The sequence below is a fragment of the Cryptomeria japonica genome, chromosome 7 (genome assembly GCF_030272615.1).
Source record: "Cryptomeria japonica chromosome 7, Sugi_1.0, whole genome shotgun sequence".
NCBI lineage: Eukaryota > Viridiplantae > Streptophyta > Pinopsida > Cupressales > Cupressaceae > Cryptomeria > Cryptomeria japonica.
The window spans coordinates 311,920,978-311,993,066 of NC_081411.1; the positions used below are offsets into that span (position 1 = coordinate 311,920,978).

Below are 72,089 nucleotides of genomic sequence, written 5' to 3' on the forward strand. Positions count from 1 at the left end.
TCAATTTGACTTGTGATGAAGTCAATATGCTTCATCATTCCTTCCAATGATGAAGCAAGCAATGGAAGGTGTGGGCTTTCTATGGCTGCCTTAGATAATGTAAAACTAATTTTACAAGTTAAATTTTGTTTGTTTGAAATGCCCCAATAATTCTTCTTAGCTTTCTTTAGGATTTTTCAAAAGTGTAGGAGAAGATTGAGCTAACAAACAATCATTTCTTCATCTATATTAGGTTTGAAGTTAGGTTTTATATGAGCTAGCATATAGAAAATATATTCCAAACTCGTCAACTTTATGAAAATGCAAACATGATTTGATTAAAAAATATAATTCAACTCTTTCTTAATCACTTCTCTTTTGACATGACACTACTAATAAACTTAGGATATGGTTTAATTATACAAAATGTGATTAGTTTTTTATTTTCCAAAATGCATTCTCTTCCTCCCTTCATAATGATTGTGAATGGGTAGTTGGCTTTTTTTATCTTCTTAACATTATAAAATGCAATCATGTTTTGGATTGGTAATTATCAAGCCATATTAATATCATTTTTTATTTTTTAACAACATGATCGAGTTATGACCAAAATCACTAATTTTTCTTAAAATGTTGTACACACCCTCTTTAAATGTTGTGAAGTGTAATATTTGACCACACAAACTTAGATGCCTCAATTTATCCTCATTAAACCTACTCAATGATGCTTGAAGACAACTGTACCAACCTATCGTAATTCTCATCAAGGTTTTAATGAAATCTCTCTCTCTCTCTCTCTCTCTCTCACACACACACACACACACACACACACACACACACATTCTTCTATATTTATAGAATCTATCATATAACTCCTTTCACAATGACCTTACATAAACCACATGATAGTAATGCAAGGCCAAATTATTCCATCTCAAATTGGGACACCTACTTCCTCATGTGAGGTCAAAATATCACTAAAGATAAAATCTAGTCATCCTCCTAATAGGATGCCAACTCTCTCTCAAGAAGACAAAATCACAAGAAAATGAAATAGCAAGTGAATACAAAATATATTTAAATGAACAATAGGAATACAAGACTGAGACACCTTGTCTTGGCACAAATATATAAGGATCAATGATCATGGGATCATGCTATGGTGATGCCATGAACCAAATGGACTTGAAATTATGCCACTTGTAAATAAATTATTACATTTAGTACACTCTAATCATAGTGAAATAAAATTGAAGAGGCATAATGAATAACACAACATTAGAATGCTAGCAAAAGAGTAATATGGTTCCTTTCTCTTATTGTATATGGTTTCACATTTTCCTATTCATAAAAAGATTACATATTTGAATGTTTAGATTTTATAATCAACCTATCAACCTTTAAGTAACTTCTTAAAAAAAAATCCTAAATATGCAATTTTTTTTTATAGACAGATCTTAATCCAAATTATCATTTTAGCTACCTAATATGGGAGCATGAGCCTTAGGCTAAAACATCTTCAACTAAGAGCCAAAGACTGAGGGGTATCCATTTCACCAAATTCACTCGGTGCATGATCCTAGCCTCATCTCTTATGCTGTTGGAACCTTCCACTCAACAAGACTTGATCTCTTGTATGCTCATTAAGAATGATTCAAATTTGGTTATCGAACTAAAAGTCCACTAACATAAATATCCAAATTTCATAATTATATAACGAGTGTTTTCCATTGATATTCACTTTTCACTTCATTTGCACTTTTAAAATGTACCCAAACAACTTTTAATTAAAACTATAATATTTTAGAATATATGCCATAAAAGAACCACCTTCTTTTCGATTAGTGCATTACAAGTTATACAACTGGCATCTGCCGGATGACGGCCAAATGCGCTGAATTGATAAAATATAGCACTTTTATATTACATATTCACCATAGTAAGAAAAGCCCTCTGGGAGTCACTTACAAAGCTAATTACTCTTTGCGAATTTCCCAATGGGCTCACACAAGTTCTGTAGAGAACATTAAGCATCCATTCCAAGAACTCTGGAATGAATCTGTACCTTACAAAATGCCTTTACAATATTGTTTAGGAAAGTTCATGAACCACCCAACGTATGCGGACTCATTTCCGTCCAGATTCATTGAATCTTCTTTCTATCGCGTTGAAGATCCATTGCATTATGGAGTAATGACAACACACAATGTATTTGTGTCTATTCGGGCTCTTGAATTTGGCCACACCCACTAGTCTACTATCATTTGTTCATAGAATTTTTCTCTTTATTAGAGTAGATTACAATTTCAAAGCCTAAGATTGAAATGTACTGAGCTTAGTATTTGGTATAAATTCTCCTGTAAGGTGAAACCCATTGAACACGCAAGCACTGGTGTAATAAAAAATGATGGGTAGAGACTATAGTTCAGAGCACATGAAGGGGTTCAGTGTTATGCACAAGGTTCCAACTGGGGACACGCCCTACGTAAGGGCCAAGCAGGTTCAGGTATATTTTCTATAATGCCACTACTACTTGTTTTGTTCACTAAGCATATAAGAATTCTTATAGATGTGAACACCCATTTTTAACTGATAGAAAGTTAGGATTTGACAGCTTGTAGAGAAGAATCCAGAGGAGGCTATACCTCTGTTTTGGGCGGCTATAAATGCAGGAGACCGTGTTGAGAGTGCACTCAAGGACATGGCCATTGTCATGAAGCAGCTGGGGCGAGCAGATGAAGGCATTGAGGCAATCAAATCTTTCAGACACCGCTGCTCTCTGCAAGCTCAGGAATCACTTGACAATGTTCTGCTTGATCTTTATAAGGTATGTACATGCTCAATCTGTCTGTATATTCATTCAGATGATATGAAATTCCTTTGGTACAGATTGAAGTTTGAAATTCTGTATTACATTTGAAAAGAAATAGTAGTTTAGTGAAAAGCAGGTTGTGGGTATGGCTGGTAAAGATCATATAAGAAATCAGATAAAGGGTATAGCGGTATATCATAGAGTAGGATGTCTGTTCTTATTAAACTAGCCTAATATAGTATATATCTTTTTAGTTCTTATATTCTGATCTAGAAAATGGGTGGTTTACTTTTAGATTTCTTATGGATTAATTATCATTTTGTCTTTAAATGAGGAGACTGATATGAAAGTTCATATCTGGTACAATTGAATATTTATTTTCTTTGAAAATCTATAACATTGCTACCATATGAATTCAGGATAATGTATTGTAGATGTGGACAAGCTTTAATTGTGATGGGCCATAGAAGTATCTCCTGTTTTCTCTGATAATCCTAAATGTTTGATTGAGGAATTTGTCCACGTATGGCTACAATGAAAACAATCATGGTTTTACTGTGACTGTAGATAAGCTTCAATTATGATGGGCCATAGAAGCTACTGTTGTCTATAAGAGGAGCTATCACTTTATTTGGTAGTCTCTGTTTTCTTTTTTTCGAATAAAGAGCAAGTTTGGAAGTAATAAAATAAATTTCAATTTTAAATTATTTAGATTTAAGCAAATTGTTTTACTGAGCTGTCGACCATTTCGTTCAAATATTAAAAAACCTAAATAGTCATTAGATATATAAATTTTAATAATTATATTTATATGTATGTATGTATATATATATAATTGCAGGAAACAACATTAAAGTTATTTATAGAATTAATGTGGAAGAACTTTTGTATAAAAAGACTAGGATTCTTTTTTGTGTACATTGTAGACATGTGGAAGGGTGGATGAGCAAATTGTGCTATTCAAAAAGAAGTTGCATCTTATTCAACATGGAATTGCTTTTAATGGTAATCCTACTAAGACAGCACGTTCACATGGGAAGAAGTTTCGACTCTCCATTAAAGAAGAGACCAGTCGGATTTTGGTATGTAAATACACGTACACTATACTAATGTCTAGTTTGTGTTTCTAGATATTATGTTTGCATTCTTTATGTTTAGTATTTTTGAAGGGATAAAAGTGGCAAGTGATTGTATAGATTGTGTTGACAGAGCAATTTAGGTTGGGCATATATGCAACAACACAATTACCCTGCTGCTGAAGTTGCTTATAGGTATGGTGTTAGAGATTATATATTGTTCAATTTAAATTTTATATTTGGTATAATGCTTTAAAGGAAGGATCTAAATATTGGATGTATTATTATCAATTTATTGACCATTTATGTGAAATTGTATACTCAATGTAAATAATTATAATTTATTTATTATTCAATGTCAAGTAATTTTGAATATAGTGAATTTGTTAATAAAATTTTGTGTAGGAAGGCATTATATTATGCTGTAGATGCCAACAAGGCATGCAATTTGGGTGTGTGCTTGATGAGGCAAGGCAAGACAAAAGATGCAAGTATGGTATTAGAAAATGTTGTTTTCTTCCATGAAAAAGATGTTAGATCATTGGAACGAGCAAATAAATTGTTGAATGAAATTCAAGATCTACAAGTGCATGAAGGCTTCAAAAGATCCTTGTCAACAGTGTTTAATCATAATCATGATGATTATGAAAAAGAATCTACTTCTCTTAGTGATGGAGAGAAACAATATTCAAACAACAAATTTGGGTTCTTCTCATCTTCTAGTGATGTGATAGAATTATTGAGTGGTGACAATTTATTAAATATGGCTGACTGGGAAGCTAGAATCAACACAGAGGTGAATACATCTTGTAAAAAATATCGACGACTACCAGTATTTGAAGAAATAGTTCCTCTTAATGAATTTTCTCCTTGATGTATAAATTATGTAAAAGTTGATTTGCTTTCGTAATTAAGTAGATGCATCTTTGTTTTCTTGGTTGCTCTCACTCAAGAACACTAAATAAGTCACTAAATCCAAGACTTGTTTAACTCAATAATTGGAAAGAAAGATGTCAATATTAGCAAAATTTTGGCTAAAATTTTAGATAATATTGGTCTATGAAAATGGTGATTTTGTTAGATGTTGGTTATTAGATTTTGTTTCTTAATAAATGATTTGATGTAGTGGTCTTATATAAAAAATTATCTTACTATTAATTTTTGGATTGTCAAAATTACGAAGAATTTTTATTTTCTTTATTATTGTAATCAATTTTACATGAAATAAGTGTTTTTTTATAGGTAATGGGCCGAAGGTGATAAGGTGTACATACCCTACTCCCTTTGTGGGATTTGAACTCATGACCTCTATTTCAAGAGCATAAGTTCTCCACCACTAGTCCAACTCAGGTTGTACTACATGAAATAAGTATTAAAAATAATATCATATGACTTATTAAGTTGAAGAAATTTATAAGCTTAGTAGTTTAAAAGTGATCTATGAACATGTACCCAAATTTTTTGCATTCTTGACTAAAAGTTTAGACATGGATATATACAAAAGATGTCATGTTTGTTAAATGCTTGATTATTAGATGTTATTTTTCTATATGTGATACCATGTAATGCTATGCTATGTTAACTTAGATGTCTCTTCTATAATGAAGAGATTATTCTTTCCTTATTTTTTCAAGAAAAGTTGATTAAATCTAATTGATCAATGTAAAAATATATTAAAAAGATCAAATTTTATTAAATTCAAAATATTTGTGGGAAAATGAGAATTAAATAATATTAAAATGTAAGAACTTTTTGACCTAAATTTTAAACAAGAATAAATGATTTAAGCTCTAAGAGTTTATCATCAATTGAAAAATTTAAATATATTATATTATCTTTATGTGGTTCAGCCTTGTTATGGTTAGAGAATAAAATTGGTATGAGGAGTTACATCTTAAAGAGTAAATTAAAAATTCTTTGAGGACACATTCTAAGATAAATATCTCCTAGAAAAACATAGACACAATACGAGGATCAAGGACATTCAATAACTTTGTGATTCAAATAAAAAAAAGAAAAATATGAGGTAGATATCTTAAAATACTTAATTACATTAAATACATGTGAGAGGAGAAGGCCAAGATGAAAAAAATTCAAATTAGATTTTATAGAGGTACTAGTATATGATATAAACATTAAAAGTCTAACAATATTGGTTATTTCCATAGAATCCATCTTAGAGAAAAAGGGAAAGGAAAACTCAAGAAAATTTATTCTTGGAAATTTGAAGAGGAATGATGATTGAGTTGTTGTACAACTAGAAAATGCTCCATTTTTAAGATGATTAATCAACAATATGGATAGGGTGGACACGAAGATGACAACAATAGATGACCATAATTAAGAATTGGATTTGGGAGAACATAATAAGGAAGGGGAGTGACATTCTCTCAGGCAGGCTGTATAGAAATATAAGAATGTACATCTATTACTAGATGTGAACAAGAAAATAATTAAAAAGAGGTACTCCTTGATTCACGTGAAGAATTATGTTAATTAACTTAGAGGCACACAAATATTTTTAATGATGGATATAACATTGGAATACCATTGGCTTAAAACTAATGACAAGTAAATTCATAAAACTACCTTCATAACATGGTACAAGCATATGAGTACATAATATTGTCTTTTAGCTTGACCAATTTAACTACAACTTCATATGATTTATGAATAATGTGTTTGGAGATATGTTGGATAAATCTATATATATCATGCTTAACTTAAGACTATTGCTTAGTCATATCTATATGCCTTGATTAACTTAAATGTAAACCAATATTTTTAAAGAAGTGTCTAAGCTCAGAGTACCATCAACTTAATACTAGTGATGAGGACATGCATAAAACTACCTTCATAACATGGTACAATCATTATGAGTTCATAGTTCTACCTTTTAGGTTGAGATTGGAACTACCTTCATAACATGGTACAATCATTATGAGTTCATAGTTCTACCTTTTAGGTTGACCAATCTCACTACAATCTCATAAGATTTTATGAATAATTTGTTCAGAGGCATGTTGGATAAATTTGTCTATTCCATATAGATGATGCTTTGATATATTTTAGAAATTATCAAGAATATTAGAAATATTTGATAATGACTTTGAATCATATGGTGGAGAGAAAATATTTAAATCTCAATATATTAACTCCATCTCTTTTTTCCATATCCGTTGTTGACTCTTTAGCTAAATGGGCTTCATATGCTCCTTGAGGATGGAATGTTTGTGATTGGGATTCTCTTTCTCTTGATCAAATTTCAAAATTCTAACATCTGATTCAAAATTATATGGACTAATCATTGCATTTCTCTCTTGAATTTTGTTAGTGTCACGTGTTCCCGGAGTTAGTGGATCCGTGGAACCATTTTTGACTTCTTTTTCTTATTGTAATTACTATGACTATCTAAATATTCTTTTGTATGCTCTTTAGAACTTTTTATTCATAAATTTAATTATTTGTACCAAAAACAATTAAATCATTCTTTTTCAAATATAGAATATTACATCTTTATTTTACTACTTGTTGTTAGTGTAAACAAGGTTATTATCAAACTTGTTAAGACTAGGTTTGACCTTTCCACACTTTGTTTAAGTTTACTTATGCTAGTTGATTTAGTTGTCTGACCTCATGTGGTGTAGACATGTGTCCTCCCTTGTGGAGTCACCTTGTGCATGCACACTTGCCACTTTCTCATATACTTATCAAGTGAGCTACAAGCATTGCATGTTTGGAGGGTTAGTCAATGGTTGTGTCCAACCATATCACCTCCTTCTCCTCCTTGCCTACTTATGCAAGAATTTTCGCTCATAATTGTTGAGAAATCTTAAAGCATTAGAATGAATTCATGCTCAATTTGTGCTTGTTGTTCATCTCTAAGATTCTAGAAATTATTTCATGGTATCAGAGCGTAATTGACCTATTGAGTAGATGAGAAAAGGTGTACATAAATAGGAGAGAAGAAAGGTACCTAAAATCCACAAATGAGGATATGACTCCTCATACTCGGAGTTGTGGTGGGTTGCCTACCATAAATATAGAATGAGGTGTTTGTGAGTTGACACCTCTACTAGACTCTCAACTAACTTGACACCTCGTGAGAGTATGTATCAAGTGACATCTAACTAGGCTTAATGCCTATGTGTATAAGAATATACACTAACACCCCCCCTTAAGCATAGCTGAGGTGAGTAAAATAAAAAAAATTGGGTCCTGGCTACTAGCTTGGTGAGGTACCCATGTACAATGCAAATGAAAATGATTCCTGACCATGAAGCCTGATGAGGTACTCATGTACAAAGAAAACTCTCATAAATGGAGTAAGATAGAATACCCAGTGGGAAAAACTATCCTCCAAAAGAGAGAAAATAGAAAGAGAGAGAGAACTAGAGAGACCCTCTAGAAGATGATGATGTTGATTTTGATTCTGATGCATATATGCAGAACCCCTAATGCATGTCGAAGTTGCAAACTTTGCCTTTTCTTGGTGCAAATTTGGCGTCTGTGGAGAATATTCTACTTTTATGGGGGGGGACTTCATGGTCTTCTCTTCTTATCTCTTTTTTAGAGGATAGTTTTTTCCCATTGGGTTTTCTATCTTTCTCCTTTTATGAGAGATTTCATTGTACATGGGTACCTAACATGGCCTAGTAGTCGGGACCCATTATCTTTTGTTTCACTTATCCCTAAGTTAAACTTAAGGGGGGTTATTAGTGTAAACAAGGTTATTATCAAAATAGTTAAGACTAGGTTTGACCTTTTCACACTTAGTTAAAGTTTACTTAGGCTAGTCGAATTATTTGTCTCACCTCATGTGGTGTAGACAAGCGTCCTCTCTTGTGGAGACACCTTGTGCCTGCACACTTGCTAACACTTGCTCATACACTTGTCAAGTGAGCTACAAATGTTGCATGTTTGGAGGGTTAGTCAGTGGTTATGTCCAATCACCTCACCTTCTCCTCCTCCTTGCCTACTTATGCAAGGATTTTTGCTCATGACCATTGACCAATTTAAAGCATTAGATTGACTTGATGCTCAATTTGTGCATGTTGTTCATAACTAAGATTTTTGAAATTATTTCAATTGTAATTGTCATGCTCGAACTTTTATATGTATATTGTTGATTCAAGTAGCAATGATTAGATACAACCATATACCTTTCTGTTTATATCAAATGAAGAAAGATGCTAATACAGATATATATTTCATATGAATGATTTATATATCAAACCTCTTCACTATCGAATTGCAATTAATACATGTCCAAAACATTATTGATATATAATCGGGTTATATTAGAATTGACCTGAATTACTTATTGGGCTTGTTTTCTTTGATACCGATTCATTATTGGGTGCATTTACAATGGCACAGATTAGTTATCGTAGACACTGAATGGATTGGTTTTCATATGGAAGAGTCACGACCAAGCGACATCTTGGTCGGACATATCTAAAAGACATGTCCGATCAAGGTGCCACTTGATCGTGACTACCTTACTATATATGCATCATTCAAAAGAAAGGGGATGACATTGAAATCGATACATGTTCATCCTCCATACCTGCAGCAAAAGAAAGAGAACAATATTATTGTCATAGTCATAATACCTAAATCTGAAATACACCATCTTGCATATAACTTGTTCATTAAATTGGAAATTGCAATAACATTTACATGGTATCAGAGCCAAGTTATAGAACCTGAGGCTATTCAATTTTGTGGAAAATTTAAGAACTACTTTATATCAAGCATTCTATTTCTCTAATGGCCAATGCTATGAGATTCGAAGATAGACTTGGTGTGGGTGATGATTTCTCTGCATGGAAGTTTAGAATCAAGATGAATCTAAGGGAGAGCAAAGTCGAAACTTTTATCAAGACTGAATCTACGGAACTAGAGACCGAACCTGACAAAACATCATGGCTAGAAGGAAATGAAAAAGTAATCAATATTATTGTTGATGGGGTGAGAAATAACATAATGCCCATTATAAAGAAACATGAAATGGATTTTGAAATGTTCAAAGCACTTGTGAACACATTTGAGATATCAAATGCAAGTCGAACTCTAGCCTTGAAGCGAGAAATCAATCATATAACCATGAACAAAGGAGAGATAGTAAATGCCTACTTCATGAGGATCTCAACTCTAAGAGATGAACTAGCTACTCTAGGATATGAGATCCATAGCAAAGAGTTAACACTCATTGCTTTAGATGGGTTACCTAGTACATGGGAAACATTTGTCTAGGGCATCAGTGCAGGGGACAAATATCCTAAGTTTGAAAGACTAAGAGATGACTGTCTCCAAGAGGAATCTAGACTAAATAAGAAAGGAATAAAATATAAGAATATATATGAAGACCTACAAGTCCTAAACACTAACTCCACCAAGCAAAACAAGAAAAGGCAGTTTAGGAAGAGAAAAGGTCATCAAGGAAAGAACACTTCAAAGAAGGACTTATCTCACATCCAATGTTACAGATGTGATCAGTTCAGACACTATGTTGCAAAGTGCCTGGAAAGAATCAAGCAACATGTTACATTTGCCAAAGAAGGAAAGACTAAAGGGGAAGATGACTCCGGAAAGTATGTATTCTACTCAGCACTCACAAGCCAAGCTTCTAACAAGATCAACTCATGGGTGGTTGACAGTGGTTCATGCAGGCACATCACTGGGTTTAGAGAAGTACTTGAATCCATGATAGCGGAGAGAAATGAGGAAGTAACCATCGAAGATGACTCCACACATCCAGTCAGAGGAATGGGAGCCTGCACCATCAAATTGAAGATAGGCATATCCTTATGACTCGAAGGAGTCCTATATGTCCCTAGCATCAAAAGGAATCTAGTCTCTATATCGACATTGGAAGATAACAGATACAGAGTGACATTCATGGACAATAGAGTATTGGCTTTGCCAAAGAACTCTTTTATCAAGAAGGAAAAGACCATTGGACAGAGACAGGGCTATTTGTATGAGTTGTGCAAAGAACTCAACCTAGCCCTAATCAATGAAGCCACTAATGCAAATGAAGTTTGGCACAGAAGATTAGGCCATCTAAATTTTAGGGCTTTATCTTCAATGAAAAACCTTGTCACAGGTCTACCTAAGTTAAAATAAGATCATTCAGGGGCATGCAAAGGATGTGCCCTAGGTAAAAATATCAAGGGTACATTCCAAAATAGTACTAGGAAAACTAATAAAGTTCTAGAGTTAGTTCATTCTAATGTATGCGAACCTATGTCTGTACCCTCTCTAGGGGGATTCTTCTATTATGTAATATTTGTTGATGACTACTCTAGGAAGACTTGGATATACTGTTTGAAATATAAAGAATCAGAAGAGATCCTCTCTAGGTTTAAAGAATTTAAATCAGTAACTGAAAACTACTCTGGAAACAAAGTTAAAACCCTAAGAATTGACAATGGGGGAGAATACATAGCAGATTCGTTTAGAGAATTTTGTAGAGATAATGGGATTAAGAGGGATTTTACTATACCTTATAACTCCCAACAAAATGGGGTAGTTGAAAGAAAAAATAGGACTATAGTCGAAGCTGCCAAGGCCATGATTCTAGGTCAAAACCTTAACACAAATCTCTGGGCAGAAGCATCGAACACTACTGTATATATACAAAATAAATGCCCACACTGCCATCTTAAAGATAAAACTCCTGAGGAAGTATTCACTAAAATTAAGCCAGATATCAGCCACCTTAGGATATTTGGGTGTCCTGTCTATATCCATGTACCTAAAGAAAAAAGACTAAAATTAGACCCCTCTAGGAAAAGAGGAATGCTTGTAGGATATAGTGAAACCTCCAAAACCTACATAATCTATGTACCTAGTCAAAGAAATATTGAACTAAGTAGGGATGTAATCTTTGAGGAAGACTTAGCCTTCAAAAGAGCTCAGAGCTCCATAGAACCAGAAATCTATGTCCCTATTTCTAACTTAGATGAAGCTCCTGATCCTGAGTTTCTGAAGTAGAATCTAGATGAAACTAAAAATGAAAATGAACACTCACCTAGAAATCTCAAGAAAAGACCACTATGGGCCACCAAAACACTAGAAGAAGCTCAGGGGTTTGCTGCTCCTTCAGGAACCTTCAAAGAAAGCAAAAAGCCTAATAATTTTATTAGCTATGTTGCTTTTATGAATGATCTATCTAAAAATGAACTTGACAATGTAAGTAATGCCCTTAAACATCAAGTATGGAAGGATGCTATGTCTAAAGAGTATCAATCCATAATGAAAAATGATGTATGGGAGATTGTTCCTAGGCCAACTAAGAAATCTGTTGTTTCTTCTAAATGGCTTTTTAAGATCAAACATGCAGCAGGTGGCAGTATTGAAAAACATAACACAATATTTGTAGCCAGAGGGTTCTCTCAAAAGGAAGGAATAGACTATGAAGAAACATTTTCTCCCATAGCCAAATATACCTCAGTAAGGACTGTGCTAGCAATTGCAGCAACAAAGGGATGGAAGGTACACCGAATGGATGTAAAGATAGCTTTTATTAGTGGAGAGTTCTCTTAAGAAGTATACCTAGAGTAGCCTGAAGGGTTTGAGATCCATCATGTAGAGTCTCATGTGTGTAGACTGAAGAAAGCTCTATATGGGCTTAAACAGGCTCCTAGGGCTTGGTATGAAAGGATTGACACATATCTATCAAAACTAAGTTTCTCTAAAAATGATGCAGATCCTAATATCTACTACAAATAGAACAAAGGTGATATGCTAATATTGATTTTATATGTTGATGACTTATTAATCACAGGAGAAGATCACCTTATAGATCAATGCAAGAAAGATCTATCCAAAGAATTTGATATGAAGGATTTGGGATTCCTTCATTATTTCCTACAGTTGGAAGTATGGTAGAATTCTGATAACATTATTCTAAATGAAGGCAAGTATACCTTGGACATCCTAAAGAGATTTGGAATGCTAAACTACAGACCCATGACCGCTCCAAAGGAAAGGAATCTTCATAAACTTAAAGAAGGAGCAGCAGAATCACGTTCTTCTGACCCCACTCTATACAAGCAGATGATTGGGTCTCTTATGTACCTAGTAAATACAAGACTAGATATCTGCTATGCAGTGAATTCTTTGAGTCAATTTATGTGTGAGCCAAAGGAGATAAACCTGGTTATAGTAAAACACATTATGAGATATTTACAAGGCACCTTGAATATTGGTCTCAAGTATGAGAAAGTTGATCTTAATCTACATTGATTCAGAAATTCAGATTGGGCTAGAAGTTTGACTGACAGGAAAATCACCTCTTGGTGCTGCTTCAGTTTGGGATTAGCCATGATATCCTGGATCAGCAGAAAGCAGTCTTCTGTAGCCCAAAGTTCCACTGAGGCTGAATACATTGTGGCCTCCATGGCTGCTCAAGAAGTAGTGTAGCTTAGAAAATTACTTGTGGGATTTTTTGGTGATCCTATGAAGCCTACTATTATCCATTGCGACAATCAAAGCTGCATAAAACCTTCAGTGAATCCAGTGTTCCATGATAGATCCAAGCATATTGAGATTTTATACCATTATGTGTGAGATATGGTAGACAAAAATGTGATCCAACTGGAGTATGTGAATATAGGAGACCAGACTGTAGATATTCTGACCAAACCCCTTTCTAGAGTGAAGGTTGATCACTTCAGAAAAGGTTTGGGTATGATAGAAAGGTAATCTATTTTGTAACCTTTACTTGCATATCAATAAGATGTTTAATGTGTAAACTTCTTTGTCGTGTTAAGACTTCTATGGGTGTAACCCCCTGTGTTCATATTACAGAAGTGACGACTTCTCAAATATTGTACACTTATATGGGAACATCATAAGGTGACGATCTTATGATGTTCAAACTAGTTATCATGATAGGATTTCTGGTATGTCATGGATGTGCCATGATTGTGTTGTGATATCACATTTGAAATAGAATGCTAGTGCACTTATCACAACTTGGATATCTTGAAAATTTAATTATTTTCATATGATTATCCTTAGTATTGCGTGTGTAGGCAATATTGATATCACGTGCTTAGGTGATATCATGTCAGTACAAATTGACTAACCACTTGTATCACATGTTTAGGTGATACTTCATAATTGAATGGTATAATCCTATGTAGAGTAAGACTATGAAACCTCATAAGGAATCTTGACCATCATAAGAAATAAGATGATAGATATGGTAACTTTATCCTCCCTAGCTAAGAGGGAGTGTTGATTCAGGTAGCATCGATCAGATAAAACCATATACCTATCTGTTTATATCAAATGAAGAAAGACGGTAATGCAGATATATATTTCATATGAATGATTTCTATATCGAACCTCTTCACTATCGAATTGCAATTAATACATGTCCAAAATATTATTGATATATAATCGGGTTATATTAGAACTGACCCGAATTAGTTATCGGGCTTGTTTGCTTTGATACCGATTCATTATTAGGTGTCTTTACAATGGCACACATTAGTTATCGTAGACACAGAATGGATTGGTTGCCATATGGAAGAGTCACGACCAAGTCACAGCTTGGTCGGGCATGTCTAAAAGACATGGCCAATCAAGGTGCCACTTGATCATGACTACCTGACTATACATGCATCATTCAAAAGAAAGGGGATGACATTGAAATCGATACATGTTCATCCTCCATACCTGCAGCAAAAGAAAGACAACAATATTATTGTCATAGTCATAATACCTAAATCTGAAATACACCATCTTGCATATAACTTGTTCGTTAAATTGGAAATTGCAATAACATTTACATGGTATCAGAGCCAAGTTATAGAACCTAAGGCTATTCAATTTTGTGGAAAATTTAAGAACTAGTTTATATCAAACATTCTATTTCTCTAATGGCCAATGCTATGAGATTTGTAGATAGACTTGGTGTGGGTGATGATTTATCCGCATGGAAGTTTATAATCATGATGATTCTAAGGGAGAGCAAAGTCGAAACTTTTTTCAAGATTGAATCTACGGAACCAGACACCAAACCTGAAAAAACATCATGGTTAGAAGGAAATTAAATAGAAATCAAGATTATTGTTGATGGGGTGAGAAATAACATAACGCCCATTATAAAGAAAGATGAAATGGCTTTTGAAATGTTCAAAGCACTTGTGAACACATTTGAGATATCAAATGCAAGTCGAACTCTGGCCTTGAAGTGAGAAATCAATCATATAACCATGAACAAAGCAGAGATAGTAAATGCCTACTTCATGAGGATCTCAAATCTAAGAGATGAACTAGCTACTCTACGATATGAGATCCAGAGAAAAGAGTTAACACTCATTGCTCTAGATGGGTTACCTAGTACATGGGAAACATTTGTCTAGGGCATCAGTGCAAGGGACAAATATCATGAGTTTGAAAGACTAAGAGATGACTGTCTCCAAGAGGAATCTACACTGAATAAGAAAGGAATAAAACATAACAATATAGATGAAGACCTACAAGTCCTAAACACTAACTCCACCAAGCAAAACAAGAAATGGCAGTTTAGGAGGAGAAAAGGTCGTCAAGGCAAGACCACTTCAAAGAAGGACTTATCTCACATCGAATGTTACATATGTGATCAGTTTGGACACTATGTTGCAAGGTGCCCCGAAAGAACCAAGCAACCTAATACATTTGCCAAAGCAGGAAATACTAAAGGGGAAGATGACTCCGGAAAGCATGTATTCTACTGAGCACTCACAAAACAAAGCTTCTAACAAGATCAACTCATGGGTGATTGACAGTGGTTCATCTAGGAACATCACAGGGTTAAGAGAAGTACTTGACTCCATGACAGAGGAGAGAAATGAGGAAGTAACCATCGGAGATGACTCCACACATCTAGTCAGAGGAATGGGAACCTGCACCATCAAATTGAAGACAAGCATATCCTTACGACTCGAAGGAGTACTATATGTCCCTGACATCAAAAGGAATCTAGTCTCTATATCGACACTGGAAGATAATAGATACTGAGTAACATTCATGGACAATAGAGTATTGACTTGGCCAAATAACTCTTCCATCAAGAAGGCAAAGACCATTGGACAGAGACAGGGCTATTTGTATGAGTTGTGCATAGAACCCAACCTAGCCCTAATCCATGAAGCCACTAATGCAAATGAAGTTTGGCATAGAAGATTAGGCCATCTGAATTTTAGGGCTTTATCTTCAATGGAAATCCTTGTCACAGGTCTACCTAAGTTAAAATAAGATCATTCAGGGGCATGCAAAGAATGTGCCCTAGGTAAAAATACCAAGGGTACATTCCAAAATAGTACTAGGAAAACTAGTAAAGTTCTAGAGGTAGTTCATTCTGATGTATGCAGACCTATGTCTGTACCCTCTCTAGAGGGATTCTTGTATTATGTAATATTTGTTGATGACTACTCTAGGAAGACTTGGATCTACTTTCTAAAATGTAAAGAATCAGAAGAGATCCTCTCTAGGTTTTAAGAATTTAAATCACTAACTGAAAACTACTCTGGAAAAAAAGTTAAAACCCTAAGAACTAACAATGGGGGAGAATACACATCAGATTCATTTAGAGAATTTTGTAGAGATAATGTGATTAAGAGGGAGCTTACTATACCTTATAACCCCCAACAAAATGGGGTAGCTGAAAGAAAAAATAGGACTATAGTCGAAGCTGTCGAGGCCATGATTCTAGATCAAAACCTTAACACAAATCTCTTGGCAGAAGCATCCAACACCACTGTATATATACAAAATAGATACCCACTCTCTCATCTTGAAAATAAAAGTCATGAAAAAGTATTCACTAAAATTAAGCCAGATATCAGCCACCTTAGGATATTTGGGTGTCCTGTCTATATCCATGTACCTAAAGAAAAAAGACTAAAATTAGACCCCTCTGGAAAAAGAGGAATGCTTGTAGGATATAATGAAACCTCCAAATCCTATAGAATCTATGTACCTGGTCAAAGAAATATTGACCTAAGTAGGGATGTAATCTTTGAGGAAGACTTAGACTTCAAAAGAGCTTAGAGCTCCATAGAACTTGAAATCTATGTCCCTATTTCTAACTTAGATGAAGATCATGCTTCTGAGTTTCAGAGGAAGAATCTAGATGAAACTAAAAATGAAAATGAACACTCACCTATAATTCTCAAGAAAAGACCACTATGGGCCACCAAAATAGTAGAAGAAGCTCAAAGGTTTGCTGCTCCTTCAGGAACCTTCAGAGAAAGAAAAAATCCTAATAAATTTACTAGCTATGTTGCTCTTATGAATGATCTATCTAAAAATGAACCTGACAATGTAATCGATGCCCTTAAACATCAAGTATGGAAGGATGCTATGTTTGAAGAGTATCAATCCATAATGAAAAATGATGTATGGGAGATTGTTCCTAGGCCAACTAAGAAATCTGTTGTTTAAGGCTTTTTAAGATCAAACATGCACTAGATGGCAGTATTGAAAAACATAAGGCAAGATTTGTAGCCAGAGGGTTCTCTCAAAAGGAAGGAATAGACTATGAAGAGACATTTGCTCCTGTAGCCAGATATACCTCAGTAAGGACTGTGTTGGCCATTGCAGCAACAAAGGGATGGAAGGTACACCAAATGGATGTAAAGACAACTTTTCTTAATGGAGAGATATTTGAAGAAGTATACCTAGAGCAACCTGAAGGGTTTGAGATTCATCATATAGAGTCTCATGTGTGTAGACTCAAGAAAGATCTATATGGGCTTAAACAGGCTCCCAGGGTCTGGTATGAAAGAATTGATACATATCTATCAAAACTAAGTTTCTCTAAAAATGATGCAGATCCTAATCTCTACTACAAACAGAACAAAGGTGATATGCTAATATTGATTTTGTATGTTGATGACTTATTAATCACAGGAGAAGATCACCTTATAGATCAATGCAAGAAAGATCTATCTAAAGAATTTGATATGAAGGATTTGGGATTCCTTCATTATTTCCTAGGGTTGGAAGTTTGGCAGAATTCTGATAACATTATCCTAAACCAAGGCAAGTATACCTTGGACATCTTGAAGAGATTTGGAATGCTAAACTGCAAACCCATGACCGCTCCAATGGAAACCAATCTTCATGAACTTAAAGAAGCAGCAGCAGAATCACCTTCTTCTGACCCCACTCTATACAGGTAGATGATTGGGTCTCTTATGTAGCTGGTAAATACAAGACCAGATATCTGCTATGCAGTGAATGCTTTGAGTCAATTTATGTGTGAGCCAAAGGAGATACACCTGGTTGCAGTAAAACACATTATGAGATATTTACAAGGCACCTTGAATCTTGGTCTCAAGTATGAGAAAGTTGATCTTAATCTACACGGATTCATAGATTTAGATTGGGCTCGAAGTGTGACTGATAGGAAAAGCACCTCTGGGTGCTGCTTCAGTTTTGGATTAGCCATGATATCCTGAATCAGCAGAAAGCAGTCTTCTGTAGCGTAAAGTTTCACCGAAGCTGAATACATTGCGGCCTCCATGGCTACTCGAGAAGCAGTTTGGCTTAGAAAATTACTTGTGGGATTGTTTGGTGATCCTATGAAGCCTACTATTATCCATTGCGACAATCAAAGTTGCATAAAACTTTTAGTGAATCCAGTGTTCCATGATAGATCCAAGCATATTGAGATTCCATACCATTACATGAGAGATATGGTAGACAAAAATGTGATCCAATTGGAGTATGTGAATATAGGAGACCAGACTTCAGATATTTTGAATGATTTATATATCGAACCTCTTCACTATCGAATTGCAATTAATACATGTCCAAAACATTATTGATATATAATCGGGTTATATTAGAATTGACCCGAATTAGTTATGAGGCTTGTTTTCTTTGATACCGATTCATTATCTGGTGTGTTTACAATGGCACACATTAGTTATCATAGACACCGAATGCATTGGTTGCCATATGGAAGAGTCATGACCAAGTGACATCTTGGTTGGACATGTCTAAAAGACATGTCCGATCAAGGTGCCACTTGATCGTGACTACCTTATTATATATGCATCATTCAAAAGAAAGGGGATGACAATGAAATCGATACATGTTCATCCTCCATACATGCAGCAAAAGAAAGACAACAATATTATTGTCAGTCATAATACCTAAATCTGAAATACACCATCTTGCATATAACTTGTTCATTAAATTGGAAATTGGAATAACATTTACATATATACTATATAAGTTTTCATATTACCCACTTATAAATATCAATTAATATTTATTTATATTTGTACAAATCATTTAATTAAGCTCCATAAAAATTAATCAAGTATTATCATAAAATAAATTTAATAAAAACTAAAATAATTTCAATAATAAAAATTTAATAATACTTTAGAACCTATGCCATTTAATGTAGGAGTTCCCACTGAACATTTCTAAAATAAAATTACTCATTTCTAGATCCAACTCCATTATTAAAATGTGTAAGTAATGAATTTTATAAAGAGGCAAAAGTACATGTCTATTCTAAATAAGCAGGAATCCACTAGTGTTTTTAAAATAGAATTGCTGTACCTAAATCTTGGACTAAATAGAAAGAAAAGAAATTACGCCTCTTGAAAGGGGTCTACAACTACCTATATGAGAATCATAATATATTACAATGTAACACGAATTCAAACCGGCCAAAAGAAAAGAGTTGTAATTCCACAGTAAATTCGCCTTCGTCAGGATTGGGACGCTCTCCCATTCGCCTTCGTCCTATGAAATACTGGTGCTGCTCCGCAAACCTTTACAGTCGTACACAGAACAGAAACCTTGTAAACAAGTCACAAGCAAAAGTAGGCCTGCGGACACAACAGTGAGTAGCTTCCATGAACTAAATATGTACTTGTTTATGTACTTCTTCGCAGCAACGTTCCATCTGTTGTTATAATACTTGTTGATGTCTGCTATAACTTGGTCCAAATATTTAACTTTCGGCAATTTCACACATTTGCCCATGCCGTTCCACAGGCTTGCCACTTGGCCGCCGTCTTCCAGGTGGTTGAAAAGAATCCCACTCTTCGTCAACAGCCGAACATCTTCGTCTGTGTCGATGATACCGTTCAAGAAATCTGTGTAGCGAGTGAAAATCAAAGCACCAGGAGCCGCAGAAGCTTCGAACGCCACCAGATTTCTGAGAACTACTTCTGTGTTGGAATCCAACCTCAATTTGGGAAGATAAAGAGTTGCAGTCGTTGGGTCGAAGAGAATTGTGTTGAGGTCTCCATCGGTAGGAAGGAATTTAACTCCTGCTGAGTATAAATCTGAGACTGAGGGAATTGCCAGTTCGTCGCGCGTAGGAGGAGTTTCCGCAGAGGAGGATCCTCTTTCCTCTTCTTTTTCTTCATGCTTTTCATCTTTGCGCTGATTTGAGAGATTTTGAATAGTGGAAGCAAGGCGCGTGGGCAACTGGACAGGTATTCTTTTTAACAGAAGCTGAGGGAGAGCCGAATGCAGCTTAGCAAGCCGGACTTTTAAAAACGCGACAGCCTTCCATAAGGCTTTCAGAGCACGTCTTACGTAATACAGTAAAAGAGAACCGCCCAACTGCAGATTTTTTTCGTTCTCATTCCTGTTGGAAATGGTATCGTCCATGGCTGCTTCAGGGACAATGGAGTAATAGAGAACCTCCAGTATGTGGCCCCTCTCTTTTATACGCAGCCTTGAACTTTCTGGTATCTTGAACATAAATGGAGACCATTCTTCACAAGCAATTCTTACCAGATTGCATAGCCTTTCTTCTGCCATATCTTGAGAACCCAATTGCATCTCTAGCAACTTCTGCAAGAGGAATAAAGGAAGTTGATTCTCAAGCTTCATCAGATCTCTCATTATTTCATTGTGCGTTGCGCTTCTGCCGGATGGGTCTAAGAGTCCGCCCAAACTCTTCACTCTGGAAAATACTTGTGAAGAAGCCTGGTCCGGCTGTTCTGTGTAGAAATGCAAGCACTCGAGCACGAAGGAGGTGTCCAAGGCCATAAGCAATGCCAAGGTATCATCCTTGTAGTCCACATATTTATGGTAGCAGTTCCTGATCTGCCAACTACTCTTCTTCACCTCTTCCACTACAGATTCGAACTTACAGTCACTGATTGTCTTCTGAAATCTTCTCGCAGCAGCAACTTTATATCTCTCTGTTCCGTGCAGTTCATATCTCCAATAGTGATATGGTCCGATGGAGACGCACTGCGGAATATATGCTTCTGGTTTCGCTGCAAGCAACTCCTTGGGCACACAAAATATAGATATAGAAATCTCATTTTCTTCTTCTTGCTCGCCATGGACTTGCAGACTTTCCTTGATTTGAATAATCCATCGATCTTCATCGATCTTTGCTTCATCTCCGTTCATTATTACCATCGATTCAAAGAGGAAAATGGGTGGGAGATCACGGGAAGCAGCTTGACGCAGAGGGGATGAAAATTTTGTAATAGAAGGCTCAAATATGGAAAACGCTTGGGCACACGATCGTATATGAAGCCTTGGCCTCAGGGTCAAAGTGAAAGAACAAAACAATCTTCGTTTGACAGATATTTCCATAGGTGCAGCTTCACATGGTAAATGCTTTCCTCAAAGGATTCCATTCAATGTCCCAAGACTTCGTGTTACTTGCACACAATTCGTACACTGTGGACAGAGGGCCCATGATAAAGGTAGCTAACCTAAAATCTGTAAAGAGTCAAGGTTTTTGTTATATAATATTCCCTATTTTTTATATTGTAAACAAAACACAACGAGTTAAAATAGATTCAGATGATTGTAGTAGTAGAGATCAAATAAATTATATATATATCAAAATTATATTAATTTGTAATAGTAATTGAGTACAATTAGCAAATAGAAGAGATTAATAATTTTGTAACAGTAATTTTAATTGAATCCTATCTTAATTAAGTTGTAATCTAATTTAAATCCTAACTATAATACTAATTGAATGTTAATTATAAATTTAATTGAATGGTAAATTTAATGCATAATAATCCTTAATCTAAATTATACACTAATCTTAACCCTTACCCTAACCCTATTTTAACTCTAATAAAAGTCTTGTCTATAATTTCAATTATAACTCTAATCTTAATTAAATTGTATTCCTAACCTCTTTGAATACTAACCATAATTTAATCCTAACCCTAAATCAAAAGTTTTACCTATAACCCTAATTGATCCTTAATCTTAATTTCAATTTAACTTTATAGCTAACCTTTACACGAATTAAATCCTTACCCTAACCATGTTTGAACTATAACCATAATTTAATCCAAACTCAAAAATTTCTTTTATAACTTTAATTAAACATTAATTGAATAATAGTCCTAACCCTAATTACATTGTATTAAGATTCATTATATTAATATTCATTATACCATTTTTTCACATCTATATATTCTATTGTTTTGTATTGTCTTACATTAATATTTATTCAATGAAATGGCTTTCAATCTTAAGTATAATATAATCTTATATTTTATTGGTATTATAAAAATGTTAATTTTATATTATTAATGTTAAAATTATTAGATTATTATTTTCATTATTCTAATTAATAATATATTTTATTATTATCAATAGTATATTGTATAATATTAATGTAGAAATCTGTTTTAGAAGATTATCTCAACATTGTATAATAGTAATATTTTGTTTTAATACATTTAAAATTAATTTTTATAATATAATTAAGTTAAATATAAAACATAAATTTGAACTTAAAATATATCATTTAAATAAAATATTAAATATTTAATTCAATTTATAATGTAAAGTTAAATTTTTAATATTAAATATGATATTAATATAAAATGTACAAAATGTAAAATATATTATATAATGTAAAAGTATATATTTTTTATAATTGAAAGACCATAATATAATGCTCACTATTAAATCCTAAATTTTACAAATACAATTCTTTCAATATATAGTTTTCAAATATATTTTACATATAATTTCAAAAAAATATTTAAATCTCAAATAGACTAACTCTTCCTTCATGAAACTTCACTTCTTAAGATTTATCAGCAACTTCTCTTCTCTCAACCTCTGCAAAACTTGTCTTCAATGCAACAAATTCTCCTCTTTTGTCATACTAAAAATCAAAATGTCATTCAAATACATAATAACAAACTTACCCAATAATTTCTTCAATACCTCATTAATCAATCTCATGAAAGTACTTGGTGCATTAGTCAACCCAAAAGGCATTCATATTTATAATTATTATACTTATAGTAACAATTTGTAAATTAATACTAGAATAATGAGAAAATGTGAGAGAAATGTGATTGAAACAATTACCAAATAAGACAATGATATTCCTAAGAAACAAATTAAAGAAGTGAAAGAATGAAATAAAACTAATATAAATAACTATTAAATAGTTGAGAATTAAGTAATGTCATACAATCAACAATGTGAGAATTATTTTAAGTTTATGTTTCATTGCACTACCTCCTCTTGGATAAATTTTGTATATAAAGTTAATAAGAGAAGATAATTATTTTCCTATAATACCTTTACAACATATATAATTCTTTTTCCAACTAGTAATTGTTAATTATTTTTAATTTAGAGGTTTCAGTTACATATATTCTACCACATACATTAGAAATTGAAGGTGGACAATTTGAATGAAATTTTTGAAGTGACAAGGATTCACAAAATATCAAGTTTCTTACTCAAAATTCAGAATAGAAACTAACATGGTTATTTCTCTTGTTCATTCTATTTATCTTTCTCCTCTTTTCTTCAATACTTTAATTTTATTGTGATTTATTTATTCTTAGAGATTGCTATTCTTTTATTTTGTAAAATTTTAAACTTTCAAATTATTGTCATTTGTTTATTCTTAGATATTGCTATCTTTTTTATTTTTTAACAATTTGATAGAGTTCATTCTTTCTATAATTATTTTCTCTTATTCTTTTTCTCAAAAATTTTGTCACTACTTATAGAAAATTAAGTCGTATAATATTTAATTATTTTTTAATAAAATTAAAATATATAATCTTTATTTTTCATAATTTTTTGTATATAATATTTGATATTAATTTTATGTATTCTCTTACATTAATCTTTACATTTTACATTAATATTTCACAATTAAACATTTAATTCTATATTTTTCTTAAATTTATTTTTATATACTTTATATTATAGTCAAATTTATACAAATTTTAAATATATTAAATTTTTAATTTAATTTATGTTAGAATTTTATATTATCATTTTTTTATTATACTCTTTGTTTTATAAATATATTTGAAACTATATGTAAAATATATTTTAAAATTACGTGCAAAATATATTATAAAACTATAGATTGAAAGAACTGTATTTTTTATATTGAAGTGTATATTTTATACTTCAAAATTAAATTTTACTAGTGAGCTTTATATTATCTATTTTATCAAATTTATAAAATTTTCACTTTGTTTGTTATTCGGCTAGATTTCACCGTTTTAATATCTATTTTAAATTAAATTAATTTGATGAATATAAAACTATTTTGTATATATGACATTAAATCTTACATTTTTTAATTTTACATTTTACATTATATTATATATTTCTACCTTTATTATATGTAAAATATTTAAAATTTAACTCTCAATATGAAATTATATATTTTATAAATTAAAATTTATATTTTATATTTCATATTTTGTTAGTAAATAAAAAGTATGCTAGATAAATAATTTTAAAAAATTAGTACAATTTATCTTTAATATATTAAAAAATTGATATTGAAAATTTTACAAACCTGCAACAACTTAACCAAACGAACGACAATTGAAACTGAAAATAAAAAAGATTCCGTTTACAAGATAAAAGAGGCGTACACAGTCGTTGGAACAGAGGCGTAAATGGAACGGAAACATTTGAAAGTGGGGCCCAATGTACAGTACACATTAGTAAAAGCTTGGTGTGTATGCTTTAACGTGGTTCATATTTCTGGAAAGTGTTTACTTTCTAAATATATATTTAAAAAGAAATAATAAATTTACCTTCCGCAGATTTTTTTTGAAAGAGATTATTCAAGTATATTTGGACAATTTTGAATTCAGATAATCTATTCTTTCCATTGTTCAAATTATTTATTTTTTATTCTCTACTATTTTAATTTTCCAAATTCGTAAATTTCATTTTTTATTTCTCTCGAGAAATAACTAAAAAAAGCTTTCGTGATGCCCACAAAAATAACACGTGAAAAGATCGAGGTCGTTGAAAAAATGCAGAGTTTAATTTATTTTAATCTATTACTGCAAAAACGTGAAAGATGACGGGTCACAGTTTGCAATACGATATTCCCTGGTACGAATAATCTGCAAGTTACACGTTCCAAAATTTGAGCCACTTTAGTCAGGGCGATATCTACAGAACAAGTGTGGAACAGATACGTTTCAGGAGCATTGGCTGAATATACAGATGCATTATTTTTATTCTATAGTTTTTTTAAAATTATATATATATATATGTGTGTGTGTGTGTTTTTTCAATCATTCTGATAATGGATCAAGGAACTTCACAATCTATTCCAAAACCTAATGATTGGTTCATGAATTGGATATATGCATATGAAAATTATGAAAGATATATGTTTGCGAAATCAGTTTGTAAATTTTCACAAGGAGTTTTAATTATCTATTGATAATGAATTTTTTATCTCTTAAAAAAATGAATTATACCCTAAAATTTGTAGGTTCTAATGACGTGATAAATAAATAGGTAAACTAAATGATTAGTATTACACTCCTTCATCTATCACCTTCATCTCCCATGCTCAATTCTTTATTGAAAAAATCTATATCTCACTCTCAATTAGTGACTCCTAATTGTTAACATGGACTTATAGAATGTTGGATGTAAAAAGTGTGGGTACAGTACTAAGCCAAAATAAGGCCAAAATAAGGCCACTCTTAGGTTTAATTTTCATACGATAAGTAGACTCTAGATACTATATTTTGAAGATTAAATTATATATTGCAAGTATGCTAGTTAAAGAAGGTTGACTAGGGAAACCTACAAGACATGATTTGGAATCAATTGTGCATGCTTGTGATTATTCACTCTAAACTTGTTTCCCCACACACTTTTGTTATAAAATATTACTATTAGTAATGCATTTCTTCTCTAAATTTTGTTTCTTGTGCCTTCAGTGTTCCTGTATGTTTAAATTATGCGTGCATTCATGGTCTTGTGAGTAATTGGACTTTTATTTTGTCTTATTTTTCTTATATCATTATAGATTCTGTGACATTTGGTTTATTTTATGATTAAGTTTAATAAAGAACTTATCTAATTTCATATAGTGTTTTATGATCTTCATATGCATAATTTAGACTTCTAGACATATTTCTTTCATTCGTTCCCTTGACTCTCATTTTTATTTTTATTTCTTAATCTTAGTGGTTGAGCTTTGTTATCTACCCATTGAATATCCTTTTATAGGATTCAATGATTACTTATAACTTAATTAATCATCTATATCAAACACTTCATCTTATCATTGTAGAATAATATTTAATTAAGCTATAATTTTTTTATTGGTTATTAAAAAGAAAACTCTAATAAAAAAGGATTAGTGACCATAAAATTCTTAATAAATCAATTGCTTATTTGATTTGGTTTATGCTTTTGTTTTAATTTGGTTTAGGGTTAGGCTTTACATTTGATAAGTGTTAGGGCTAGGGTTTGATTTGTTTTAGTGTTAGGTTTTAATTTTGTTTTGTTTTTGTTTTGTTGAAGGTTATTAGGATACACAATATGGTTCAATCTAGTTTTTAATTAGAATAAAGGTTAGGATTTAATTTTGTTTATGGTTATGTTTAATATTCAATTTTCTCTCAATAAAAGTGTTTTAGTGTTCATTTAAGAATTATGGTTCATTTAAGATATCCAATTTGCTGAGTACAAAAATGATAATGCCCACAGTTGGACTTGACACCAAAATAGTTCTTTATAAACCATTACTTGAAAAGAAAAAACCAGATTTAGGAAACAATTTGATCTTATTGATCCACATGTAGTAGTTATACACTTGATTTATAAAACTCTTAAAGTAGTTAAAACTAATCAGCCTAATACTCCATAAACTAATACTCTAATTAAAGTAATTCAATCAATTTAAATCAAATTTAATTGAATGATGTGGCTGTCTTTCCTTTTGTTATATTATATAATGACAACATGTATTACAAAATTACCATGATTGATTTATATTTTTATTTTCTCCTTAGAACAGTATGGCACTGATTAATAAGTGGGAAACTATAGTTCCAGGGTTTCTTCCTTCCGGCTCCCCCAACTCCATCTGTAGAGTGAGATCGATTTGAGGCCAGCGTGGGGGTGGGAGGAATAGCGGAGTGGGTGGGAGGATATAGTCGGCTATCCTCCCACCGCCCCTTACCCTAACATTTTATTGGGAAGGTTTCTTAGTCACCAAAGAGTTAATGGAATTATTCAAAGTTCAGCCTCTTTCATGCAATTTTTCCCTAATTTCTAGTCTAGCTCCAGAATTGTCCATCTCAACATCATCTTTCTGATCATCATCAGTAAATTGTGTGCTACTTTAATAAATGGAGTACAGAACCTCTATGAAGAAGATGAAGGCAAGAGGAGTGGCACGGGGTAGCGGTGGAGGGGAATGGCTTTCTCCATCTGTTTGATGCCCACTTATCATCCACAGGGGTAAAGTTATCAGTGTGGATTTGAAAGCGTGAAAGGAATAAGTGTATTACCCTCATACAAAATGTAAATCGCCATCGACAGTGGGCCATTCTGTATATATTTTCAACGCCTTATATTTGAAAGGACAGTGCCTTGGAGAAAGCTTTGAAATACAATGCATACCCATGTGCTGTGCCCATCTGCTGGAGTCATTTCAATCAATTTTAACTGATTCTTATTTATATTTACTTGTACTGTATGCAAAGAATATTAATATGTATCATAAAACATTATACTAAAACCCTATATTGTTTTATCTCTATTACTCTCATCCCAATTAATTTTAAGTGATTGTTATTTTGTTAATTACTGAATATTTCTTATATGCATTATAAAAGATAAGGAATATTAATACGTGTCATAAAATATTAGGTATATTAGACTCTTTACAGATTAAATTCAATATATATTTATATAGTATTGTATTACTACATAAAATTATATTATATAGTAATATTATTATATTATAATTATTTCTAATATCTATAATTGTATTGAAATTATATTAATAAACAATACAATATTATACTATTATTATCATATTAAAATACGTTATATTTTTTATTATATTATTTTAAATCAAAGAATAGTATAGTATTAATAATAGCATTATAACCCTAATTTTATCTCAATCATAATTTTTTAATTATAGATATAGTTAAATTGTAGTTAGGGTTCAAATTGAATCCATGTTATAGTTTAATTAGCATAATTAGAGTTAGGGTTAATGTTAGGTCAAGGTTGGGGTTTAAATAGGGTTCATGTATGGTTAGGGTTTGATGATGGTTAGACTAAAATTGAATGTGGAGGTAGGGTTTAATTATGGTTATATTAAGGTTTGATTATGATTAACGTTAGGGTTAAGTACAATTTAGATTTGATTATGTTTAAGATTTATTTATGGCTAGAGTAGGGTCCAAGTTGGAGGTAGGGTTTAATTGTAGGGTTAGAGTTAAGTTTATGGCTAGGTTTCAATTATTGTAATATTAGGTTTAGGGTTAAGGTTAAGCTAATATTAGGGTTAATGTTCTAGGATAATGCTTGTAGTAACAGTTCAAGTTCAATTAGATATAGTGTGAGAATTTAGGGCTAGGGTTCAATCAACATTAGGATCAATATAACAAGTAAAATAGGGTTTAATTAGCGTTAGAGTTAGTGCTAGGATTCAATAAGGGTTAGGGTTTAAGGATAAAGCATGGTGTTAGGGTTAGGGTTCTATAATAAAGCTTGGTTTTAAAGTTAGAGTTAAGGTTTAATTAGGGTTATGGTTTACATTAACATAAATATTCAATTATGGTTGGGGTTATATAAGGTTTAGATTAGAGATAGGGTCAAGGTTAGGTTGGGTTTAGGGTTAAGGTTACTATAAGGTTAGGGTTTAGGTTGAAGATAGGGTTTAATTATTGTTAGATTTAGTGTTGCGATTCAAAATAGGGTTAGAGTTTGATGATAAGATTATATAATTAATCTTGACTTGTTAGATTAAAGGTTCAACTAGGTATATATTAGGGATATTGTCAAGGTTACAAGTTTGATCATGGTAAGTTTTAAATTATAGTAAGGGTTACTATTATAGTTCAATTAGGGTAAGAATTAGGATTACATTTTAATTACATTAGTGTTAGGGTTAAATTAGAATTGAAATTCAACCAAGGTTAGGGTTCAAGGGCTAGAATTCAATTAGGGTTAGGGTTCATATTAGGGTCAAAGTTCAATTAGAGTTAGGTTAAGGTTCAAGTTATAGGTAAGGATTAATTCTATGGTTATAGTTATGTTTAGTGTTATGTTAGGTTGGTATTCAATTAGAGATATCAGGGTTATAGGTTAAGATTATATTTAATTAGAGTCAATGTTAGGACTAGAGTTAAATTAGGGTTATGGTTCAACTACATAAAGGTTAGGGTTAAATTAGCATTAAAATTAAATTAGGATGAGGGTTTTGGGTAGATTAGGGTTAGGGATGGATTAGTATTAGAGTTTAATTAGGGTTAGGGTTAGAGATAGAATAGTATTAGAGTTTTGTTAGGGTTAATTTTAGGGGTAGAGTTTAATTAGGGTTAGCAATCATTTAGGGTTAAGGTTAAGTTTAGATCTAGGGTTCACTTATGGCTAGATTAGGTTTCCAATTGTAGTTAGGGTTTAATTTTAGAGTTATAGTTAATTTTAGGGTTAGGTTATAATTAGAGTCCAATTAGGTCTAGATTAGGGATATTGGCAAGGTTAGCATTTCATTGTGATAAGGGTTTCATTATAGTTAGAGTAAGTATTAGTTTTTAATTACGGTTATGATTCAATTACATTAAGGTTAGGGTTAGATGAGGATTAAAGTTTAATAAGGGTTAGGGTTTGGTATATAATTCAATTAGGATTAGGGTTTAATTTGGGCAAGGGTTTAGTTTGGGGTTAGAGTTTAATTATCATTAGATTATGATTCAAGTTGTAGGAGTGTTTAATTATAGGGTTATAGTTAAGTTTAGGGTTAGGTTATGGTTAGGATTCAATTATGGTAAGATTAGGTTTAGGGTTAAGGTTAGGCTACAATAAGGTTTAGTATTGTAGGATAATTCTTGTTGTAAGGATTAGGGTTCAATTAGAATTATTATAAAGGTTAGCATTAGGGTTCAATAAGGAATAGGGTTAGTATTATAATTCGATAAGTATTTTACCAAGGTTAGAGTTACTTTTTGGACTAAAATATGGTGGGTTAGTATTATAATTCAATTAGGATTTTATCAACTGTGATGCTAAGTGCGAAACCAAGAAATCCCATTAAAAAGGAAAACACCTTCAAGCCTGTGGGTTGCTCAAAGTGAAGGTGAATCTTTGGAAATTAGGTCGGCTTCCTGTTTGATAAATCTCCTACAAATACTTTTGATATGAAAAGGGATAGAACGAGTGCATGTAACTGAAAATCTATCCTAATGGGGTGATGCACCAAATAGTTTTTTATCTAAAATTTATAACCACGAAACTCAAAAAAACCTTCCAACAAATAACCCTGAATCTCACAACTCAATTGAACATGTAGATGCATAAATATTTTCTAGAAAAGCGATAAGTTTAATGCATGCATGACGGAAAACAACAAGTTTTCATAAATTCAAGGAATTAAAATCAACTAACACAAGCTATTACCTACAACTAACATGTATCTCATTGCACCATAAATTGACTGAATGAGATAAATTAGAAGATAAAAATCATAGGAAATCATCAAATCATTCATTCACTAGATAATGCAAGAAGTACCAAGAAGGAAATCTGCTACTATATTATTGAAAAATAAGGAATCCGCTATTACAAAACTCAAAAATTGTTGAGCTACAATGCCATCCTTTAGCATGAAAGAGCCTAAAATTATTCCACAATCATGTTGAGGAAAGGAAAAGAACTATGGGGAAAAAAGAAGGAGAATAGAAGAATATATAGATATCATCATGTACATCTCCTTCAAAAACCCTAATAGAAAAATATGCATGAGAAAAAGCCTTGGGAGAATTTTCCCAAAATAGCCTAAAAAACTCATGACTAATCCTGCCAAAAATAGCCTCTAATGCTCAAAATAGGACCCTAACTGATGGTGCATGAAAAAGAACTCCCACTGCCAATTATAGAACTGCCAATCTCACCCACAATAGCTCCACTAAAAAAATAAACTAATTTCACTGAAAACTGCATATGCTGCTAAAAATAGCTATCTAAAGAAAGAAACCCTTCCTCTGAAATAAAAATACCACTCAACCAAATATAGTCTTAGAAAAACAAAAAGTCCTTCCACTTAAAACTACATGATCATGAGCCAAATATAGCACCGAAGCCAAAAATACCTCCTCTTTATTATCCAGCATGATGACCGATGCCTAAAATAACTGATAAAAAACAAACCCCCTTAGGATATCAGACACTACTGATGAAAAAAAAATCCCCTTCTCTGCATATACTACATGTACTCTTATTTCTTTATCTCTAAATAATATTATTTTTATATCTAAATAAAAACAATTTGTTTTATTTAGTTATTAAAATAATATTATTAATTTTTCCTTTATTTTAAATTTATAAATTAATGTGACTTATTAAGATCTTATGATTAATCTTAAATAAGTTATATTAATCTATAAATTAAAATGGATTTATAAATTTATAACTTTTATAAATGTTTCAAACCCTAAAAACATTATTTCATCTTTTGCTTTTGCTGAAGGAGACTTTCAGCCGCCATGCATGATTTTGGTGTTTGCTCGAACTGGGAATTCTTTGGATTTAGCAGTCACTTGAACATGAATTTTTCTGTGGTAAGTTACTCTTTTCCTCTGTTTTCTGCTACCACCTTTGTAGAGACTTTTACATTTCTTCATGCATGAACGAGGGTTTCTTCTAAATGCTTCGTTTGTGTTCATTCTTTTAATTAAAATGGAAGCTCTTCTTTGATATGCATTATTTTGGTGCTTGCATTTCTTTTCTCATCTCTGTTCTGCTGACTATCAATGATCACAATGAATGGTCATGCTTTGCTTTATTTGTTGCTCTGAAACTGAAATAGCTGATAAAGATTAAGCTTTGGCGCTTCTGTGAATAACCGTCACTTTTTAATGGTGAATAATGGATTGTATGTCATGTTTGATACTCTTATTATTTTGTGATATACATTTCCTAAAATCCTGCCCTTATTTCTCGGTCCCATATTCTATTATTATTTTTTAAATATTTATTTAGACTCACCTATACTAGTAATACTTTTGACCTGCCAATAATTTAGATCTCTAAGCTCTTGATGGAAACCATTTAGTTATTTATTCTTTGAATCTAATAATATTTTTCCCCTCACATTTAATGGGTGAGGTATGTGGTAAAAATTTCCAATATTTTTTATAATTCTACTATTGGTTTGACATGGTCTACAATATTTTTTAGTAAAAATATTGAATGTGTTACAAAAAAATAAGTGGTTTATTAATTTCTTGTTGTTATGATAAAGGATCCATAATATGTACTATGTAATATGTTTTCCTAGGCCTCTATTCAATAGAACCCAACAACATGTTATAAAAGAAACACGCCCCTTAGAAATATTATATGCACGAATGAAAAAAAAAAGGTTGTTGTCTCATATGATTTGGTGATTATGGTAAACAAATGTAAAACATAAAATTGTGTATATGAATAGCCCTATGTATCCATTAAAATTTTAATTAAAAAATTTGTCCACAATTGAGTTGTATATCGGGTATCTCTTATAAGGTGTACCAAAATTTGCAATAATAAAACTTGGATCATTGTTACACACATATATGCATAAAGTTACACTATTATGTACCCAATCTATAAATAGGATTAATGTTGATCTTAACAACTTACAATACAATAATAAATGAATCAAGTATGAACTAGACTTGTTGGGGCCAAGTGGTGAATGCGAGTAGAGGAGGAGGTGTTAGGTTTTCTGGAGAAGGCTATGGTACTAGTGAGGATGGGAAAGAAGATGCAGAAGGAGAGGGGATGGTCAATATCTTTTTTGTCATGTTTGATGCCCCTTGAGGGGATAATTTTATGGCTATTCAAGACTTGTTTGGTTGGATGGAAAATTGGATGTTGCCCCAATTGTTCTTTGGGGCTCTAACTTGGCTCTTTTGTGTTTTCTCACATGGTTCTACGGGGGGCTTGAGAAATCTAGATAACTTGCCTCTTGGGTCATTTGGATTTCTTCTATCCACCCGTGCTTTGTGCCTTAGTTATTTTTTAGGTCTTGCCTCTGTTGTGGCTAGAGAGTTTTTCTCTGTGGAGGCCAATGTCCTATTTATAGAGTTTTTTTTATGGGCCTATGAGAGTTTTTCTCTGTGGAGGCTAATGTCCTATTTATAGAGTTATTTTTTATGGGCCTATGACTAATTACCTAATAGGTACTCTTGTTTTTTTTCCCCCTTTGGATGTGGCTTGGTCTTCCTTGTCCGCTGCCATTACTTCTTTTCCCATTGCAACTACAGGTTTCTTGTTGGTTGTGTTGGTTGTTGAGGTCATTTCATTTTTTTTAGAGAGAGATGGTAGGGTTGCAATTGGGGGTTGGAATGAGGTCTCTAGTTAGATGGGTGTGGCCTTTTCTCATTTTGACTACTCCTATTGTGGATCTTCCTATATTCGTTCTTTTATTTGCATCATTCTATCCTTGCATAAATGGTATTTTGTCTATAGGGAGGATCTTCTAATCCCTAAGGCCGTTTGTCGAAGAAGTTTTCATCAAGAAGCCCTTTAGCTCTGGGCTTGAAATGATAGGATGGTTTTTCAAATTAAGGTGGATTACTGCCATGATTTAGATCTGTGATGGTTGGTAGGTTTTTCTCTATTCAAATCGTTTGGAGTGTTCTAAATGGGAGGGTCGTCTAGAAACAAATGTGTTGTTTGCATATCCTTCATTATTGGATGTGAAAATAGAGCTCTTAACTCTTACTCTATTCCGCTGATGTTTTGGTATAGGTTGGGAATTATGGATGGGGGTATATTTTCGGGCTAAATTTTTTTGTAGTATTCTATTGCATGGCAGGAATCAGGAATTAGGGTTCTTGTAGGTATCATCTCGACAAGCTTTAAGTCTTGGTATCGACTGAGGGAAGTTGTCTTTAATAGTAAATAATAATCAGTTAGAAATTTTCAATCTTTTGTCTTTTTAAGAAGTCTATTATTATTACAAACTTTCTAACATTGTTCTAGGCTGTAAGGTGCAATAAGGCTCTTATGCAGAAAAGGGGATTGGTTAGATCCAAACTGTACAAAATAAAAATCCAGGTTTTAGCTGTGTGGATAATCATGATCGAGGGAATCATCTCCAACGAAGGGCCGAAACATAGCACTAAGGAAATGTATGGATGATCCTTTAGTATTCTTCCAAGAAGATTCACCTGGATGTTCTTATTTTCTGATCCATTAATGGATTTGGGCTAGACCGAAGGTTTTCTTCTCTCCATTCTTTCCTACCGATGCCCACACTGAATGGAATTGTAATTATCATTTTTTATAAATTTATAAATACAATTTATTAATTATAAAGCTAAGTTAAATGATACAATGACTCATTAATGACATAGTTACATTTTCTTGCCCTAGAATGACAAACCTTCAAATAATAGAGAATCAACATATTGCTATATTGCCTTCACGTGTAATTTAATTCTTTTTCTAATTCTTCCCGATAAAACTAAAACAATGGGAAAGGAATTCGAAAATTAAAATAGTATAGAATAAAAAATAAATAATTTGAACAATGGAAAGTATAGGTTCTAAATTGAATATTGTCAAAATAATTTCGTTAATCTTTTTCAAGAAAATCTTCCTAAATTCGCAAAGTAAAAAGTCTAAAAGTATTCATTTCCAAGAGATGAAATGGTATACATTGTAGTTTTTATTTTAAGTGGTATTCTCGTCACAATCAATTTTAATTGATTGATTGATTTAAAAAAAAAAAAATTCAATTGAAAGTGTGTTTTATATGGAATATGAAAAAGTAAAGAATATTAATACGTGTCAGAAGAAAGCATATGAATATTTAAAAATAATATTAAAAATATTACTTTCATTGTTATTATTCTTGTCACAATCAATTTTAATTGATTGTTATTTTTGTTTACATTAAAAATGTATTTTATATGAAATATGAAAAAGTAAAGAATATTGATACGTGTCACAATATAATATAAAATAAACTTCTTTATTTTAATTATTCTCATTTCAATCAATTTTAACTTTAACTGATTGTTATTTTTTTAATTACTGAATATTTTTTATACGCATTATAAAAGATAAGGAATATTAATACGTGTAATAAAATATTAGGAATATTAGACTCTTTACAGATTGAATTCAATATATATTTATATAGTATTATATTATTATATAAAATTATACTATATAATAATATTATTATATTATAATTATTTTTAATGTCTATAATTATATAAAAATTATATTAATAAACAATACAATATTATACTATTATTATCATATTAAAATATGTTATATTTTTTATTATATTATTTTAAATCAAAGAATAGTATAGTATTAATAATAGCATTATAATCTTAATTTTATCTCAATCATAATTTTTTAATTATAGATATAGTTAAATTGTAGTTAGGGTTCAAATTGAGTCTATGTTATAGTTTAATTAGCATTATGGTTTAAGCATAATTAGAGTTAGGGTTAATTTTAGGTCAAGGTTGGGGTTTAAATAGGGTTCAAGTATGGTTAGGGTTTTATTATGGTTATATTAAGGTTTGATTATGATTAACGTTAGGGTTAAGTACAATTTAGGTTTGATTATGTTTAGGATTTAGTTATGGCTAGAGTAGGGTCCAAGTTGGAGGTAGGGTTTAATTGTAGGGTTAGAGTTAAGTTTATGGCTAGGTTATGGTTAGCTTTCAATTATTGTAATATTAGGTTAGGGTTAAGGTTAGTCTAAAATTAGGGTTATTGTTCTAGGATAATGCTTGTAGTAATAGTCCAGGTTCAATTAGATATAGTGTGAGAATTTAGGGCTAGGGCTTAATCAACATTAGGATTAGTATAACAAGTAAAATAGGGTTTAATTAGGGTTAGAGTTAGTGTTAGGATTCAATAAGGGTTAGGGTTTAAGGATAAAGCATGGTGTTAGGGTTAGGGTTCTATAATAAAGATTGGTTTTAAAGTTAGAGTTAAGGTTTAATTAGGGTTATGGTTTACATTAACATAAATATTCAATTATGGTTGGGGTTAAATAAGGTTTAGATTAGAGATAGGGTCAAGGTTAGGTTGGGTTTAGGGTTAAGGTTACTATAAGGTTAGGGTTTAGGTTGAAGATAGGGTTTAATTATGGTTAGATTTAGTGTTACGATTCAAAAAAGGGTTAGAGTTTGATGATAGGATTATATAATTAATCTTGACTTGTTAGATTAAAGGTTCAACTAGGTATATATTAGGGATATTGTCAAGGTTACAAGTTTGATCATGGTAAGTTTTAAATTATAGTTAGGGTTACTATTATAGTTCAATTAGGGTTAGAATTAGGATTACATTTTAATTCCATTTGTGTTAGGGTTAAATTAGAATTGAAATTCAGCCAAGGTTAGGGTTCAAGGGCTAGAATTCAATTAGGGCTAGGGTTCATATTAGGGTCAAAGTTCAATTGGAGTTATGTTAAGGTTCAAGTTATAGGTAAGGATTAATTCTATGGTTATAGTTATGTTAGGTTGGTATTCAATTAGAGATATTAGGGTTATAGGGTAAGGTTATATTTAATTAGAGTCAATGGTAGGACTAGAGTTAAATTGGGGTTATGGTTCAACAACATAAAGGTTAGGGTTAAATTAGGATTAAAATTAAATTAGGATGAAGGTTTTGGGTAGATTAGGGTTAGGGATGGATTAGTATTAGAGTTTAATTAGGGTTAGGGTTAGAGATGGAATAGTATTAGAGTTTTGTTAGGGTTAAGTTTAGGGGTAGAGTTTAATTAGGGTTAGTATTCATTTAGGGTTAAGGTTAAGTTTAGATCTATAGTTCAATTATGGCTAGATTAGGGTTCCAATTGTAGTTAGGGTTTAATTTTAGAGTTATAGTTAAGTTTAGGGTTAGGTTATAATTAGAGTCTAATTAGGTCTAGGTTAGGGATATTGGCAAGGTTAGCATTTGATTGTGATAAGGGTTTCATTATAGTTAGGGTAAGTATTAGACTTTAATTAAGGTTATGATTAAATTACATTAAGGTTAGGGTTAAATGAGGATTAAATTTTAATAAGGGTTAGGGTTTGGTATAGAATTCAATTAGGATTAGGGTTTAATTTGGGTAAGGGTTTAGTTTGGGGTTAGAGTTTAATAATCATTAGATTATGATTCAAGTTGTAGGAGTCTTTATTTATAGGGTTATTGTTAAGTTTAGGGCTAGGTTATGGTTAGGATTCAATCATGGTAAGAGTAGGTTTAGGGTTAAGGTTAGGCTGCAATAAGGGTTAGTATTGTAGGATAATTCTTGTTGTAAGGATTAGGGTTCAATTAGAATTAGCATAAAGGTTAGCGTTAGGGTTCAATAAGGAATAGGGTTAGTTTTATAATTCGATGAGGATTTTATGAAGGTTAGAGTTACCTTTTGGGATAAAATATGGTGGGTTAGTATTATAATTCAATTAGGATTTTATCAAGGTTAGAGTTACTATTGTCATGGAGGATTGCACCCATGATGCTAAGTGTGGAACCAAGCAATCTCGTGAAACATGAAAACACCTTCAAGCCTGTGGGTTGCTCAAATCGAAGGTGAATCTCAAGAGATTAGGCTGGATTCCTGTTTGATGAATCTCCTAAAAATACTTTTGATATGAAAAGGGATAGAACAATTGCATGTAATTTAAAATCTATCCTAATGGGGTGATGCACCAAATAATTTTTTATCTGAAATTTGTAACCACGAAACTCACAAAAACCATCTTACAAATAACCCTGAATCTCACAACTCAATTGAACATGTAGATGTATAAACATTTCCTAGAAAGGGATAAATTTAATGCATGCATGATGGAAAACAACAAGTTTTCACAACTTCAAGCAATTAAAAGTAGCTAACACAAGTTAGAACTTGCAACTAACATGTATCTCCTTGCACCATAAATTGAATGAATGACAAGTACCAAGAAGGAAATTTGCTGCTATATTATTGAAAAATAAGGAACCTGCTATTACAAAACTCAAATATTGTTGAGCTACAATGCCGTCCTTTAGCATGAAAGGGCCTAAAATTAGTCCACAATCATGTTGAGGAAAGGAAACGAACTAGGGGGCAAAAAGAAGGAGAATAGAAGAAAATATAGATATCATCATGTACATCTCCTTTGAAAACCCTAATAGAAAAATCTACATGAGAAAAAGCCTTGGGTGAATTTTCCCAAAATAGCCTACAAAACTCTTGACTAATCCTGCCAGAAATAGCCTCTAATGCTCAAAATAGGACCCCGACTAATGGTGTATGAAAAAGAACTCCCACTGCCAAATATAGAACTGCCAATCTCACCCAAAATAGCTCCACTGAAAAAAAAAACTCCTTCCACTGAAAACTGCATGCTACTGCTAAAAATAGCTGTTTGAAAAAAGCAACCCTTCCTCTGAAATAAAACTACCACTCAGCTAAATATAGTCTTAGAAAAATAAAAACTCCTTCCACTTAAAACTACATGATCATGAGCCAAATATAGCACTGAAGCCAAAAATACCTCCTCTTTATAATCCTGCATGATGACTGATGCCAAAAATAGTTGATAGAAATAAAAGCCCCTTATGATATCAGATGCTGCTGATGAAAAAAAAATCCCTTTCTCTACATATACTTCATGTACTCTTATTTATTCATCTTTAAATAATATTATTTTTATATCTAAATAAAAATAATTCATTTTATTTAGGTATTAAAATAATATTATTAAGTTTTCCTTTATTTTAAATTTATAAATTAATGTGACTTATTAAGATCTTATGATTAATCTTAAATAAGTTATATTAATCTATAAATTAAAATGGATTTGTAAATTTATAACTTTTATAAATGTTTCAAACCCTAAAAACATTATTTCATCTTTTGCTTCTGTTGAAGGGGACTTTCAGCCACCATGCATGATTTTGGTGTTTGTTCGAACTGGGAATTCTTTGGTTTAGTAGTCACTTGAAAATGAATTTTTCTGTGGTAAGTTACTCTTTTCCTCTATTTTCTGCTACCACCTTTGTAGAGACTTTTACATTTCTTCATGCATGAATGAGGGTTTCTTCTAAATGCTTCCTTTGTGTTCATTCTTTTAATTAAAATGGAAGCTCTGCTTTGATATGCATGATTTTGGTGCTTGTATTTCTTTTGTCATCTCTGTTCTGCTGACTATCAGTGCTCACCATGAATGGTCATTCTTTTCTTTATTTGTTGCTCTGAAACTGAAATAGTCATTATTGACTATAACTTTATTGCTCATCTAGCAAGGGTTTGATACTTTTCATGGGTATTGATAAAGATTAAGCTTTGGCGCTTCTGTGAATAACCGTCACTTTTTTATGGTGAATAATGGATTGTATCTCATGTTTGATATTCTTATTATTTTGTGATATACAGTTCCTAAAATCCTACCCTTATTTCTTGGTCCCATATGCTTTCTTTGTATAAAGCTGCCAATAATCTTCTATTGTTAATATGAGAATTTATCCTTGTATTTATGTGCCATTGGATTAATATGTTTCTTGTCACTCAACATTCTTATCGCTGTAGACTTTTGATAATGCCCCTTCTTTAATGACTATGCAGTGTCATGTCATTTTTCTTTGATACAGCATTGTATATATAGCAAATATCACAGATAATAATAACTGGGTCTCACCTCCTTTTTATTTCTTTACTATGAAAGATTGTGTTATTGCCATTGGCAATTGTGAATGGATGCTATAGGAAATTGTTAATCGACTGGTTTGCAATTTATTCTCATGAAAAATTTATACTCGTGATATTGTCCTTTTCACTATTATGCAACTTTGAGATCCTTATGACATATTCCTTTACTGGTAATGACTACCCAAGGCTTTATTGTTGTAGCTGTTAAGACTGTATAAGAAAAGAGAAAGACTGTGACAAGGAAATTTACTTATGCATTCATGTATATTGTGGTTGGATGTATGCTACAGCTTATATTGATTCACCACTTATACTGTGTGTGTTGATTGCATTCCGAGCTTTTGACTGCATAATGATGCCAGTGTCATAACTTTTGGCATCACTATCTTTTTTTTTTTTGGAATTATATTGACTGTGATAAGCTTTAAGGTCTGCAACTTTTCTTATTTATTTATTTATCCTTTGATAGCACTGTGATAGTGATTTTTCTCTATTCATGAATGTTGCTGTCAATATGAATCCTTGGCTGTTTTGAAAATACTCTATATTTGTACCCTTTCCGACTAGTGAAGGGTTCTTTAAATTCGTATTCTGGGTTTTTACAAGATTTTCTGCATTTGTTCATTTCTTCATTTTCTAATGTCTATGCAAAATTTGTAGAAATTAAGATATGGGTTTCTTAGAAAAATAAAACAAAACAATATGACTGTTTTTTTAATTGCATTGTTGGGACAACATATTCACTATTTTTTGAAATGAGTGTATCTTTATGTCATGGACATCAATGAATTTGATACTTTGGCTTCTCTTACCCTAGTTTTCCAAATCATCTTTTTCAAAACTTTAAAGCCTTTAATAATCCTCTAAATAGAATTTGATAGTTGAGTTTCTGTGATAGGCTTCACATGATGGCTATTGTTGACCTTACTGTGACTGCATGCTAAGGGTTCACTGTATATATATATGCACTAGCTGCACTTTTTGATCTGTCTTGAATGATGGGATTTTTTTTCTTAACTATCAGCAACGGTGTGCAATTAATCATTATGCAATCTTCAAGGCTGAAATGACCTTAACGACTATGTACTGTATAACTCACAAATGAGTACTTTTCAAATGCCTTCTAGTGATTAAACAAAATGAATCTTTGCATCTTTAATACTACTATCAGACTTTTGGGTGTAAGCTCTCTTTTTTACTATTATAGGCTCCATGGCTTGATGTCTTTTGGGCTTTGACTATCTTCATAAATGCACTGTCCTATGACTCTTTTTTTATATAATGACCTTATTTATAACATGACTGTTCTAAAGGATCTTTTTCAACATTCCTTGGCCCTATTATGATTTCATATATTACCCCTACTCACATGATGATATTAGTCATCTATTGACTATTGAATGCATTGAGTACATTTTTTTTCATTCTCCCGTTGGATGATAGTCCCTTTTAGTCATTTAGTGATAGTATGTGAGATCATGGCTTGGTGTACTTAGTATTTTGATAATTGACTTATGTCACCCTGAATAGTGACATGTATGTTGAGCTGAACCCCTTCGGGAGCCCATTTTAACCCACATACATGATGGATATGAAGTGAAAACCTATATCTGCACATGAAGCAAACAAGTTAGATAAAGCATGATACTTGTTGTTTTCTCATGGCACCTTTCTTTCTGCATTGATTCTCTTCTCTCCTATATCTGATATCTTGATAGCTGTAGACATATGTTTTAGAATCTTTATGCATATACATAGTATATTCTGTTGAGTTTGAGTCATGTGCATGCTCTTGCTGATCACAAACTTGTCGTTCCAACCAAATGTCTTTAGAAAAAAACCCTTATTATCTAAATCTGAAACAAAAACATCTAGATCATCCCAAAATGAGTCCTCTTCATCATTATTTTTATTTTTCTCTGAGAGGGGACTATATGCTACCTTTTTGCAGCTCTCTTGTGTGATCAAAACCAGAGAGTTTGTTAGTGGTGAATCTTCACCAATTGGTAAATTTTGCGTATTTATGCATATTTTTATTTGAGGAAATGGCGAATAGTTTGGGGCAACATAGTGGTCAAATCGCTTGACATTTTGGGGTTAATGGGACACTATATTCTGGCTTCGCCATTGACAACACACCGTTCAATGTGCATGCCCATAATATTCGCCTGGAATCACTCGGACGTGGGTATTAGATCACCTCCATTATTTGCTAGCAATAGTAAAACGAGCATGTACCTAGGACCTAATTGGCCAATAGTAAATTAAATTTTTATTGCATGCGTTGGCCAAATTCGCCAATATCAATTTTCTCCCTATTTAAATCAAGATGCATTTTGAAACGCCTGCACAATTCTCCAAAAATACAATCATGGATTGATATAAATACACTCTTTCTTACAATTTGTTCATGTCTGATTAGTAAATTGGAGCTCTCAATTCACATTTTGCAATTTGAGTTGGAACGTCAAAGTTCATTTTAGGGTGGAGGGCCAGAGTTACAATCCTACAACACAGGCCTAGGAATTCCTGATTCTTGATTCAGAGAATTGAGAAGGCATAAAGGTGAGTAATCATTTATTCATACTTGATAATATTAGTTTTAACTTTTAATTCGTAGTGAGAGGTCAAGACTCAAGATGTCACAGTCAGACATGGGTGAGACTCCTTAGGGTGGTGAAGGGATTGAGATGTCAGACAAGGGTGAGACTCCTCAGGGCGGTGAAACTGAAGGGATTGAGAGGCCATCAAAACACCCAAAACTTAAACTTAAAGATACTACCATAAAGTCTTTCTTTTTAATTGGAAAAGTTTCTAGTCCATCAACTTCTACAGTTGTAGAAGCCATTCATAGTAGCTCACCACCACCACAAGGTGGGATTGTCATTGAGTTAAATGCATCAAATGAGGATGACAATACCGACACAGAAGAAGATGTTCTAAGGGATACACACAATGAGATAGTTCACTCGGATGCAAATTCTAGTACTGAAGATGATGTTGGTAGGAAGAAAAGAAAAAGGAAAGTAAAACTGGGGTGAGAGTGGGAGATGACAAGGAGTTTTAAGATTGATTGGGTAGCAAAGTACCCATTCATTGAACCAGTCTCAAGCAATGATGAACAACCAATAGAATGTAGGTATAAGATTTGTAGCTCAAAAATTAAAAGAGAGAAGAAGATGCAACTAAAGCTTGACACCATAGAAAAGCATATTGGTAAGGTTTATGAAAAATATATCATAGACAAAAAGGAAACAGTAGTAGTAAGATGGAAATCAAAGGAAGAATGTCTCTATGTTAAGTATGCCGCAGAATATGAAGAGCATAACCACAAAATGACACTGATTGGTAATAGTGGATTTAGAAATACAATCAAGGCTAGGCTTGAACATGCAGAGAAAGATGCAAACCTAGCAAATATTGTTCAGATGAGTGTTATTTTTCATATTCTATCAAGAGGGCATCCTATGAAAGATTTCTCAGAATTTAGTAATTTATTATCTTTTTTGAATGTTTCTCACTATCCTATGTCACATTGGTCAATAAATGCTGGATGGGAAATGGAAAACTATCTCGCTGAGGTGGAAAAGCAAAATTTACAAGAGAGTGTAAAAGAGTCAAATTTCATTTCATTATCCATAGATGAAGTTACTCTAGTAGATAACACTGCTTGGGTTTGTATGCATGTGTATACCATAAAAGAAAATGTCCGTCAAGATCATCTACTTTGTGTTCATAAAATGAGGGGCAATTCAACAACAGAAAATTTATATTTGGAATTTAAGAAAGCTTTGAATGAAATTTCTGGTATGGATGACTTGACAATTGCTAAGAAGTTGGTGTGTGTTGGAGCTGATAGAGCTGCAGTAATGCAAGGTCAAAGGACCGGTCTTTGTGCAAGATTACGAATTAGTATTGCACCATACATGGTTGGCATTCACTGCATGGCCCATCGAATGAATTTAGCATATAGAATTGTAAGCAATTTCCCTACAGTGTCAAAAGTTGAAGATCTGGTCCACGAGCTCCGCTCATACTTCTGCGGAAGTCCTAAACGTTTTGCAGAATTTTAGATTTTTGCTGAGGGAGTAACAGCAGGAAACAAGCTTCTCATGGATGTTGAGACCAGATGGATCTCCTTGCATGGACCAAAGAAACAAGTTAACAAAATATCAATCCTTGATCGGACTAATGTATGAGCAACACCTCATAGTAGATAAAGCTCCTAATCTCTTTCATAAGTTAAGTGATATAGAGAATCTATTAACTTTAGCTAGTCTTCTCCCCATGCTAGATTCAATGAACAAACTTGTTAAGAAAGCCCAAGACAGAACTATGTATATCAATGAGTATAACACTCTACATAAAATGACATGCTTGAGCTTGGATGGTCTAATATATTTAGATCTAATAGGACGAAGCCCAAATTGTTTTAAGTGGCAGATAATTATAGATTTGAATCATTCTAAAAATTTTTTACATTTCAATACAAAAAATGAGCTATGTGTCTTTGTAAAAGGATTTCAGATACCAATGCACCAATATAAGATGGGCAAGCAAGGCAAAGCACTACCAGTTAAAAAGGAAGATTTTGACAGGATTGTTAAATCTGTTAGTGATAATTTGAAGTCTATTGCATATGAACTTTCAACTGATATTCGTGAAAGATTCCCTTGAGAAGAAATACTTGAAGCCATGGGTTGTGTATATCCTCAATTTTGGCATTCAATTGGAGATAATCCAATTGACGCAAAGATGTTTCATAAAAAACTAGAGGAATTGATATTGACATTTTCAAAAGATGCATATTGCAATGGATAGCCAATAGAAGGAATTTTAAATTCAGATCATCTTACAAAACAATGTAAACACTTTGCATTGTTTATGAAAAAATAGTTGGTTAACTTGGAGAATCCATTTGAACCTGGATCAATCACAAGGATTTGGAAAAGGATAGATCAAAGTGAAGAATTGCGTATTGCAATACCAGAATATTTGAAACTTGTTGATTTATGTCAAACATTGATATTGGGGTCGGTGGAAGATGAGAGAGTTTTTAGTGCATTAGGGCTTTTGAAATCAAAGATTAGAAACAAAGTAGATAAAAATTTGGAAACTTGCTTGAGGTTGTTTGCAACTCAATATAATGTTAGAGATTTTCCATATGATAAGGCATTGACAATCTAGAATTCCATGCATGAAAGATGAGGGTTGTGCAATACTTTAAAAGCTGGTGGTGCTACTGCTAGTGCTAGTGCTGAGATAAATGATGGATAGCAGACTCAAAGTTAGCATGAAGACAAAGAAATTTTTGAATACTCGACTCGGAGTGAAGATGAACCTATTAGTCCTAGTCAGTTTCTGGATCTTGATTCCATTTGGGATATAGAAGACTTAGACTAAGTCACTAAAGTGAATTAGCAGTTAGTTTATAGGTATTTATAATTATACTATAGTTCTTGAGTCATATTATAGTTTCAATTTGCAATACTATAGTTGTCATTGATGATTTTTGATATTGTATTCCTTGCATTTGTCAATCAGAATGGATACTTATTTCAGATTTTTCATTGTGAATTTAAATTATTAGTAAACAATTAGAATTTATTTTTTGAATTATTAATAAACAATTGAATTATTAGTAAATTGGTTCCACTTTATGTTGAACATGAAATGCAACAATTTGTGTCACAAGATCCACAAAATTATTCATATTGCATAACTGTTAGAACCTTTCTACTGTTCTACATTAAATGCTTAACATGATGTTCATGGCGATTAGGGTTTGGTGTTTGTTTTTTGTCTTAGTTGGCTAGTAAACTAAAGTTGTCGTGCGTTGAAAATATAAGTTGTCCTCTCTTTATTTGTCCATGTCAATGTCAAGTGTGGTCACACGGTTGGTCAGACAATGAGACATGTTTAATGTTTCATCTCTAACTCGCAGATAAATTTCATGTTTAACAATTTAAGTGGTGAGTTAGCTAGTGTTGGTTTGGGTTTAAATCACGAAGTCTCTAGTTTTTTGAATGTTAGCATTTTATGTTAGTGAGCTGGATATTGTTAATGAAATTTGTTTGGTCATGAGGTCTCAAATTGGTTTGATGCCTTGCATTATAGCCACGAGACTTAGCGAGTAAGTCATTAATGGTTTGTGTGCCACTGCTCGTGCCTGTTTATGAAGGTAAATAGCATAAAACATTGATTTTTGTTGGTACTCGCTGGGTCACTGTGGTCAAGAGAAAAATAGTTTTGAGATTTTATGGTTATCGCTAGCTCGCAGGTCCTTTATCATCAAGTCAATTTAAGTCGCAAGCTTGCGAGTACTGGGAGATTTTAGTTGTCACTACCTCCCAAGATTTTTGCACTTGAGCATTTTATGTTGCGAGGTTGTGACTAGGTGTGATTTTATGTTATCGCAAGGTCGCGAGGTGTTCGTGGTTAAGTCATTTTAATTTGCAATCATGCGATGTGGTTGGTATCACAACTTAGTTGGTTTTGTCTCTTGCTCGTAGGTTTTGAAGTTGTTTAGCATTTTATGTTGCGATCTGGCGATAAGTAAGTTTTGGTCTGATTTTGTGGTCATCGCATGCTCGTCGGTTTGTAAGTCTTAAGTCAAAAAGTGTTGCGAGCATGCGATGGCGGTTAAGTGTCTTGTTGTCACGAGATCGCAAGGGTTTAAGTCAAGTTAAGTTTTGAGTTGCGAGCTTGCGATGAGATAAGTTATTTTGTTAGATTTGCGGTGGTCGCCAGCTCGCAAGTAAAGAAAGAATATTATAAATGTTGTTGCGAGGTTGTGAGTGAAGGGCTTCATGAAGATCAACGGATGTCACTCACTCACAAGATTCTTTGAGGATTCATAAAAGGGGTTGGGAACTTGCGATTAAGAGGATTCGGTAGCATTGTCGCTAACTCGTTGGTTACTTTCCAAATTGTTATAACCAATTATGAGTGTGCGATTAAAGATGGGGATTGACACGTGGACTTGTTTGTCGGGTTCTGTAAAAGTTTTGAATGGCAATCACCAATCAAATAGAAGGGCATGAATTCAAATTTCACTTGAGTACTTCAGCTTTGAATTAATGCCACAATAGCTAGTTCATGCAAGTGTGGAAATTAATGAGACTTGAGAGAAGTGATGGTGCCCAAATATAATAAATTGCATGATCGAGCTAAGATTTTGTATAATTGCATTAATGCATTCTATCTTTGAGGTAATCCAGTGAATTGAGCTCTGCAACAACGTTGGAGAATTCAAAGTGTTGGGTGTGGGAAAATTTCAGAAAATTGGTTAATTTTTTCTCCTGCAGCTAAAATGAGCAAGGCGATGAGTGGAACTGGAGGTTCCAAGCCCAAGGCCATGACAAGTGGAGGACCTGGAGGTTCCAAGCCCAAGGCCACTAAGGAAAAGAAGGATAAGAAATACAAAGAAGAATTTGTAGATTTGCTGCCAGGGACTTCCATTTCTTTGAATACAAATGATTCGGCATGGAAAGATTTATGGAGCCAATGCAGAAACCCGACCACACTTCATAGGACTGGTTCTACTCTATTTCATTATTTCTGGAATAATAGGGTTAAGGGTGTCCCAATGTCAAACCCTTGGGATTTAAATATAGAAAAGTTAATTGTGCCAGATGTGTATGTTGATGTGGATTTGATCAAAGAGTTGGCCAAACGCTATTGCCCAATATCTATGGTAATCAAAAGAAAGAACCAGTCTACCCTAGTTTCAATTAACAGAGCTAGCTTTGTTGGAGCTTTCAAAATTACTGGTGTTGCATGTACAGATATAGATTTGGAGTGGATTGCAGAGGATTATGACAAATACAAAGGTGTTATCAAGAAGCACGCAATGCCTAGATACATTCCTAGGGTGAATAGGAAATTGGTTATTATTCCAGATAGTATCGAACCACCATTTGACATCACACCTTTCCACCATTATATGCATTGTACAATCTATGGATTATGCAGAGTGTTGGGTTTTGATGGAGATTCAATAGTGTCAGCTGAATTACTGATGATGGCTATGGACATTCAACACCCAAATGTTAACAAAGATTATGATTATGTGGGCTATGTGGCTAAACACATTCATAATGCTCTAGTTGAAATTCAGAGTGATGCACCCAGCCCTACATTCAAGCATTATTGATTGCTAACGAATTTAATCTTATTCTATAATGTTGAGTTCATGGATAAAGAATTGGAGATTTTCAAAGAAGAATTGGGTTTCTTAATGCCAATACAAAGATGGACCTAGGTTTGGGACAGTAGTTCTCACCATTCTTCTTTCCTTTTCTTTTAAAATTGGATTGTTTTGCCAATTATGGAAATGCTAGGAATAAATAAGGAATGATTGTCAATTAATGTTAGGAGAGTTTTGAGACCTTACTAGTATGTTCCAAACCGGTCTATTTCACATAACTGGGGGGACTTTTTCTTTTTTGATAAATTTACTATGATCAGAGTCTATGGGTGTCCTCAGCCTCCCCATATTTTACCAAAATTTGTTCCAATTAGGATTGCTTTTATGGAGTTTATTTAGCAATTGACCCTAGTTGAAAAAGAATACCTTGACAAACACAAGAAGGGTTGTCTTCTTCCTAAGCTTTGGGTTGTGTCTGATTTTACCATTGGTAGGAGTTCCTTTGATGAAGTAAACAATTTCCTTAAAAACTATAGGTGGGTTAATGTTGTGTCTAGATTCTATGATCTTGAACAATTTATTAAACGTGCATTGCAAAAAATGACACCTTGGGCCACAATAAAGGACCATGAACCATTGGATGATGAATATGTGGTTAGAAATTTGCTGAGAAAAGAGGAAGTACAAGAAAGGAGAAGAAAATGGAAAAATTTAATGAGAGTTGAAGCACAATTCAAGGTTTTTTCCTTGATAACCCATACCTAGAGAGGATTAACAGAATGCTGAGTTTATATGAAACTCTGATGGAACAAATGCCTCAAATTCTAGAAGTGGTTGCTTAGCAGTAAGACCCCCAAGATGGAAATTCTTCACATGGTAAGAGACCACTTAGTGTGTCTGCTGATGATGTAGAGAGTGGGGATGAAGTTTAATCTACCCTAGTGCCAACTGCAAAGAAACAAAAAACCAAAGAGGTTGGTGCAATTGTGAGGAGAGACCCTACTAGATCAATTGTTATAGAACAAGGACAGTACTTAAATCAAATAAGGACACATCTCAGAGAAGAAGGGCAGAATGAAGAACAAGGAGAAACAAACGAAGCCCTTGCTCAAGGCTTTGATGAGTGTGTGATGTTGTCAAATGAGTTCATGAAAGATGATGAATTTATTATGTTAGATGAATTTATAAGTTTTTTGACAAGGTTGAAACAAAATCAATTAAGACAAAATATGATCATAGAGGAAGGAAATGTAGAAAAGAAAGAGGAGATCATCAAGGCACTACAAGAATATGATCCTGACAGGGAGCAAATATTTGTGGAACAGGCAAGATAATTAATTAAGAGTACTGGTATGATTATGATGTTTGACTGGGATATCCAATCTATTTTTAATTATTGATCAGATTAGGAAGCAAGAGGACCCAATGTTTAAAACTAAATTTGAAATTGGAGATGTAATAAGAGGATCAAGATTTAATCCTAAGTCAAAGACACTTGTTGCTTGGTCTTTAGCCCCTTCCACTCAAAAGCCCCACCTTCTAAATATCCAAGTAGAAAAGAAAGTTGACAGAATGATCTGGAATTTGTAGAACACAACTGACACGAAGATTGCCTCAATTTTTACTCAAGTTTCTTTCATGAATTTATCAAAAACAGAGGATTTGTCAAGAAGATACATAGAAACATATAGCCAATTGATTGCATTATCTAAAAAATATGAAGAGACACTGATGAAGAAGGGCGCTATGGAGGAAGAGTTAGTGGAGTCGAAAGAAAAAATTGGAAATGAGCCCCCTCGAATATAGATTACAGAACAAGTACAAGAAATACCAGCTGATGCGACAACAAAAATGGAGCAATATACAGAGAAAATTGAAAAGCTTGAAAAGGAACAAAATGTCAAGGCTATCTCTATTGTGTCAGGAATTCTGAAACACATAATTAATGTATTGAAATGAAAATTGATTGTAGTGCATGATTTGCACTTTTCTTTGAAAGCGGCAAGTAAAACATCCTCTAAGGCTGTTGCTTTTCTTGGACCTTTGTTCAATGTTTGGTTAGGAAGAAGCAAATTAATGGATAAGCTAGATACTACAATGATGTATAGTGATGAGTTCCCTCCTAGGATCAATGACACTAAAGACATGGTGAAGGTAATGAATGCAGCTTATGCATTTTTCACAGGGAAGGATGTACTTATAAATGAAAAATTGCTGACATTTGGGGAAGGTTATAGTAAATTGGTGCCTTCAATTTATGGTAGTAATGGAGATTTGAAATCAGTTTTTGATTGGACCAATGAATTTGATTTGATTCTGGAGCAAGAAGAAATAATCAAGCATATAGATGAACAGGTTGATGCTGATTTCCTTAACGATATGATTGATTCATTGTTCAAGGTTGAGGTTGACCATGCAAAGTTTATTGTTGAGGCTAGGGTGGTTACAGATGCCAGATGGACAGATTCAGTTGCAAAGTTGAAAGAGGTTAAGGCATTCAGTTGGCCAACAGACAAAGAAATGGACATGTGGCAAGCCATGCTAAAGCAAAAGAAGAAATTTCAGGTTGCTACCCAGGATTCCTCATAGTAATTCTAAGATTCTTGAATCCTCATCTTATAAAAGGATTCCAAGATTAATTCGAAAGGGATGGCCAATTTTTCTTTTTGATCAGTAGAGAGGGATGGCCAGTTGGCCACTTTTATTGATGTTGAAAACTCTGATATAGTTATAATAGTTCAACTATTCAAGAATATGATAAGTGCATAGCTGAATCGCATTTTGAATTTACTTTCTGATATCATTATGTATATAATATCAATATCATTTGCAGTTTTAGATCTTCACATAATTGTATTTGTGTTGAATTTATGTTTTCACTGTGAATTGAATGGTCAAGGGTTTTTCAGTTTACGTATGAATCTGGGTTGTGTATGTAATGGTATATTCATTCCTATTTATCTACAAATGAATCTTATTGAAGTTTATTATCAGGTTGTCTTTGAATTGTAAGTGACTCTATGCCCTAGGATAAGGCACTAGTCTGTTGTCTTGATGTTGACTTGGTGAAGTGACCTTCCAATTATAACAGTTGATTCATTGTGGGTGAATATGTTTTCTTGTTTGCCTTTGATTATGAAATTGTGATTTTTCTATAACATCTATCATGGAATTAGATCCTCAAAAGATATTCCCTTTAATTGAGTTGCATGCATGTTTTACTAATTATGTTTTATTCCTATCGATTGTGGTGTTTGATACTTTCATTCTTAATACTCTTATCATTTTATATGCTATGGATATTTATGTAATATATATGGAAGTTTTCTATGACTATCATGTACATGTTTTCTCTCCTCCATAAAGTTGACATTTACTCATACCTATAATCCGCCCTCCAATTACAATGAGGTGAATCCTTAATATGATTCTAGACTAACATAAATTTTGCATTCCTAGGCATAATAGGAAGCATTAAATGAAAAATTACATACACCATAACAATGCAACAAATGAAAAAAGTTAAAACTCATGATTCTGATCATTGGAAAGAGAGAATTATACACCGGAGAGAAATAGATCAGAATTTAATTTCTATTGAATAAAATTACTACTTCTGTCGACCATCACAAAATAAATTTATATATAACTCCTTCAAGAACCTACACAAAGCTTGACACTAAATACTTTTCATTTGCTCTGTAAATGACTATACAACTTGCTCCCTTCACCTAGAGTCTAGAATCACTACCGGAACCAAAAAAGAAACCCCAATGACTATACAACTTACAAAACTGCTTGAACCATGCCTTTATCACACTGATGTCTTTGGATGGAATGTGAGATGTTACGTTTTGTCCAATAGATCATTTCCAAATAGAGGAGGAAGCCTTCATGCCCAGGAACAGAGAAAATGGAAAGAGGAGCTCGAGCCTTCATGCCCACGATCAGGGAAAGTGGAAAGAGGAGCTTTAGGGTAAATTTAATATGTTGAGGAGGGGTTGCAACTTCTATATCATCACAAAGATGACTGGCTGCTACTCCCCACCCCAAAAAGTCCTTCTTTCATTCCTCTGCGGGCTCCTTCTTCAAACCCCTTGCCATCCTGTGACAGAGTAGAAGCAGAGGATGTGCTATGCTTGGCCTTTCTTGATAAGAAAAGGCTTTCACACCCTCTCTAGCAATCCTTCTCACTTTCATAACCCCTCTGACAATAAAAAAACTCCCATAGGAGAAAACAAAAAAACACCCATCCGGTATCACAGAGTACACAACAACTCCATGCACGATCCTGCTCAAACATCATCTTCCTTTCTGAGGAAAAAACCACTCTGAGAAAATGAAAAAGGTTTCTTTTCTCTTCTACCAATTAAGTCACCACTCCATTGTATTTATAACCTTTTAACACTTCATTTGGTAATGTACATTAACATGAAAAATCATCATTTTGGTGTTTTTCAACATGACTATAGACTCTAGAAGTCAAGCCTATCAAATCCACTGCATCCTGCTAAGGCTCATCTATTGTGAATGATTTTGTTTTGATTTTATTCCTCCTTGATTGGACAAATTCTGCTTCAGAATCCTTGACAACAAACAACCTGAGCTCTGATATCTCAGAGAAATCCGTGATCTCCCATCTCTAACTCAGAAGTTATCCAATCCTTTTATGCCTCTGAAACTATCGTCCTCACTTGTCTAATCAACCTCGACTCAGGAGAAACCTTCAAACTAGTCCCTCAGGAATGAGTCGGCATCCAAGCCTTAAAAATTCCTCGTACATATTAGCTTGCCACCATAGTTGTCGTTGGCTCTTATTTTTGTTTAATGTTAACATTTTTAGGTTGCGAGCTAGCGACCAGATAGTTTGTGGTTAAGTTTTATGGTTATCGCCAGCTCGCGAGGTAAAATGTTTGAAGATGTGATCAAGCCGTGAGCTGGTGACAAGTTGGTTTGGGTTTACATCGCGATGTCTCTAGCTTTTTGGGTGTTAGCATTTTATGTTACCAAGCTGGAGATTGTTAATGAAATTGCTTTGGTTGCAAGGTCTCGAGTTGGTCTAGTGTCATACATTATAGCCTCGAGAGTTAGTGGGTAGCTCATTTCATACAGTTATCGCTAGCTCTCATGTTTGTTCAATGTTAGCATTTTTAGGTCGCGAGTTAGCGACTAGATAGTTTGTGGTTAAGTTTTATGGTTATCGCCAGCTCACGAAGTTAAATGTCTGAAGACCTGATCAAGTCGTGAGCTTGCGAGTGAAGTGCTTGCGGTTAAGAGATAAACAATTTTATGTTGGTGAGTACGCAACAAGGGTTAAAGTTACCACTATCTCCAAGTCGCTGTGGTGACTTGGACTTAACATTTTATGGTCGAGAATGGGCAAGTGGTAGTTCAGTTTCCCTCAGTCGCTAGATCTCAAGGTTATGAAGGCTTAGAATTTTTAGCATGCGAGTTGGAGATAGAGTCGTAAGGGCTTGTTGCTAGGTCGCAAGATTTTCTAATGGGCAGTCTTTCAAGTAGAGAGTTGAGGACTGTGTGCCATGTGTTTTAATGACTTAATATCTTGAAATTGCCAATATATTTTTTTATGGTTTGAAAATAGCTTGAAATCGCCAATATTTTATTTTTTATGGTTTGAAAATGGTTCAAATCGCCAATATTTTTTTTAATGGTTTGAAAATAGGTTGAAATCACCAATGCAAATATTTTGTTGGTTTTTAAAACATTACAATTCGCCCACGCAAATATTTTTTTGGTTTTAAAAACATTACAATTCGCCAGGTTTTTTTAGAAACTTTGATCGATTACGGCTAATTTGCAAATGAAGATTATTATTTTTTCTCTGTAAACCACAAAAAATTGCCAGTAAAATTAAAAATTTTCCTCAGGAATTATACAGGTTTCGCCAGGTTTTTACACCTTGTCCAAGGGGGGGGGTTTCTTAAAGTTTTCCTTGATCAAAATAAATTTTTTTTGAACCTCTTCTTACTGTGGTGAAGTTGGTATGAGTGCAATCTGAAGTTCATTTTCCTCATCTTCCACAAAAAGTGGCAGGTCATCAAACAGATCAGTTAGAACTTGACTATTATCATCCTTTTCTAGATTTTGAACTTGCAGTTCTTCATTTATAACCTCTTCTTTTTGTTGTAATAGATCTAACCTATTATCTTTAATATCATAAGCATGCATCTCAATAGATGAGAGATCTGATTTATTTTCACTAAGTACCTCTTTTTCTTGATCTTCAACTTGAATATATTGCGGAACCAAGATATCAATGGGTTCTTCAGGAATGAATTGTTGAGGCTCTTGAACTCAAAGAGGTTATCTAAAATTTGGGAACGTAAATCTAGGAGGCTCTTCTTTAATAGGTTGATTGAGGATGGGTTCTTCTTGAGTGATCTCTTTATAGGGATGCACTTGTTCAATAACAGGTTCTTGAAATGATTGAGGACTCCTAAAACTTGGAATTTTGAATTTGGGAGATTTAGGAAACTCACCTTGTTTAAAGCTTGGTATTTTGATCTCGAAATCTTTTTCCTTCTCCTTTGCAGCTATTTGTTGCTTAAGAGTTTCCTCAAACTGTCTTTTTTGCATTTCATATTGCTAATCCTGATCTTGGTAAGCCAACTCCGCCAACTCTTTCTTTTCACCTTGCCTTTTTGGTGGATATATAATTTTTCATAATCGGTATTCCTCCATAGCTAAATGCAATGGATTTACATTTGTGGGTTGACCTGAGATGCAAGGGGCTAATTGGGTCATTAACTCTTGTACCTAGGCAAACAACATGCTCATAATCTTTTCTCTTGCAACAAATTCTTCCTTGACAACAATATTAGCATTGTTTACCCTGCCAACAAATACCTCAAATGCCTTCATTACCTCTTCTTCCAGCATTTTTAATTCCTCATCTTTAGCAGCAAGCTCATTTGCAAAATTTTCTCCATAATATATCTTTTGTGCCTCCAACTCTTGCTCATAATGATAAGCCTGATGAGTCAATGCTTTTTTCTTCAACTCATGTTGATTTTGTACCATGCCTTTTATCTATCTAAGCTCTGAACTATACCGATTTGCATCAATATAACCTTCTTGAGGCTGATTATAAGCTAGGTTAGCCTACCATGTAGACTGAGTTGTGGTGGGTAGGTGATAAGAAGGATAAACTTGTTGGTTATTTGTTGTAAAATGGCTATTTGGATAAAAACCAACATTATGGCTATTTGAGTATGGTTGATAAGAAGGTGCAGGAGCAATACCTTCATAATACAGGGGTGGGTAATAATATTCTCCCTAAAAATCAAAAATATTTTCTCATTTAAATAGTTGGAATTCAGAATATAAAAGTTTTTTGAAACATACCAGCACTCAGACTACTAAAACCAGTAAACTTATAACTCAGAGTCACCAGGTGCGAGTAGATTTCACCTCCAAAGGCTAAATTTTTTTTATTTTCACACCCAAAATCATAATTGCAGGGAAAAGATTTGGATTGAAACAATCCAAAGATGTCCCATTAGGCATGCGAAAAACTGTTGTCACAGAGGATTGCACCCATGATGCTAAGTGCAAAACCAAGAAATCCTATGAAACATGGAAACACCTTCGAGCCTGTGGGTTGTTCAAAGTGAAGGTGAATCTCCAGAGATCAAGTTGGCTTCCTATTTGATGAATCTCCTGCAAGTACTTTTTATATGAAAAGGGATAGAATGATTGCATGTAAATGAAAATCTATCCTAATGGGGTGATGCACCAAATAATTTTTAATCTGAGATCTATAACCACAAAACTCACAAAAACCTTCGAACAAATAACCTTGAATCTCACAACTCAATTGAACATGCAGATGTATAAACATTTCCTAGAAAGGAATGAATTTAATGCATGCATGAAGGAAAACAACAGGTTTTCACAACTTCAAGCAATTAAAATCAACTAACACAAACTAGTACCTGCAACTAACATGTATCTCCTTGCACCACAAATTGACTCAATGAGACAAATTAGAGGATAAAAATCATAGGAAATCATCAAATCATTCATTCACCAGATAATACAAGAAGTACCAAGAAGGAAATCTGCTGCTATATTACTCAAAAATAAGGAATCTGTTGTTACAAAAATCAAATACTAGTGAGCTACAATGCCATCCTTTAGCATGAAAGGGCCTAAAATCAGTCCACAATCATACTAGAAAAGGAAAAGAACTAGGGGAGAAAAAGAAGGAGAATAGAAGAATATATAGATATCATCATGTACATCTCCTTCAAAAACCCTTGTAGAAAAATCTACATGAGAAAATGCCTTGGTCGAATTTTCCCAAAATAGCCTAAAAAATTTGTGACTGATCCTACCTAAAATAGCCTCTAATGCTCAAAAAAGGACCCCAACTAATGCTGCATGAAAAAGAACTCCCACTGCCAAATATAGAACTGCCAATCTCGCCCAAAATAGCTCAACTAAAAAAGAAAACTCCTTCCACTGAAAACTGCATGTTGCTGCTAAAAATGGCTGTATGAGAAAAGCAACCCTTCATCTCAAATAGAATTGCCACTCAGCCACATATAGTCTTAGAAAAACAAAAACTCCTTCCATTTAAAACTACATGATTAGGAGCCAAATATAGCACTCAAGCCAAAAATACCTCTTCTTTATAATCCTGAATGATGACTGGTGCCAAAAATAGCTGATAAAAAGAAAACCCCCTTATGATATCGCATGCTGCTGAAGAAAAAAAATATCCCCTTCTCTGCATATATTGCATGTACTCTTATTTATTCATCTCTAAATAAAAAAAATTCGTTTTATTTAGGTATTAAAATAATATTATTAATTTTCCTTTTATTTTAAATTTATAAATTGATGTTACTTATTAAGATCTTATGATTAATCTTAAATAAGTTATATTAATCTATAAATTAAAATTGATTTGTAAATTTATAGCTTTAATATATTTTTATTAAGGTTTTTATAAACTAAACCTTAATAAAAATATGTAAAAGTTATATTACATTATAGCTTTTATGAGAAAGCAAAGAACCTAAATACATTATTTCATCTTTTGCTTCTACTGAAGGAGACTCTCAGCCGCCATGCATGATTTTGGTGTTTGTTTGAACTAGGAATTCTTTGCCTTTAGTAGTCACTTGAACAAGAACTTTTTTGTTGTAATTTACTCTTTTCCTCTGTTTTGTGCAAATGCCCCAAAGGCCTTGAAAAATACCAATTACTAACATGGAGGAAAAACTAGAAAAAATATGAAAAATATTTTTTCGATATTTCAAATTTGTTTATGATCACCCATCCACATGGTTGCATATGAAGAGAACACAAAAATATCTTACAACATTACGATGTTTTCTAGAGTGCTTCATTAGTTGAAATATTTTGAGAGCATTTGTTTCCTATATATTCTACGATGATGGCATTCAATGAGATGACAACACTTTGAAAAATTATGTTAAATAGTTCACATGCTTGTATGATTCCACATTTTGCATACATGTCTAGGAGAGCATTTTCAATTCCAATATCTTAAAAAAATACCCTTTATATCATGCTTTGATGGTTTTCCATACCCTGTTCTAGTCAAACAAATAATAGACACTCATATTTTATTTTGATATAATTCTCTTATGAAATAGGCATGTTTATAAGATTATTTAACTAAGGAAACTATTTATATAATTAAAAAATATTAGTTAAGAATTTTTTGAATTTTCAACAATAATGCTTTTGAATTTTGGTTAACTAATTCATAATTTTAAATTTATAGCAATTTCAATTTAAAAAAATATTTTTGTAAACTTAAAACTCAATCTAATAGAAATATAAATTAAAATTATATTTCCTTCTATCTAAACGACCCTTACTATGAATTCTTAATATCAATCATCAATATTAAACATTTATATAGATCAAACTATATTCAATTAGATGAACTTACATACTAAAACCAATAAAAAGTAAGATAAACTTTTCAAACCAAACCAAGATCTATTTCACATGTTCACTTCAATTTCTTGACATAAAATAACTTGCTCAAACATCACCAGCCAACATAAAATAACCTATCTTGACATCTTTTAAATCGACTGTATCGATTGGCTTTGAACCCAAGACCCGAGTGTCAATTTTTGTAAATTTTCTGAATCAATTAACTCAAGCTGGCCTACCACAGATATTCTTTTAGCTGCCATTTCAATCTTTGTATTGTTGCACGCTATTTGGTAAATGATTAAAGAAGATTTTAATTTCTCTTGTTTGCAGATGAACTTAAAGTTTGAATTTATTTTTGAATGCAAAGTAATGAGAATTTAATAAGAGCCACAACTTTCCCATGTGTATTTATGTCTAGTTTTGAATTCTTTATAATCTTAAATGAAAAATTTAATAATAATATTTTTATTTAAGATTTGATTTCTTGTTTTTAAATATCTAAAATAGATAAGTTGAAATTCTCAAGCTTATAAACATAACTATTATCAAAATAAAATTTGAATTTTTTTTTTTAAACATCAGCTAAATTATGAGAGTCCGATAGAAATGATAACTTTAATTCTTTCCATATCATAATTTTTAGTTATCATATTAATAATAAAAGTTGAGCTGAAATTCCTAATTGTCTATTACAATGCTTGAAAGAAAGAATCTAATTCTTTATTGATCTTAATCTAATCCATATAATGTTATATATCAGATTATGCCAAATTTAATTTATTAGAATAAATTTGTCTACTTTTGAGTGATTGTGTAGAGCATTTAGCAATATTGAACAAAAGTTAAAATTTATTCATTACCATTTTTTGTGTGCAAACACACAAACATTGGAGATATAATAAATTATGTTTAAATTTTTCAATAACTATTTAAGTATTATATAATATTTTATGTTCAAATTTGCTTCAGTGACTATTAAGTGTTTTAATTGTTTGTTTCATGCACATTTCTCATTACTATTTATGTTATTATTTTATAATTTTATTTTCTCACTATTTATAAAAAAATTACTTATTTTGTACACTACTCAATTCAATTTCAAATGATTCAAAAATTATTGTAGTAACCATAATTATCATGCTAACAAACACACTAACCCTAACCCTAACCATAATCATTAACTAAAACAACTCTAACCCTAACCTTTACCTAATAATGACCCTACACCTAACTATATCTCTAACCCAAAAACTAATCTTATGCATAACCCCAATGATGATGAAAAAACCTTAACACTAGCCATAATCCTTATACAAACCTTATCTCAAACCCTAACCATACCTCTAACCATAATTATTAGTCATAAACATAATTATCATGCTAACTATACACTAATTGTAATCATCCTAAACTAAAACATATCATAGCTATTGTTCTATCTCTAATACTATCACCCACTATAATCTTAACTCAAACCTTAAGCCTCACTTAATAATGACCCTAAACTTAAATATATCTGTAACCAAAAACCTAAACCTAAGCATAGGCCTAACCATGATGTAAAAAGCCTAACACTAACCCTAATCATAACCCTAATTATAACTCTAACCCTAATCCTAACTCTAACAAAAACTCTAATTATAACCCTAACCTTATAGTAATCCTATCTTAATTCTTAACCGTAACCTTAAATCTAATTATCATTCTAACCCTAATTGCAACATGACCATAATTATCATTCTAACTATAACACTAACCCTAGTGCTAATCCAAAACTAAAACCCATCATAACTCTTATCCTATGATGATCAAAATCATAACTATAATCATAATCCTTACCCTAACTATAACAATAACCCTAACCATATTCATAACCCTAATATTAACTCTAACTAGGATTTAAACCCTAAGCCTAATCCAATATACCATATACTTAAATATAATATATATTAAAAAAATTATTCAACTTTTTATATATTATATGTTTGAATCAGTATAAAACATTATTACACTTTCAAAATTGAATATAATAATATTAAACAATATCAATATAATATTTAATATAATTATAATTAAAAATAATATTAAATAATGACATTCCAAGAATATTTTAAAATTATATTATCATTATTATTGTGAAAACATTTTAAAATTATATTATTATTTTATATAAAATATTAAATATTATAATAATAATTAAAATAATATAAATTAATAATATATAATTTTATAATATTATTATTCTTAAAAAATAACAATAATATATAATATTATTATATAGATTTATATTAATATACAAAGAGTAATTACCAGTATTTAATAGAATAGAGCCACAAAGGACCAAGTGGGGAGCAGAGCTCAACCCTAAAAGTTATAACTAGCATATATGCCTTAAATTTTAATTTAATCTATATAAAATACGTTGAGACATATCCTTTTCAAGGCGCCTATTTGACTTTAGGATGTAAAATTGGAAAACATAAAATAAATCAATATATAATTCTACAGTATCATTTAATTAGAATAAATTATATTATAATATTATTATATTATTATGTAGAGAAATATGAAATTTTATATATCTATTTAGACTATTTTTAATAATATATATATGTGTTGCAAGATCAAAGCAAATACTAAAATGTAAGATATATTAAACCTTATTTAATGGCAAGTATTATGGTAATGGTTAGTGTTAGGGTTAAGCTTAGTGTTGGTCAAGGATAAGGTTTACGTCATGGGTAGGGTTATGGTTTAGGGTTAGGGTTTATATCATGTTTAGGGTTAGCATCAATGTTAGGGTTTGGTTTTGATCTCGGATTATGGTTAGGGTTAGGGTTATAGTTATGGTAAGGGTTTAGTGTCAAGGTTACAATTATCTTTAGGGTTTACATCAAAGGTAGGGTTAGGGTAAGAATAATTACAGTTAGGGTTGGGGTTAGAATTATACCTATGGGTATGGTTAGGATTGGGATTTGCTTTATGGTTATGTTTTGGATTAGAGAATGTTAGTATTATGGTTAGGGTTATGAGGAGGGTTTAAGGTTAGGTTATGATAATGGTTAGGTTGTATATCATGGTTAGTTTTAGTATCAAGGTTAGGGTCTAGTTTTGGTTTAGGATTATGGTTAGAGTTAGGGTTTAGTGTTAAGGTTAAGTTTATGTTTAGGGTATAGTCTCAAGGTTACAATTAACTTTATGGTTTACATCAAAGTAATTTGGGTTAGAATTATGGTTAGAATTATGGTTTACATTAAGGTTAGGATTAAATTAGTATTAAAGTTCAATAAGGATTAGGGTTTGGGCTATATTAATGTTAGGAATAGATTAGGATTAAAATTCAATTAAGGTTAGGGTTAAGTTTAGGGTAAGATTATTGTTAGGTTAGCGTTATAATTAGGGTAAGGGTAAGGATTATGATTAGGGTTATGGTTAGGTTTATTGTTTACATCATTGTTGTGGTTAAGGTTAGGTTTAGGATTATAGGAAGGGTCATAGTTAGGATTATGGCTAGGGTTAGGGTTAATGTTAGGGTTATGGTTACGATCATGATTAACGTCATGGTTAGGGTTAGGATTTACATCATGCTTAGTGTTAGGGAGAGAATTATGGTTGAGATTAGGGTTTAAGATTGAGGTTAAGGTTATAGTTAGGGTTTAAGGTTGGGATTAAGACTATGGATAGGATTTGTAGCTCTTAGGATTAGGGAGAGCTTTCGAGTTATGGTTAGGGTTAGGGTTATTGTTAGGACCATGTTCTAGGGTTAGGACTAAGGATTATTATTAGTGTGAGGGTTTATGGTTATGATTAGTTTTAAGTTAAGGTGTAGAGTTAGGGTTAGAATTATGGTTTACATCATGGTGGTGGTTGGAGTTAGGGGTAGGTCTATGGTTAGGCTTAGGCTTACAATTATGATTAGGATTATGGCTAGGCTTAGGGTTTACATATTGGTTAGGGTTATGGTTAAGGGTTAGTGTTAGGATTAATGTTAGTGTCTATATCATGGTTAGGGTTAGGGTTTAAGGTTTAGGTTATAGATAGGTTTAGGGTTATCATTATGGTTATTGTTGGGGTTAGGATTTACATCATTGTTAGGATTAGGTTTACATCAACGTTAGAATTATGGATAGGGTTAGGTTTAGGGTTATTTTTAGGGAAACAACTATCCAACCCTTAAGATGCACAAAGATATTAATGACATCTATATATTATGAATACATTGTAATACATATTGGTGCATCCTAAGGGTTGTAGAGTCATTCCCTATTTTTAGGGTTAGGGTTTAAGGTTATGATTATGTTAGGTTAGGATTAGGGTTAGGTTTATGATTTGTGTAATGGTTTAGAGTTGTGGTTAAGACTATGGTAAAGGCTATAGTTTACACTATGGTTTGAGTTAGTGTTAGGGTTAATGTTAGTATTATAGCTAGGGTTATAGTTTACATCATGGTTAGGATTAGGGTTAAGGGTTAGTGTTAGGATTAATGTTAGTGTTTACATCATGGTAAGGGCTAGGTTTAGGGTTAGCATTATGGTTAGGATTTACACCATGATTAGTGTTATTGTTAGGATTATGAATAGGGTTAGGGCCTAGGATTATGGTTAGGTTTAGGGTTCAAATCATGGTTAAGGTTAGGGTTATGGTTTGGGATAGAGTTTGGGATTAGGATTAGGATGATTGTTAGGGCTCAAATCATTGTTTGGGTTAGGGTTAGTTTTAGGGTTTGGGTTACGGTTAGGTTTAAGGTTATAATTATGGTTATTTTTTAGGGTTAGGATTTACATTTTGATTAAGGCTAGGGTTAGGGTTGAGGTTAGAGTTAGGGTCAACATTACAATTTATTTAGGGTTTAACTATGGTTAGAGTTAGCATTAATATTCAAATAGGGTTAGGGTTTAAGGATAAAGCATGGTGTGAGGGTTAGGATTAAATAATAAAGCTTGATTTTAAGGATTATATTATAATTATATAAAAAAGTTTGATTTAAAGAGTTAGGGTTTAAGGATAAAGAATGGATAGGGGGAGGGTGTACATCATGGCTAGGGTTAAGTTTAGGGTTATTTTTAGGGAAACATCTATCCAACCCTTATGATGCATAAATATATTAATACCCTTCATAAATTATTAATACATTGTAATAGATGATTGGTGCATCCTAAGGGTTGTAGAGCCATTCCCTATTTTTAGGATTAGGGTTTAGGGTTATGATTAAGCTAGGTTAGGTTAGGGTTAGGGTTAAATTTATGATTATGGTTAGGGTTTAGTGACAAGGTTAGAGTCTTAGCTAGGGTTATGATTTCAAGTTTACAAAAACTAGTAAGTGATCTACCCTACTCCTCTTAAGGCTGTTTATTTGCATTTTCCTTCTAATTTGTGAAGAATTTATATGGAATTTGAATGAACTTGAACAAGATGATGATAAAAATTGATGTAATGTAGAGCTATGATAAACTTGCACTTAACAAAAAAATGCATGGGAAAATATAGAACAAAGTTGGTCTCTGAATCGAGTCTCCCAATGGTCTCCTTCAAATGTCTAAGAATACAAGACTTGTCGTCCATAGATCCACTAGTGATGAATTCTAATGAAGCCCTCAGAAACACAATTCTTTTAATTTATATTTTCTTTAATCAAATTTTTGTTGTTGGCTTTTAATAATCATGGTTAAAAGTATAGGGGTGAATTCAATTAAGTGTTCTAAACTTTAATGAATTGTTTGTTGTAATTGTTCTATTTAGCTTGTCTTTTTAGTTGGTAAAGTAAATTCATACCAAAAGATCAATTTTTTAACATAAAAATATGTTACTCAAAATAAAAATGTAATTAATTATATTTTAGGGTTATAGTAAGGATTAGTTTCATGGTTGAGGTGAGGGTTAGGGTTAGGTTAACATTATATTAGGGTTATGGTTATGATATTGGGTTAGGGTTTAGGGTTATGAGGTTTATATCATGGTTAGAGTGAGGGTTAGGGTTAGGATAACGATTAGGCTTAAGGTTAGAGTCATAATTAGGATTATGGATTACAGATAGGGTTAGGGTAAGGTTAGGGTTAAAGTTAAGGTTAAGGGTAGGGTTAAGGTTAAGGTTAAGGTTAATGGTAGGGTTAAGGTTTAGCGTCAAGGTCAACATCATATTTAGGGTTGTTTTTAAGTTTAGGGTAATGGTTTAGGTTAGAATTTACATCATTGAAAGCATTAGGGTTAGGATTATAGTTAGCATTAGGGTTTAATATTAAGGTTAGGGTTAAAGTTTAGTGTTACGATTAGGATTATGGTTAGGGTTTAGAGTCAAGGATAGGAAAAGGTCTTTGATCAGGTATAAGGATTATTGTTAGTGTTAGGGTTTAGGGCTATGGTTAGGATTAGGGTTAGGGTTAGAATTATGATTAGGGTTAGCCTGGTTTATAGTTATAGTTAGGATTACAGTTAGGGTTATGGTTTACACATGTTTGGGGCTAGTATTAGGGTTAGGATTATGGTTATAGTTAGGGGTGTATCATAGTTTAGGACAATTCTAGGATCAGGTTTAGGTTTTGGGGTAGGGTTAAGATTGCAGTTATGATTATGGTTAGGGGTATATAATAGTTAGGGTTATATCATAATTAGGTTTAGGTTAATGGATAAGGTTAGACTTAAGTTTAGGGTTAGGTTTTAGCTTAGAGCTAGATTCAAGGTTAGGGTTATGGTTTATATCATGGTTAGGATTAGTGCTAAGGGTTACTATTAGGATTAATGCTAGGGTTTACATCACAATTAGGGTTATATTTAGTGCTAGGGTTATACTTAGGATTTACATCATGATTAGGGTTATTGTAAGGGTTAGGGCTTAGATTAGGGTTATTTTTAGGATTATGGTATAATTATATGGTTAGAGTTAAGTTTATGAGTAGGTGATGGTTGGAATTCAATTAGAGGAATTAGGGTTAAGGGTTAAGTTTATAGTTAATTAGTATTAGGGTTCAATTATGATTAGATTTTGACTATGATAAAAATTTAATTATAGCTTGGGTTAGGATCAAGGTATAATGTAGATTAGGTTTAGGGGTAGCTTAGACCAGAGTTTAATTATGGTTGGGGTTAAGTTGAGGGGTAGGATTGAATTATGGGCAGTTTGGGGTTCAATTTATAATTAGAGATTAATTATAGAGTTATAGTAAAGTTTAAGGTTAGATTATGATTAGGTTTCAATTAGTGTTAAGGTTTAGTTTGGGGTTATGGCTTAGTCATAGTTAGATTAGGGTTGAAGTTGTAGGTAGTGTTTAATTCTTTACGGTTATAGTTAAGTTTAGGGTTACATTTTAATTTGGTAAGATTAGGTTTAGTTTTAATGTTAGGGTACAATTATGGTAAAGGTTGAGGTTCCATTAAAATTAGTGGGAGGGTTATGTTTTAATTATGATAAGATGAGGTTTAGGGCTAAGGTTAGGCTAAAATTAAGATTTCTATTAGAAGATAATTTATTTAGGACATTTACTATCATTTTCTTATAAAATGTTAAAATATAATCTTCATTATTAAGTACTCTTATGAATTTTTCTCCATTTTCAATTATTTTTATGAAATTATAAATACCTTTAAACTTTGTTCTAGTAAAATAAATACATTTTAAAACAATCTTATTAATATTAATTTAAAATCTTATCAACTTTTTGTTTTAATGATAAGATTAGGTTTAGAGTTTATAGAAAACAATTTTAATGGAACTAATTTTTTAAATTTTGTTACAAATAACTTTATTTTTTTATTAATATATAAATGAGATATAAATAGAAAAATCACATCTATATCATAAATTAGAAATTACTTTTAATAATAAATATTCTTTATATATTAAAAAGTATATATTATTTTTGAAATATTTGTGCATGCATGTTTACATTTTTTATGATTAAGCTTTAGAAATTTAACTTTTTTTTCTAAAATTAAAAATAATATACTATTTTTATTCTTTATACTTGTGTGGCATGTAATTTTGATTTATTGAATTTAGAAACTTTATATTTTTATGATTGAAATATAGAAACAAAAGAAATTCTTTTTGGTCTTTCAAAATTGAAACTTGAAAATTATATATTATTTTATTAATTATACTTAGTATAAACATATAATTTTGATTTTTTGAATTTAGAAACATTATATTTATATATTCAAGATTTAAACATATAATCTTCATTATTATATACTTTTCTTATGAAAACATAAAATAAATCAATATATAATTATAGAATATCCTTTTATAAAAATATTAATTCATATTATTTATAAAACTTTCCATTTGCCTTGAAAGCTAAAAGTGCTCCATATTAATTCTATGATTTTGTTTTTGCAATTTTACAATACATTGTATTATATGGTAGATCACGGGAAGCATTGGTATCTCCTAACAACCACCAAATCATCTAAGAAAACTTAAAATTATCATGCTATTTATCACTCAAACTAAGGATGAGAAATATTTTATAAGTATTCAAGGGGTGTGGACCAAAACAATACCAAGTGCTATATAGAGGAATGGCTGCATGATTTGCAATAGACTAACTATTCTCAAAATCTATCCTATATTTAAAAATAATTACTATCTTTGTGGAATCATTCTATCCAAATATTTACTCATGAATTCTTCCATGAATCAAGTAACGGAACTTTTATCCTTGCCTAGAATGCATGCAAATTGTATTGCAACGGAAATCTTTGAAAGATAAACAAACTGCAGAAAGTATTGTAAGGAAAATTTAATAGGCAAAATACAATCATGGATCAACAACCAACAGTCTGTAACTTATAGACTACTTTACACAGGTGCATGGAAGAGTTGTCACTTGTCTACAGTATAATATATGCTACCCTGAACTGCATAGAGCACTTTGTGAACAACATCGGGGAGAACCAATCTTTGCCCATATTTAAGGCCAGAATTGGCCTTCTGTTTGAAGGTGTAGATTATTGTTGCAGTAAGAAATGCCTTGTTGAGGTTGTAATGAGTGAATTAATGTACTTCAACCTGCAATTAAATGCACTCTTTTAACTCCTATACCTAAAGGCAAATTGAATTTAAACAAATATTGTTTTGCAAGATGAAATCCAACTTACTGATAACGCTTAACATGGTCTTCCTCGGCAAGATGCCCGCCTTAACGATTCAAACATGTATCCGGATCTGCTCTAGTCCAGGTGGCAAACAAGTTTGTGGCAGAATAGACAGAGGGGAATGTGTGGGGAATGCGTCAGACTTGAAGTGAGTGGAAGGGATCCTGAGAACTTATATATGTAGTTGTAGCATTCAAATTGCTTCATCTTCATCAGTAACGTTTATCCATCAAGCTCAAATTGCCGAAAGATGTCCATTACTTATTTTTTCTTTTAATGTAACAATGGTTCTGTGGCTGTGCATTTGAAACAGTTAGAAGAGTATGCAGACGACGTACGTTCGTAACTATCGGAATACAAACCACTTCCTTTTTCTTACACCGATACTGGTGGTAACCTCTATCTGATACCATTGTAAGTTACGCTTCTCGACATAATAAAAACCCTATGCAAAATGGAGTAGTTACCTAACTTGGGCAACCATTGTCACTTAACTAACCCCAAAGAGACTTGATCAAAATAGCAGAGGAACTAAAGGGGATCAGAGCTCAACCCCGCGAAGCCAAAAGAGGAGCAGGGTAAGACTAAATTCCAAGATTTCTTCACATGGAAGATGATCCTTTTGAACGTGATGGGGCTGGGTGTGATGGCACAGTGGCATAAAGAATTGGTGGCAGTGGGAATATTATATTATATATTATTATAATTTTATTTAAGAATATAATAATATATAATTATATATTGGATTATTGCATGTCTTTCATGTTGTGTGGTGACTAATAACTAGCTTATATATATTTATTTTTATCATATATATTAAATATGCTGAGAGATATTTTTCTCGAGGAACTTATGTTTTCACCCTAAATTTTTATAAGTACTTCTAGAAAGATATCTGTCGGTGTATTTTATATATATGATAAAAATAAATATATATCTAAGATAGTCTAAGATTACTTCTACTATAACTTTATACTAGAAAAAATGCAACATATTAATCCTTATATAAAGAAAAAAATATTCATTTAATCCTTTAATTATTATAAATTTAGATTTGGAAGACATGTGCTTAATCATAAAATGTCAGTCTTACAACTAAAAATTGGATTAACAAATTGGGCTGATGTGATTATTACCTAGTCATTTAATGAGTTGAAGTACCAATATATGTAGAAACAATTTAAAATCTAAATTAATGATTGAGCAATACAAATTAAGAAAGAATTATGCATAAGCAAATCAATAATGAAAGTGTCAGTAGAATGTGGCGATGATAAGTGGAATTAGGATATGTTATTAATTAAATAAGAGTTTCAAATATGATTAATCATACTCCATGTAAACCAAGATAGTATTAAATATCATAAGAATCACATTTATGCAAGTTAACATGTAATAGTAGGTTTAATGCTAAGCATATTGAGTACAACAAATATTCAAATCTTGGAATCACAAAACTAGTGTCATAACTAAGAGTCTTATCTTAAAAAGAGTATATCCTTTGATCAACAGTAATTCATGTAACCATAAGTGTTCATCTAATTCAAAGGTGAAATTTGGTGTACTTTGAGACCATATCAAATATACCTCTTCAAGTTTTTGAATTGTTACATGTAGAAGTGAATAGTTACTATTGTGATTGGGTTCAACCTTGACAATATGGTATAATACAAAGAGAAGAAAAAATTTAGAATCATATCTAGAGAAGTGGGTATTACAATAACTATTAGAATTGCAATAAATTCAAGACAACTTATATTAACTATGACACTCACTGCTTAGCCATTGTATGACAAACAACTTGTTGGCTTCAATGAAACCTATATAAGGATGTTAATCAATGCCCAAATTATAAGGAGGGTTCCATCCATTTTGTTAGGTTCATGAAAATGTAATCAGTGAAATGTACCTTTGTATAATAATTCTATACCATTTAACTTTAATAAGATAGCCATGATCTTACTCCAATAAGGATGACCATCATTTTACTACCAACTAGGTTACTATTGTTTATCTTCAACATAAATGACTATGGAGGTTTTCTTTCCATCTAATGGTGGCTATACAACTTTCTTGAATCCTTGAGGCTGATTAATAATTTTAGTTTTCTCCTACCATATAGAATTTCTTTACAATATAGTCTCATTTACTCAAGGTATATCATCCTCTAGTTTAATCTTTGCAGTTTTATCCAACAATTTGATTGCTCATATTGTCTTGATTACGAGTACTTGACCCCTCCAATTCCTTCTCTATACATGTATAATTGCATTCTCCCTAGAAATAAATAAGCTTTCTCGTGAAAATGTACACTCCCACTTCTACATGCTTAGTTGGCTTGTCTTTAAAAAATTCCTTGCACACCCAATAATTTGTGAACACATCAAGTTTCATATAAAAATATAGAAATTATAGTTAGAGCATCATTTAACTAAATTATATTTTTAATAACTTACAAATCTATAACATTTCATGACCCAAATCTATAAGCTACAAACTTAAAAAATAATACAAAGTTAAAGATTTACTTTTAAGAATAAAACAATATTCTATGAATGATTGTATTGTGTTGGACTTAATAGACACCACAAAAGTGTTAGATGTATTTTGTAAATGTAGTATACTTGACAATGGCATAATATCTTTAAGAAAACAAAAAACCCACCTCAACAAAAAAAAATAATAATAATAAATAATTTTATGTATTGGATTCAATAGACACCACGAAAATTTCAAATGTGCTTTGTAAGGGCAGTATGCTTGACAATGGCAGCATACCTAAAGGCAGAGTTGAACCCGCCTCAAAAAACAAAACTCTTGTACCCTGTCAATGTAAATGAAGTATTTCAAAGAGAAGAAATGGATGTCATCATCGGTAATTAGAAGATAAAACTCTTCCGATTGCCTTAGTCCTACAAAATATTACTGTCGCTCCACCAACGCTTACAGTCATACACAGAACAAAAAGCCTGGAAGCATGTCAGAAGCAGAAGTATCCCCGTGGCCACAACTGTGAGGAGCTGCCATGAACCAAATATGTACTTGTTCACATGCTTCTTCAGAGCAACGCTCCATCTGTTGCTATAATGCTTGTTGACGTCCGCTATAACCTGGTCCAAATATTTAACTCGCGTCAATTTGACGCATTTACCCAGGCCGTTCCACAGGCTTGTAACTTTTCCGTCGTCTGTCAGGTGATTGTAGATAATCCCACTCTTTCTCAACAGCCGGACATCTTCAACGCTGTCGATGATGCCGTTCATGAAATCGGTGTAGCGAGTGAAGATCAAAGCACTAGGAGCCGCCGAAGCTTCGAATGCCACCAGATTTCTGAGAACTACTTCGGTGTGGGAATCCAACCTCAATTTGGGAAGATAAAGAGTTGCAGTTTTCTGGTCGAAGCGAATTGTGGTAACGTCTCCCTCGGTTGGACGGAATTTTACTCCTGCTGAGTACAACTCGGAGACGGAGGGAACAGCTAGTTCGTCGCGTGTAGGAGGAGTTTCCGCAGACGAATATCCACTCTCCTCGTCTTTTTCGTCATCCGTTTCAACTTTGCGCTTGATTGAAAGAGTTTCAAAAGCGGAAACAAGATTCGTGGACAACTGTGTCACAAACTGGGCAGGCCTTCCTTGCAAGACACGGTCAGGGAGTGCGGAGACAAGTTGAACAAACCCGATTTTTAACGAGGAGAGAGCCTTCCATAAAGCTTTCAGAGCACGCGTTAAATAGCTTGAATCTGGCAACGGGACCTTCCCTTCCTTTGCCTTCCTAGAAACCGTATGGCCCATGGCTGCTGCAGGGACAATAGAGTAATAGAGCACCTCCAATATGTGACCCCTCTCTTTTATGCACAGCCTTGAACTGTTCCGCATCTTCAACATAAATGGTGACCATTCTTTACAGGCGAGATTAACCAGATTGCAGAGCCTTTCTTCCGCCTTAGCTTGAGAACCCAACTCTATTTCCAGCAGCTTCTCCAAGAGGAACAAGGGTAACTGATTCTCGAGCATCATCAGATCTCTCATAATTGCGTTGTGGGTTGCACTTCTGCGAGATGGATCTAAAACTCTGCCCAGTCGTTTCACCTTGGATGACATTGGCGAAGAAGCCTGATCCTTGCCTTCTGCGTAGAACTGCAAGCACTCGAGCACGAACGATGCATCCAGAGCCATGAGCCATGCAAGGGTTTCCTCCTCGTAGTCAAGAAATTTTTGGTAGCAGTTCCTGATTTGCCAGTCGTAATTCTTCATCTCTTCTACTACAGATTCGAACTTGCAGTCACAGGTTAGTGTCTTCTGAAATCTTCGCGCAGCAGCTATTTTATATCTCTCCATTTCTAACAGTTGGGATCTCCAATGGTGATATGGTCCAATGGAGACGCACTGTGGAATATATGCTTCTGGCTTTACTGTCAACATCTCTTTGGGCACACCGAAAACGGATACACATAAGTCCCTTTCTTCTTCTTTCTCGCCATGTCTTTGCAGGCATTCCTTTATTTGAATAACCCAAAAGTCCTGATCAATGACTACTTCATCTTCATTCATTGAACCCATGAGTTGAATTCGGAAATAGATGATGGATCGCAGAATGAAGAGAGGGATTAAAATTAGCTGACCGAAAGCTCGAGTATTTGAAACAAGTGGGCGGATGGTCATTATATAGCTTCATCCTCGGCTCTAGAGAGGAAGGCAACATGAATTTCACAGAAATTTCCTTAAATCCTGCTATAATTTGGAAAACATTTCGATGCATTCAGCTTCACATGATAAATGCTTTAAGGAGATGATTCCATTCAAAGTGCGTAGGTTGCTTGTTACTCTCAAATGGTACTAGCACGCGGAGAGAGGGCCCTCTGATAAGGTCCATCTAATCGAAACT

The 72,089-nt window shown here is 32.6% G+C and overlaps 3 protein-coding genes across 4 annotated transcripts; 1 reads left to right on the forward strand and 2 right to left on the reverse strand.

Annotated features, from left to right (window-relative positions):
- The first annotated feature begins 2,195 nt into the window (after window positions 1–2,195).
- LOC131047237 (protein SULFUR DEFICIENCY-INDUCED 1-like) lies at window positions 2,196–4,787 on the forward strand. Of its 2 annotated transcripts, none has more exons than XM_057981098.2 (5): window positions 2,196–2,485; window positions 2,594–2,806; window positions 3,718–3,873; window positions 4,001–4,062; window positions 4,273–4,787. In XM_057981098.2, the coding sequence occupies exons 1-5, from the start codon at window positions 2,384–2,386 to the stop codon at window positions 4,739–4,741; spliced, it is 1,002 nt and encodes a 333-aa protein (XP_057837081.2). In that variant the 5' UTR covers window positions 2,196–2,383; the 3' UTR covers window positions 4,742–4,787. The 2 variants fall into 2 exon arrangements, with proteins under 2 accessions (XP_057837081.2, XP_059065009.1); XM_059209026.1 differs by having other exon boundaries at window positions 4,277–4,424.
- A 14,829-nt stretch (window positions 4,788–19,616) lies between these two features.
- LOC131047238 (putative UPF0481 protein At3g02645) lies at window positions 19,617–21,459 on the reverse strand. Its single transcript, XM_057981099.2, has one exon. It carries the CDS (start codon window positions 21,457–21,459, stop codon window positions 19,636–19,638), a length of 1,824 nt encoding a protein of 607 aa, XP_057837082.2. The 3' UTR covers window positions 19,617–19,635.
- A 48,658-nt stretch (window positions 21,460–70,117) lies between these two features.
- Window positions 70,118–71,866, reverse strand: LOC131047318 (putative UPF0481 protein At3g02645). The gene has a single exon (XM_057981187.2). The coding sequence runs from the start codon at window positions 71,864–71,866 to the stop codon at window positions 70,118–70,120; it is 1,749 nt and encodes a 582-aa protein (XP_057837170.2).
- Window positions 71,867–72,089: the final 223 nt, after the last annotated feature.

Coding starts and splice junctions, on each gene's coding strand:
- LOC131047237 (XM_057981098.2), top strand. CDS start 2,384: ATGATGGGTAGAGACTATAGTTCAGAGCACATGAAGGGGTTCAGTGTT. Junction 2,807..3,717: donor TTCTGCTTGATCTTTATAAG/GTATGTACATGC, acceptor TGTACATTGTAG/ACATGTGGAAGGGTGGATGA. Junction 3,874..4,000: donor AAGAGACCAGTCGGATTTTG/GTATGTAAATAC, acceptor TTGTGTTGACAG/AGCAATTTAGGTTGGGCATA.
- LOC131047238 (XM_057981099.2), bottom strand. CDS start 21,459: ATGGAAATATCTGTCAAACGAAGATTGTTTTGTTCTTTCACTTTGACC.
- LOC131047318 (XM_057981187.2), bottom strand. CDS start 71,866: ATGACCATCCGCCCACTTGTTTCAAATACTCGAGCTTTCGGTCAGCTA.